General features: G+C 36.9%; 1 protein-coding gene across 1 annotated transcript; it reads right to left on the bottom strand.

Moving 5' to 3' along the window:
• Positions 1 to 14,351: 14,351 nt before the first annotated feature.
• Positions 14,352 to 15,383, bottom strand: LOC145000665 (uncharacterized). The gene has a single exon (XM_078959928.1). It carries the CDS (start codon positions 15,381 to 15,383, stop codon positions 14,352 to 14,354), a length of 1,032 nt encoding a protein of 343 aa, XP_078816054.1.
• Between the last annotated feature and the right edge of the window lie 56,706 nt (positions 15,384 to 72,089).

Genomic DNA, 72,089 nt, shown 5'->3' with positions numbered 1-72,089 from the left:
AGGCAATGCTTTAGTAAAGATGTCTGCCAATTGATCAACGGTCCTAACAAAATGAATTTCCACATTACCGTCTTCCACATGATCTTTGATGAAGTGATACCTTAGAGCTATGTGTTTCGTCTTTGAGTGTTGAACTGGGTTATGACAAATCCTAATTGTACTCTCTGAGTCACAATATAGTGGGATTTTCTTCATGTTCAGGCCATAGTCTCAAAGTTGACTTTGTATCCATATGACTTTAGAGGTGCAGGATGCAACAGCTATGTATTCTGCTTCGGCAGTTGAGAGTGAGACACAGATTTGTGTCTTTGACTGCCAGCTTACCAGTTTGCCATCTAAAAATTGGCATCCTCTCGTGGTACTCTTTCGGTATAGACCACATCCTCCAAGACTGGCATCTAAGAATGCTTGGAAAAAGAATCCTGACTTGACTGGATACCATAGGCCGAGTGAAGAAGTTCGCTTCAGGTATCGAAAGATGTTCTTCACAGCTAGTAGGTGAGGTTTGCGTGGATTAGCTTGAAATCTAGCACAATAGAAAACAGAAAACATTATGTATGGTCTACTTGCTGTTAGATACATTAGCGACCCTATCATTTGACGATAGAGGGTTATGTCAGCAGCCGGTTTGTCCTGAGAAGGTTTTAACTTTGTGCCAAACACCATAGGAACCTTCACTTTTGAATCTCCCAACATTCCAAACTTGGCCAGTAAAGTCTTCATGTAAGCCTCTTGATTAATAAAAATACCTTCAGGACTGTTGAAACATAAAAGTGGCCCTTTTGAACTTATCTACCGCAACGGTTTAGTATCTGCAGCCAATTCAGCACCGGAGTCAATCTCTACAACTGAGACCGCAACCATTCTCCATCAGCAACCATATCAGCATCCGGAGTATTCAAGTCTTACTTATCCGCAGTGTTCGTTATTTCTTTTACTATGTAATTCACTCTATTGTCCAACATGTCTTGCACGACTGCTCATAGAGTTGTTCTTTTCTAAACTCTATAAATAGAGACTCTTTCTTATGTATTATGTACTTGTGATATATGTGAGTATGAAAACTATTAAATTCTCAATACACAAGATTTCTCATTCAATAATCTTTCTCATCTTCATCTGTTATCAATCTTATTACTCTTCACACTCAAACTTCTACTGGAACATAACCTCTCTTCGGAGCAAGTCTTCTAGACTTAATCACTAAACTTGATCTCGCTTACTAACTTGGAGTGACTGCATTCCTTGTTATGAATCAGTTTAAGTGTATTCTTGATATAACTTTTGTCATTTATCTTTCTTTACTTTCCACAGCTAACTATCTAACTATCTAACTTTATTATTGTTGAGCTTTTAGATCCCTAGAGATTAACTATTCAGCAACTAACTTGTTCTAACGTTTGTTCAAGTGTGTCTCCAAGTTTTTCTCTCAACAATTGGTATTAGAGCCAAAGTGGTTGCTTTTTGGATATCGGAACTCTGATTTTCTCATTAAGCTTTCTATACCACTAAAGCTCATTTTTCAAAAAAAAAAAACAAAATGGCACAATCGTTATCTCTAAATGTTTCCAATAGTGCTGGTGGTTCTAACCGAGCCCCAAAACTAGTAGCAAATGAATATCATCACTGGTCACAAAGAATGGAGAGGTACTTAAGAAGATTGGGTAGAGATGTATGGAGATCCGTGGAAGAAGGACCACATGTTCCAGTCCTCACACCAATCCAAACTGACGGTGCTGCAACCAGACTAGGAGGAAGTCAACCAACTATGAGCCGTCCTACCAAAGATGATCTCGATAAAATGGAAAATGATGCTGTTGCTTTTTATGAAATTTCATGTGGTGTTGCTCCTGACAACTTTGATATTATCATAAACTGCAAGTCAGCAAAAGAGATCTGGGATGTACTAAAAAACTTGTATGAAGGCTCAGAACAAGCACAAGATAAGAAGCTCACAACCGCACTCAACGACTTCAACAACTTCAAAGCTCATGCTGGTGAAAGTTTGGAAGACTCCATTAAGAGATTCAACCTAATAGTCACAAAGTTATCAAATGCTGGTACCATCCGCAGCAACCATGAAACCAATCTCCAGTTCCTTAATGGTCTAGGAAGACATTGGACTACAGCAAAAATGATAGTCCAAGGTGATAGAAAGATACACTCTTTAGCACTCTACAAACTTTGTGGAGAACTTCAAACACAAGAATCCACTATACTCAAAGACTGTGCTGACTTCGGAGGACCGCTTGCTCTCATAGCATAAGCTCTATTGCAGGCACCTTATTCTTCATCGTATGACACCCCACCTCAGTCATACGAAGTAGATTCTGAGTATGATGATGAAGAAGACTTTCAGAAGGCTATTGCTCTAGTTAGCCAATAGTTCAACTGCATACCACCTTCCTCTTTTTGCAAGAATCAACAATTCAACAAACCACCATTCAACCGTAACTTCGGTCCTCAGAACAACAACTCTTGGTATTCTAAAGTCTCTCAGAATAATCAACCCAAGGAGGTACCGTAGTCTCCTCGGAGCAATGACTCCGGTACTCAATCAGAAGACAAGACTGATGTTGTAATTTGTCACAAATGCAACAAAGAAAATCACTTCGCAAAAGACTGTAAGGCCAACGTAGTCAAGGACAGAGCATTCTATCTCAGAATGGCTCAAGAGTTAGAAGAAAAAGAAAAGGAAAGGGCATATGTGGCTCAAGTTAAACGAGACCATCAAGTTTGGTCATCAGGAGATGAAGAAGAGACTATCAGCAGTGTTACAAGAATAGGAAAAATCTGCATGCTGGCGACTACGGATGATGATGGGTCAGCAATGTTGAATAAAAACTACTGCTACATGGCGAAAGATGGGACTCTAAGCATCGTTGAACAGGTAAAACTCATGATCCAAACTTTAAATTATAGCATACATGATTGTCAACCCTACATAGATGATCTCAATGACACTTGTGCTGCCGTCCTTTCAGACTATAACAAAGCCTTAGATGAGAAGAACATAGTGTCCCAAGAGATGTTCCACGTGAGAGGAAATCTGGATAACAATGGACTTAAGATGGGAATGCTAGAAAGAGATCTTGAGTTAGAGAAAGATGCTATAATGTTAAGTGAAACTCAATTAGAAATAGCCTTGAATCAAAAAGATTTAGCTCAGAAAGAAATTGTACGCTTGAATCTTTTAATTGAAAAACTGTTTAATGAAAGTGAGGCTATTGAAAATTTAGTAAACAATGGAACCGTAGACAATACATATAATTGGGGTTGGTCAAATGGATATCCTACCGCAATGGATTCCTCACCCCGGTTCAACAAAGACAGAGTGTATGTCCCTCCTGATAGAGAATTTCATTTCCCTGTCAATGACAAGACTTTTCCCGAAGATATTAAAACTCACTTCGGTAGATTACACAATTTGAGCAATAATTGTGTCATTGAGGAAATTGTGCCTGAGGATTCTAGTCACATACGTGATCAAATTCCCATCAGTGGCACAACTCACTCCAATTCTCAACCTTCATCCGAAGTTGATGAAGAAATTGTTGTTGAAGGCCCCGAAGTCTCAAAGGACTTTCCATCCTTGTCCTCAGACTATAAACAACTGTCCCAGAAATGTCACACCGTAGTCTCATCTAAACCTATTCTGCTATAGTAAAGTCATCTTCACCGCATTTAAAAAACATTGACTGCAACTCTTCAGTTCCAGGAACTACAACTCTTCAACCAGTTTTTCACGAATTGCCTATAGAAAACTTTGAGGTAGGCCAATGCTCTCAAATTCCAGAATCTTCAAGTATTGATGATTCTAGCCCACGCTTTCAAAATAATCCAAAAGGTTCCAAGAAACTACAGTTGAATAACAATGACTGCGGTTCACCAAAATTTTTGGCAAAAGAGCTTTCAAAGAGGAAATCAGATTTCAAAACAAAAGTAGACAAAGTTTTTCAGAATATAGAAAACATGTAAGAATTCCTAAATCCAGGAGTCCAGAAAAATTTGTTCTCACAAATTACATTTCAAAAAATTCTTCTTTCATGAAAACAGACAAAAAGAAAAGTTCAGTTTCAAAAGTCACTTCTACTACTTCTGACACAACCCAAAAAGGTGTCAAACTTTTTAGAAACTATGTTTTTCAGATCTACTCTTCAACTGACCCAAAATGGAAAGGAGTTTTACCCACTCCAACACTTTTAAGATCAAATCAAAACAAATGGAAAGGAATTTTATCAAATCCACCTAGAGCAAATCAAAGATTTACATGTGTGAAACCTTGTTCAAAACAAACTTTTCAGAACTCAAACGTCAAATCTTTCAAAGTTTATCCTCCTCAGACTAATTTCAAGTCCAACACACCCCATAAACTGCTGACCAAGCACAATTTCAGATTCAATGACAAACCCTCTTTTTGCAAATGTCAGTGCAACTGTCAAAGGTTTTTATCTCATGTCAAGTCAAATCAAAGTCAGAAATCTCACACTTTTCAGAAAACTCGTAACAATCCAAATCTGAACAAACACCCAGGACTCAGTTTGAAAAATGACAAAAGACTTGTCCATGCAACCTCGGACCATGCATCATTTAAGAATACATGAATTATCCCTGGCTCCAAACTTGTTTGGATGCCTAAATTAATCATTTAAATCTCAGGCTTTGTGCAAGGAGGAACAAGAAAAAGAATGGCTAATTGACAGTGCCTGCTCCTTGCACATGACCGGAAGGTTAGAGTACCTTCGGTATTACAGGCCTATATGCAATGGTGGAAATGTCACATTTGGCAACAATGCAAACGGTGTCATCCGAGGTTACGGTGTTCTCACTACGGGGAACTTTTCTATTCAGAAGGTTGCTTATGTAGAAGGTCTTAAACACAATCTTATCAGTGTTGGCCAACTATGTAAGGCAGGACATCGAGTTGAATTTGACAATCAATTATGTTACATAATGACGAATGATCGCCGCACCTGCTTAATCAAGTCACGCTGCGACGACACGATGTACCCTCTTGATATTTCTCTTATCGTTGGCAAACCGCAGCTGTGTTATCTGTCCAAAGCTGTATCCAAAGTTTGCTGGCTATGGCACCGCAAACTTGCTCATCTCAATTTTTGCTACATCAACAATCTTTTCATAGGATAACTCGTCCGTGGTCTCCCTATTCCCAAATTCAGCAACGAAAATCTTTACCTAGTGTGCGAATGCGGTTAGCAATCCAAAGCAAGTCACCCTCTAATAATGGATTCTTTTATCTTTGAACCACTGGAGCTACTACACATCGATCTCTGCGGTCCCTCAATCGTAGCCAGTATTCACCACAAAAAGTATATACTGGTTATTGTTGATGACTATACACGCTTCACATGGGTCTTCTTTCTTAGACTCAAATCAGAGACATCGCAGATCTTCATTAACTTCATCAAAGAAATCGAACTTCAAATCAAGCTTCCAGTTAGACGCATCCGCAGTGATAATGGAACTGAGTTCACTAATCATCTTTTGACCAGTTTTCTAGTTTCCAAAGGCATCTCTCACAATTTTCCAGCACCCTATACACCGCAACAAAATGGTGTAGTAGAAAGAAGAAATCACACACTCGTTGAAGCAACCATATCCATGCTTAACTTCGCCCAACTTCCTCTCTATTTCTGGGCCGAAGCATGCTTTGTTCAAAACCGAAGTATTGTGTGCAAGCGTCTCAATAAAACGCCATATTAAGGGCTCAACAATCGCAAACCCAATGTTTGTTTCTTTCATATCTTTGGATGTAGATGCTTCGTGATCAATAATAGAGATCAACTCAATAAGTTTGCACCAAAGTCTGATGAAGGTATCTTCCTTGGTTATTCTACTAACAAGGTTGCATATCGAGTGCTCATCAGAAGAACAAGGTTGATCATTGAAAGCTTTGATGTGAAATTTGATGACTCTCACATCCGCAGTGCACCTCCGTCCACCGAAACAACTTCAATCATGGAAAGTGACATTCCAGCCAAATTCTAGACCTCTAAATCTAGTTGAAATCAACTATGATGATCTGTTTGATCCCATTGAAACGGCAAAACTATCCGAAGTCCTAGTGTCATCCGCAGCTCAACAACAACATGTCGGCGTATCTGGACCTTCTCTATCAGAAGTAGTATCACTCAATACTTCCACCTCTCTGGTTGAGCGGGAAAGCTCTACTCCGGATATTGCTACAACCGTTGAGGTTCCAATACCTAATGCTGCTTACATTCCTACCCGAAGTGAAGTCTCACCATCAAACGAACCTTCGGACAACTCGGATGACGAACTCATAGAGAATATTGACACTAGATCTGATCCTAGAATTGTCACTCTTTCATCTGCATTCCAGGGGGAACCTTCTCAAGTTCCAGAGGAACTACCATCCGCAATCCAGGGGGAACCTCAATCTCTGCCAACTCCTCTAGAAAACCCTGCTTTAATAGATCAAGATGATTCAGCAGGATGTTCTCAAGTCTAAGGGGAACTGCCTTCCCCAACCGCAGATTCCTCTGATATCCAAGATATTCCTTCTACCGCAACTGCTGATCATCTAATGCCACGTCTTCATATATGGACAAAAGACCATCCACCAAGTCAAATTATCGGGAACCCATCAGCAGGTATCCAGACTCGATCTTCCAAAGATTTATCTGACCACTATCATTTTGCAACATTTATGTCTTCAGTTGAACCTCGAACGATCAAAGAAGCTCTGCTTGAACCAGACTAGATAGCTCCAATGCAAGAAGAATTAGAAGAATTTGAAAGAAACAAAGTATGACAACTTGTTCCTCTTCAACAAGGTCATACTATTGTCGGTACAAGATGGGTTTTCAAGAACAAGCTATACGAATCTGGCTCAGTCATCCGAAACAAGGCAAGACTTGTTGCCAAGGGCTATAGTCAACTAGAAGGCATTGACTATGATGAAACGTATGCTCCGGTAGCACGAATGGAAGCCATCCGGATCTTTCTAGCATACGCAGCCCACAAAAATGTCAAGGTACACCAAATGGACGTTAAGAGTGCCTTCCTCAATGGTGAACTAAAAGAAGAAGTTTACCTTCAGCAACCTCAAGGATTTGAAAATGATGAATTTCCAGCCTACTGCTATAAGCTCAAAAAAGCAGTCTATGGCCTGAAACAAGCTCCAAGAGCTTGGTATGAAACACTCTCTTAATTTCTTGTCTCATCCGGTTACAAAAGAGGAGTGATTGATCCCACATTATTCAGAAAAGCAAATGGTGACCACCTTATGATGGTACAAATATATGTGGATGATATCATTTTTGGGTCTACTGATCAATATATGGTAGATGAATTTGCAAAGCTCATGACCAACAAATTCAAAATGAGCATGAATAAAGAGGTCAACTTCTTTCTAGGTCTTCAAGTCAAACAAATTCAGCAAGGAATTTTCATTCATCAAGAAAAATACACCACAGAACTTCTGAAGAAATACTCAATGGATAATTGCTCTTCTGCTAAAGTCCCTATGGCCTTCGGATATAAGATCTCTGTTGATCCCTCTGGTGAACCTGTGGATCACAAGACTTATAGAGGCATCATTGGTTCGCCAATGTACCTCACCACAAGCAGAGCTGACATTGTCTTTGCAAATGGTGTATGTGCAAGATACCAGGCTGATCCAAAAGTGTCTCACATGACCGCAGCCAAAAAAATTCTTTAGTATCTTAAAGGAAGAAAATCTATGGGTTTATGGTATCTTGTAGGCAACGTCTTCAGTCTTCAAGCCTTCACCGATGCGGATCATGCAGGTGGTAAGCTCGATAGAAAAAGTACTTCAGGTGGATGTCAATTTCTAGGAGGAAGACTTGTAAGCTGGTCTTCAAGAAAACAAACGTGTGTATCTCTATCTACCGCAGAAGCAGAATATGTGGCCGCAGCCAGCTGCTGTTCCTAAGTTCTCTGGATGAAGACACAATTACTAGACTACGGGTAGAGAATGTTGCGGATACCAATTTACTGTGACGTTGAAAGTGCTATAGCTATTTCTCATAATCCTATTCAGCACTCCAAGACGAAACACATTGAGTTACGGTACCATTTAATCAAAGATCATATTCTGAAAGGTAATATTGAACTCATCTTTGTTCCCACTCATGAAGAGATTGCTGATGTTTTTACAAAAGCTCTTGACTCTTCAAAACTCAATACATTCTTACAAATGTTGGGAATGATGAATCCGGACCCGCAGTTTTTTTTAAGTGTTAGCGACCGTAGACCATCCTTGGTCAATATTGCGGTTCTAACTGAAAATTACATATGATATATGGTTTTGATACTGCAATCTAGGTACCGCAACCATATGTCATACGTACCTCTCATGGGTCTTAATGTTCCTTTATTTCTAAATTTCGTACAAGTGTTTGTCTCACAGATTCTCTGAATTTTTTTTTATCCGCGATGGAGTTTCTCAACGGCATTGATGAATTCATCCGCAACCACCTCAAATAAATTCCAACCGATTCATTACCTGTTGAATCCTTGTGTGCTATTTAATGATCCTTCATTTAATAAAATACAAACATTCCCTTTAGAAACTGTCACTTTACCTATCTTAATAAACCCCGTATCAGACCTATTTTAGGAATGATGCCAAAAAGAATGATTCCAAATCAATCCTTTTTCAAATTGTCCTTTCCTCTCCCAAACACGTCCAATCAGTTTCAACTTTCTCTTTCATCAACCCACGATTACCTGACGTATTACCATGCGTCCACTCCACCATTAAATGCAAAACCTCCTTTTAATATTTCTCAAATCTTTTCAAAACCCGTTTCATATTCGTGTGGTTGAGATTCAATCCCAGAATCGTTGATTCCCCACAAAACCCCATTCAACTTCTTACCCCCTCTTATCCTTTACCTAGGGTTAAAATCCTTGTACCCCCCTTTATAAACCCTTCTTCTTCTCTATAATCGTTTACGCTCTCTGTTAATCGATTACTCTCTCATCTCTCCAAGAACTCACAAAAGCTCTCAAGAACTTCAATCTCACAACTCTTAATGGCGAAATCCCGTGCATCTAAGAAGCAATACAAGGCTTCAAGCTCAATGAATCAAACCGGTTCCACATCACCAACAATCGCTTCAAGCAACTTCAGGGCTGTGTTTGACGTTCATCTTTCTTATAATGCTCCAACAAAACTGATGATCAAGCATCTCAAGAACCACATCCTATTTGGCCCGTTCGACGCATTCACCGATGTTGTTCTCGTTTCTACACTTTTTAAATGTGCTCTGTCTGCATACAGACCAATGGAAAACCCCCAAGAAGTGCATCTGAACCTCGTCAACGATTCCTTGGTCATCTTGACCAAAGAAAAATTCTTAACCTCCATTAACATGTTAATCCATCCCTCCATCAAAATCTTCACTCCATCCTTATCCGATATCACTACCGCACTGTACCAAAAGGGTTACCAGAAACCAATCTGAGGTGTTAGTGAGTTTAAGATAGATCAGCTGCCTGCGGTTTGGCAGTTTGTATGCCACTTCATCATCCGCTGTCTGTCTGGCAGAACCGGAGGCATCGACAACATGGGACTCAAGCGCCTTGAACTTGTATGGAGCATCTTCACCGGCCGTGATGTCAACTACGATCAAATTCTTTGGGATGACTTCCTCCAGTACATTTCCAAAGGACAACCAAAGGAAAACCCAACCGAGCTCACTTTTTCTCGCTTTTGGTCTCTGTGTATTTCTGATCTGCATGCGGATACTGGTCTCGACATGGGAAGTGACATCAATTTTTTGTCACTAAGGATCTCAAAAGGTATACTCCTTCCTCTGATCAAAATAGTTTTGGACCTATCCGCAGGCTCCCCACACACATTCTTTCACTGCTTGGTCTTGAGACTGCTGATGTCTCAGATCATATTGAGGCCACGGAGGGTATTATCCAATACCTTTCTACCCCACCTCTTCCTTCTTCAACTATTCTTCCTGAGGGAACCGCAACTCCCTCTGCCCCTACTCTCAAACATTTCTCAAAAGAGAAAATCTATAGCTTCTAAAAGGAAAGCTACGACACCCAAAAAGAAAGCTCCAAAACAAACCGCACCCTCCAAGAAACGTAAAAACAAAACCACCAATGTATCGAGCAGTGACTCTGAGGAAGATAGGCTACCCATATCTATCCTCAAGAAAAGAAAGACAACCGAAACTACTAGCCATATGCGTGACCAGACTGATACTGAAGCCTCTCAACAGGCTCTGGTAGTCCTTGGGATGGCCGCACATCCATTCAATGCCACTCTCGAATACCACTCAAACTCATCTTGTGAGACCGTTTCATCATCATCTTCTTCTGAATGTGGAGACAGCACCCCAGTTGTATCTCAAGTAGATAAAATTGGTAATCGTCCTAAGGTCTCCAGGGCTTCCAAGCTGCACATTTTTTCTTCTGAGGAGTTAGACTCCATCCTCTTGCAAGTATCCCAAACACTACAAACACCACTTAATCCGCAGGGCATCTCTTTCGCCCATGCCAGAACTGGGCCGAGGCCAAACTTGACCACGGGTCAAGGAGACCAAGGAAGCCTAGGAAATCCTACTCTACTTATATCTGTATCAGGTGGTTTAGGCACGGTGAGCACTAATATGCAAGGATCCGTGAACCCAAGGGACACCTTGGTGCGACAACAAGGAATTGACGATGAAGACTCGAATGACTCTTGGAGTCGGTATCAACAAACCACTGATGCTGAAATCAAGAAGTATGCTGCTTTCAAAAGGGCGTTCCAAGACCGCAAAGAGCAGCAGGTCAAACAACAAAAGCAGAAGGAACAAGAAATTCTGCCAGATACTGGGCAAATGCCATCAGCAACGCCCACACTGCTGCAACAATTCTTAAGGTTCAGACCTGGATGGACCAAATGGCTGAAACTGTGCTGAAAGCTCAAGCCTCAACCACAGCCACAGGTACATCTAATGTTCCCCCTACTTCACCTCCAGTTCCACCTACCGCAGTCAACCCATCTCAATACGAAGAGCCAGCTATTGAACTCAGCTCGGCCCCAACCTTCGGCTTTTGCAATGAAGACATCCAAGAGGTCAACAAACTGAATCCCTCAGATGATGACCTCATGATGTTCGACGAAGAAGAAGAATCTAGCGGTTCTCAGCACTCCATTTCTAAGCCTAAAGAAAAGAAGAAGAAAAAGAAGAAAGATGCAGTCACTCATAAAGAATTCCTCAACCTTCAAGCCAAAGTTGATCAAATTTTGGCTGCAGTTAAGCCTACTCAACCTCCACCAGAAGATCTCCCAGGTCCGCAATCCCTAATTGAGCGCATCGAACGACTCGAAACGAGAGAGCGTATGGCTGCTGAGCGCATCTCTCTCAAAGTTGAGATGGGGATTTGATCTCTCGACAACAACCGTAGGGCCGACCATCAAGATTTTATGGCCGTAGCGGAATGCCTCATCATTGAGGTAACTGTAATCAAACAAGGCTTACAAACAGCCATTGCGGATCAAGCCGCCCAGTCCCAAAAAGCAATAGAGGAAACTCATACTGCCTATGAGTCCACGATTTCTGTCCTTCATGCAACAATCGCCCGCATGCTGAAATCCCTCACATCAAACTTTCATGGCTCAGAGATACTTCAGCTCACAAAGGACATTCACAAGCTGCTCTTCAACTCTGCCATTCCAAACAACTCCCAACTAGCCGAATTGATGAAAGCACACTTTAATGAGGTTTGTACCAAAGTTGATGGACTCAAACAATGGCTTGAGGAAGCACCAGGGTTGCATTCCTCAAGAGGGGGAAGTGATAGAGAAGGCGATCGCTCAAATACATCCATCCGTCAGAGCCCTCCAATCACCACAAATAAAATTCCCACTCCGCGGCCTTCTCCTCCACTATCTCAAAATATTCCATCTCGCCACTCATCACCCAAAAACAACCTAAACCGTACTCTGACGCCTCCTCATCTAAAGAATCTTGAGGAACATATGTCCTCAGAAAGCTCTACAAATTCTCCTGCTACTGCCCAAAGGAAACATAACTGGAAAGCAGCCAAGCTAGCCAAAATTATATGGACAGAATGCGGTTTTGACACTATGATTGATGAATCGCTGATCAACTCATGGGTCAATCCTCTCTGCAGGCTACTTGATGAAGACTACACTCCCCACCTCACATATGCTGAACCACCATCAGATGGTTATTAGGATATTCCAATTTCTCCCAATGCCAAGTACTTTGCTGTCTTTGACTCCTTTGACCGCAGTCTTCCTGATCACAAGCATCTTCCAATGGAATTCGAAAGACTGACTCATTTCTATGCGAAGCATGGCTCTTCAGTTAAAAACATTTGGTCTAACGATAGACCATCCGCAGTGAAGAACTACAAGATGCGGAAGTTTATGAAAGCAGACTTTGCTCAATTCACTCCGACCAAAAGAGAGCTTGATTACATCCGCACCCAGGCAGACTTCCCCTGCATGAACCCTGAAGAAATATTTCTCATTGCCAGAGTTTTTCAGAACAAGGCAGAGAAACATCCTAAAATGCAGATAGCTCTCGACAAAGCCAAATCCTTCCTCAAGGAAATTTTCTGTGACTTTGCGAAGATCGATCCGGACATCTACCCCACCATTGTCAAGAAATTTGACCTTCCACCACTTGAACAAGTGTCAATGCTTATAGAACGTTTTGAAGAAAGATCTCTAGGCGCAACCAACTTCCCAGATCTTGGCATCATATTCAAACGGAAAATGGACAATGTCAAATATTTCATTCCGATGAATGCCATGCATCGCCTACCCAAGAAGCAACTTGACATATGCAAGACCGCAGAAGAAAGATCAAAGCACACTACTGCTGAAGTCAAGTTTGAGATCTGCAGAAGAATCTTGTGGCTGGAAAATGTTAGAAAATTTTGGTGGATTTTAATCAAGTTTCTCAAACTTGATAACTGAACCAAAGTTAAAAAGGTCACTTAGGGGGAAATTGTTGAAACATAAAAGTGACCCTTTTGAACTTATCTACCGCAACGGTTTAGTACCTGCAGCCAATTTAGCACCGGAGTCAATCTCTACAACTGGGACCGCAACCATTCTCCATCAGCAACCATATCAGCATCCGTAGTATTCAAGTCTTACTTATCCGCAGTATTAGTTATTTCTTTTACTATGTAATTCAATCTATTGTCCAGCATGTCTTGCACGACTGTGCATAGAGTTGTTATTTTCTAAACTCTATAAATAGAGACTCTTTCTTATGTATTATATATGTGAGTGTGAACACTCTTAACTTCTCAATACACAAGATTTATCATTCAATCATCTTTCTCATCTTCATTTGTTATCAATCTTATTACTCTTCACACTTAAACTACTACTGGAAGATAACCTCTCTTCGGAGCAAGTCTTCTAGACTTAATCACTAAACTTGATCTCGCTTACTAACTTGGAGTGACTGCATTCCTTGTTATGAATCAGTTTAAGTGTATTCTTGATATAACTTTTGTCATTTATCTTTCTTTACTTTCCGCAACTAACTATCTAACTATCTAAATATCTAACTTTATTATTGTTGAGCTTTTAGATCCTTAGACATTAACTATTCCGCAACTAACTTGTTCTAACGTTTGTTCAAGTGTGTCTCCAAGTTTTTCTCTCAACAAGGACCCTGTCTAATATTCAAGCCAAGGAAAAAGTTAATTGGACCCATTGAGCTCATTTCAAATTTAGTCTCCATCAACTTCCTAAATTCAGCTGTTAAGCTAGGATTTGTGGAGCCGAAGATGATGTCATCGACGTAAATTTGAACTATCATAAGGTGGTCACCCTCTTTCTTTCGAAAGAAGGTTGGGTCAACCGAACCTTGCTTAAACTTGGACATTTTAAGAAATCTAGTCAGAGTTTCATACCATGCCCTTGGTGCTTGCTTGAGACCATAGACTGCCTCGTCTAGAATGTAGCAGTGACCTGGATACTTTTCGTTCACGAAACCCGGTGGTTGCTCTAAATATACTATCTCTTCTAGTTCTCCATTTAAGAAGGCACACTTCACATCCATTTAGTATACTTCAAAGTTCTTGTGTGCAGCATAAGCAAGAAAAATACGTACTGACTCTAGCCTGGCTACGTGATCGAAGGTCTCTTCATAATCAATGCCTTCTTCTTGACAATAACCTTTCACAAGCAATCTTGCGTTGTTGCAAATTACGTTTCCTTCCTTGTCCATTTTGTTCCTAAAAACCCACTTAAGTCCAACCACAGAAACATCCTTTGGAGTTGGAATCAATCTCCATACTTTGTTTCGCTCGAACTCATTGAGTTCGTCCTGCATGGCTTGTACCTAATCAGAATGATCGAGTGCAGTGTTGACCATCTTCAGTTCAAATTTGGAAACGAATGAATTAAACAGGCAAAATTCCACATTAGAGAATAGTGCAGTTTGTTTCGCTTTCAGCTGAGAGCGCGTGAGAACTTTTTCTGATGGTTTACCAATAATTTGCATTTGAGGATGATCTTTGGTCCATTTGGTGAGGGGTGGGTAATTAGGATCATAAGAAGGATCCAGTTCAGCATCCACTTCTTCTTTTAGTTCTAATTGAATATCATCATCGTTTGAATTTGCATTCTCCCCCTCGAACGAGGATACTTCCTCTGGTTCAGGCTCAGAATGCTTTCCCTGGACTTGGCTTTTGGTTGGTGTTGATGATGATGGACTCTCCGACTGGAATGATGAATCTTGGTTATTTAGAGGAGACGAATGCTCCCCCTGAACATAAGAGTTATCTTTGGGTGGTTCGGTTAAGTTAGACTGTTCATCTGCTTGAGGTTGTTCAACAACCATTTTCTTTGCAGTGTCATCGATTATCTTCTTTAGGTGATCTAACTTTTTGTCTATAGCTTTAGATTCAGAGTGAATGGCCGTTTCTGGTTCATCAAATAACAACATGTACTGCTCAAAGAGATTTGAAATAGGTATCGTAACCTGACCAGAAATGGGAAATATTTCCTCCACTAAGCCTTCGGTTGTCTTCAGTTTCTTGACATAGTTATCATCAAAGGTAACATAATAGGTCTCCTCTATTTTCTTTGAACGCTTGTTGAGAACGCTATATGCTTTGGAGGTTAAGGGATAACCCAGAAAGATTCCTTCTTCTGCTTTGACATCAAAATTGTTTCGATGCTCCTTGGAATTGAAGATGAAGCAACTTGAACCGAACACATGGAAAAACTTTACATTGGGCTTTCGTTTGTTCAAGATCTCATAGGGAGTGATTGAGAAACATTTTTTGAGATAAGACCTATTCTGCGTAAAACATGCAGCAGCAATGGTGTCATCCCAGAAATATAGAGGTAGAGAAGCGAAGCTTAGCATGGTTCGGGCTGCTTCACATAGAGATCGGTTTCATCTTTCGACAATTCCATTCTGTTGTGGGGTATATGGTGTTGGGTTTTGAGCATTCTAACACTCCTATGGTGTACATGCAACCCTATAAACCTCGGATCTATGTTTTCTCAATTATACATGCAAATAAGAACTTTCCGAGGCTTTAATCTTAACTAGCATAATATGAGGCAACTATACTTCAAAGACTAGTTAGATGACATACCTTTTGGTGTAGATTGATGTCTTCAAGCTTTAAGAGCTTAGACCCAATAGTGTGGAAGCCTCAAGTGGAATCACAAATCACCAAAACAGCTTTGAAGACTTTTAGAATAAGAATACCTTGGTTCTCTCTAGTGAAATCGGCTGGCCCTCTTAGTGTACCCACACTAATGCCCAATTTCACCAACCAAGGACATATTTATATAGTTTGGAGACTAGGGTTAAACCCATGACCTTTCATTTCATATGATCCATGGGTTACACACTCCATGGACTATCCATGAAGGCTTAGCCCAAGCTAAATGAACTTAGCCCATTCCATATATATAAGAGTCCATATTTCATTAGTTCATTTTGATCACTTAATTAATTCTAAATTAAGTCTTGATCAATACTAATTAAATAATATGATTCCATATTAATATATTAGTACTTATAATATATTTATATAAATCATAAATATACTATTCTCAAAAGACTATCCATATAAATTGTGTCGGTGAAGTGCAACCCAAATGGACCATGCCGGGTCGGATCAAGTACATACCAAATATAGTTATGGACTTAGACATTAATCCAACAGTCTCCCACTTGGATAAGTCTAAAACTATTATTGAGTATGACTTCAAAACCTAACTGGCAATCGTAGCTCTTAAAGCCACTGTCATACTCTGACCTTGTGAATAACTCGTCCATTAGATAAGGGATCATATATTCCTACATTCTAGATATCATATGGACTGAGACATGGATTATAATCATTCTCTCTGTCCATTTGTTGTTTCCTGATTTCTGATTCATGACGACCGACTGATTGAACAAATCAAATCAGTCCTGGCTTGGCCAAGCACTCACATGTGTCACCATTAAATGATCAAGGGGCCCACATATATCTCTTTTATCCCGAAGGTAAAAGGAATGGATAAACTTTGACTCATATGGCTTGTTATGCTACTTGTTGAATCACACACAAAGGCATGTTTTATAACATCAAGTTACCAATACGTTTTCGTGTAATCAATGTACTATCAACTCATAGTAACAACTCATATCTCTAGGTTTGAAGAATATAAGATATTATCGTCTCATGAGCACTTGTGATAATATCCATCAAGTGATTCAAATGAGCGCGAGTTGAATCCAATACTCAGAACTTATGAGCACTCATAAGTGTTGTAGCACAACTTTGTCCACCAACTTGGACCTCTACAAGCCAACCCATGACAGTCTTGATTCATATCTACTTCCAACATATGACTGACTATGGATGGTTTGAATAACTTAGTCATTCCGAAAGAATAACCTAGTTATTATGGAAGTCAAAACATTCAAAGTAAAACACAAGAATAAATGAATCTAATATGGTATCAAAACCTATGAATATAAATAAAACACTTTCTATTTATCACCATACCGATTACTCATTATTCATTATTTCGGTTTTATCAACTTTATACTTGAATTAAAAAAACACTAGGTGTCCCATGCTCCAAGCATGTACACTATGTTTTCTAAACAATAGCTTTGCCATACACCAAGTATGAACTCTATGTTTGTCTATGATCATTTTCTTTGTGAACTAGAGCAATTGAACATAATTTCAATGATCCTCTTTTCACTCCCAATTCCCTGTCTTAAATGTAAGAATTCCAAATTCCTGTCATTTATCTAAATTTGTTTAGATTTTAAACTTATATGCATTGTTCCTCTTGTAGTGATTATGCACAAAGCCACAAAGACTTGGCAACAATCATTACAGAGTATTCCAATGGAAACGATGTCTCAAATTCAAAGCGCATTGCTTTGAACATGCTTCTTGCATTAAGTTTCTTTAACCTTACACCGATTGCTTCCACCTATGAAGACAACTCTATATTCCCATTTTGACTACCACTTCTGAACAAGAGTTGCCTCTTTTCAGACTATGTCAATATGGTCCTTCCAATATTAACAGTATACTTCCAACTGTCCTTGAGCAACCAACCTTTGCTAATCCTTAGATTGTCCTCAACAATTGTTTAATCACTTTAGTCATATCCAATTCTACACATTTTCCTTCTTAATGCCCCAAGGCATTTGGAAAATTCAGAAAGGATAAATATTATAGCACATGTAATCGATCTTGTACCCAAAGTAAATGGGACATGATTCAAGATGTTTCACATAAAGACATGGTTCTAGACCAATCTTTTTCCATAATAATTTTTGTTTGCCATATTTTCAAAATTTGACTATGAAAAGGGATGGCGTAATCATAATCGAATTTTGAGAACGCAATATGTAGAATTTTCTTAAGTTGAACCAATCCAACATGAAATTCATATATATATATATATATATATATATATATATATATATATATATATATATATATATATATATATATATACTAGCCGTCTACCCGCGCAAAGCGGCGGGGCACGTGAGTTCTTTCGGTGATATGTTTCCATTACAAAATTGTTATGTTAAAAAAAAGTACATGTTGAAGACAATATAATCAAACTATGGTGTTATTTGTTACATCATGCATCAAATAACCAATAAAAAGCAACCAGTCAAGACGACACAAAATATTAATCGTGCAATACTTCTTTATACACCACATTTGCTGTATAAACCCCATCACCTTTTGAATTTTCGTTAGGCTTTACTAATACTTTTGTATTGCAACGTGAAACCCCTCTGGACAATGCAACATAAAGTTGTCCATGCGAGAATACTGGTTCTGGAAGATAGATACCTACATATGGAATTGTTTGTCCCTGAGCTTTATTGATTGTCATTGCAAAGCACAATCGAATAGGAAACTGTTTCCTCATTAGAGGATCGATGGTTGCTACTAATTGCTTGTAACTGGTATTGGTTTCATATCGATGGATGTGGATTCGCATATGAAATCAATTGTGTTCGCATCTATGAAATCAGTTCGCATATGACAACAATTGAGTTCGCATTTGGTTTTGTGGGTCAAAACAGTTCGCATAAGAAGTTCACGATTTGTTTGAGGTTAATTGATTTTGATTTCGCAAGCTTGGAGTCGGAGATCTGGATTGTGTTCGCATCTATAGAATGCGAGGAGAATTTAATGGTGATATTCAGTTCGCATTTGGTGACACAAGTACGTGGTTGATGATTTTTGGTTGGCTCGCATTTGAAATTAGTGGGTTTCGCATTTGGGTTCGTATCTGGGTTTCTCAAACAACTGAAATGCGAATATGAGACAACTGATTAATTTCTCAGTTAATGCGATGAAATGCGAATGAACTCAAAGACGGATGGATGCAAGATGCGAAGAATTTGAATGAAAATGCGAAGTTTTTAATGTATAAATGCGAATTGGGGAAGAAAGCTTAGAGTTTCGCATTTGGCACCTGATCTTTTCAAGAAATAATATAAGTGGTCCAACTTCGCAAAATGGGGTCATTTAATCAGAAAATCGATCATTCTTCAAATATGACATTTAATCAGAAAATCGATCTAAAAATGAGACATTTGGTGTTTATCGATTTTTCAGGGTCGACGGGTTGTATGAAAAGCGAAGGCTGAGTAATTGAAAATTAGAGGATCGATGGTTGCTACTAATTGCTTGTAACTGGTATTGGTTTCATATCGATGGATGTGGATTCGCATATGAAATCAATTGTGTTCGCATCTATGAAATCAGTTCGCATATGACATCAATTGAGTTCGCATTTGGTTTTGTGGGTCAAAACAGTTCGCATAAGAAGTTCACGATTTGTTTGAGGTTAATTGATTTTGATTTCGCAAGCTTGGAGTCGGAGATCTGGATTGTGTTCGCATCTATGGAATGCGAGGAGAATTTAATGGTGATATTCAGTTCGCATTTGGTGACACAAGTACGTGGTTGATGATTTTTGGTTGGTTCGCATTTGAAATCAGTGGGTTTCGCATTTGGGTTCGTATCTGGGTTTCTCAAACAACTGAAATGCGAATATGAGACAACTGATTAATTTCTCAGTTAATGCGATGAAATGCGAATGAACTCAAAGACGGATGGATGCAAGATGCGAAGAATTTGAATGAAAATGCGAAGTTTTTAATATATAAATGCGAATTGGGGAAGAAAGCTTAGAGTTTCGCATTTGGCACCTGATCTTTTCAAGAAATAATATAAGTGGTCCAACTTCGCAAAATGGGGTCATAAAAAGACAAGTGCAGAATTTTCATTTTGCATCCCTGTAGTCTTCGCAAAATGGAAAATTTTACCCAGTTTCGCATTTGGGGTAAATTTTTTTGAGAAATTGGAATATTTTCAAACTTTTTTTCTTAAAAAAAACACATTGTCTTCGTCTAAGAGAGGGAGAAAAACGATTAGGGTTTATAAGGGAAATACTTCATGGCAGTGGGATTTATAGCAGGGTTTATAAGGTGGAGAGAACAAACACACGTCTGCTATGAGATATTTTAATCAGCTGCAAATGCAACATTTAAAGGATATTTGTTGAAGCGTATTAGGATGAAAAGGTTTTAAATTTTGAATGACCATGAAATTAGGATTTTGCTGAGAAATATAAGGAATCAAAACAAATTTAAAATTTAATATTATTTTATTAATGGTTGTTTGTAATATTAGCTTACTCGTTTGTACGTCTTAAAAAAAATAATATTATTATATTCAATCTATTTATAGAAATAGTTAGATTTCTTTTATAAGTAGTAAAGATATATATATATATATATATATATATATATATATATATATATATATATATATATTATTGACTAAAGGTGATTAAAATATCAATATAAGCTCTTTAGCATGATTATAAACTCAATCTAAGCTTTTTAGAATTGAAATGAAGTATAATTTCCTCTCCTTTAATTATAGCAAAATAACTTTTTCAACCCCTGCAACCTCACGAATTGAAACTTTTGATTTCTATAATTAACATTGCTAACTTGCAATTCTTATCATAATTATCATGCTCCCACTAACATGATGATTATTAGCATAACACGTATGATCCCACTAGCTTTGACATGTATCCAGAAAACAGCTGGACCTCTAGAATTCAATACTTTATTGACATTCTTACCAAAGTTCAAATTTCTGATACTAGATTGTTTTGATAAGGCTTTATCAAAATTTTACACCTTATCTTAGATAGCTCACAGGTGTGTCTAAACAATTTCAGAACTATGAAAAAGGATTTTGCAATCATAGTCTCAATTATTTAGACCTTTTGCCATTTCTCATAAGTCAAGGTTAGTGTGTCAGTTAACCACGCACACTCCACTAACAACTTTGAGAACTGCAAATATCATAATTGCTATCTACTTCAAAATCTACATAGTGAAAGAGTTTCATTACCATCATTTTCATGAATAGAAGAGAAACCTTATGACACTTAGATTTTATGGTGTATGTGTTCTTATCCATGTGAATTTGTCAAACCATAACCACAAGACTAGGTCAGTGACAAATCCTAACTCATATGGATCGAACTTGTGCAATCTTAACTTCTTGCCACCTAGCAGCTCAAGGGCCTGCCATTGCTTCCAAGTAGCTATGCAAACAATTGAGAACATGTAGAACTCAAATGTATAGCCAACTTAACTAGAATGGTCACAAAAATGTCCGCACGATAGGTTATAAACCTCTAGTTGTGTGCTAGTGATGAAATACATGTTTTTATTCTTGATTACTTCTTGAAACCCTTTTAGGATCTTTTAGACTCCCACTGTCTCCTTGATCTATAAGACTTTCTTACCAAATATTAAAGAGATAGTGTGGATTCTAATCAAGACAAACACTTAATCCAATTGGCCTAAGTTGATCTTTGTTTTATCCAAAAGATCACAACCTACCAATTTCAAATGTACAAGAGTAGAATACTTTTACTCTTACATTTGACAAGTGTTTTAAACCTTCTTTAAGACATGTCACTCAAGTTACAATCTTAGAGTATAACTCTAAGAATTGTTTTTGGAATGAAGTATGAATCATCTTCTTGATTTAACCACTTCAACAATTCATAACTTCTCTTCTTAACTATCAGAATGCACTTAGAGGATGAATTGTGATGAGGTCTTAAAATCATTAAGATGATCTTAAAACATGATACTAAAGTACTCTCCCATCTTTTCAGATTTGAGAAACTTTTATCCTTCTGCCTAATTTGATTCTTCTTATTCGTTCTGCCATACATTGGAATTTTTCCAATGTCTCGGAATTATACTTAAGCTTGTAAGTAGAACCATATTTACTAAACTTTAGTAAATCATGAAGAATAGTCTTCTTAATCTTTTTGTGGTGGCCTTTGACTAGTGCACAAGAATTTGTACTTGATCCCTTGGTCCTTCACTTGACTCACATATACATATGAACAAGGAACTAATCTTAATTTTCCAAAAATGAAACTTCTCATTCATTATACTATACACCTTGTATGATTCCAAGTTTTGGTCCAATTGAAACTTGGATGATGAGAATCTTTCCTTATTTGGTAAATTTAGACACTACCACAAATGAAAGAATCAAATTCATATTTCCAATATTGCTATAAACATACAACCATCAAGTTTTTCATGAATGCCATTGTAAGGAGATAAAAATAAAGTAAAACAAACTTTTATTTATTTTAAAATGCGGAAAAAACATTTTCCTTACAATGTAACTTGAAATGAAAACTATGTTATTACATTTTTCCTAGCAACCTATCATAACTCCTAAGAAGTAGCTCAAGAATTTGATCTTCAATCAAGCGATAGAAATCCATCTTCGTGGTCAGATTCAACATACTCTTTCTTTAAGTTTCCTTCTTTTTTCCTTTGATTCTTAAAACATCAACATGTGACCCAGTCACATCATGTAATAAGAATCTCAGAATAGAAACTTAATAGAGTTTGATAGTGGACTTTACCTGAAGTAGCGTCAAACTTATTGACTTTACCAGCCTTATGATCTTTCAAGTAAATTTGGCAGCTTCACAACTAATGCCCTTTCCTTTTTGGCAATAGAACCATATGAATCCTTTGGGAATGGTACATTGGATAATCTCAGACTTAGCCTTTCTCTTTACCATTTGGTCAACCGATTTGACTATGGCCGATCCCTTTCCATTGGGAAGAGAATGATTTTTCTGGATTTTCAGTGTCACCATTTTCAATGTCCATAAAGTTTTGGGAAGTCGATCTTCTAATCAAATTTGCTTTACTAGCCTTCCAAATCATTGCTGATTCAGCAGCACCAAGCAAATAGATAAGATCATTAAGGTTCTGGTCATAGTCTGTTTCATAGGTGTCCCAAAGGAACTCACTATGTGACTTAGAAAGTAGTTGAGCCACCAACTTTCTCAAGACTTTGACACCCAACTCTCCCGGCTTGTCAATATGTGACTACATCTCCAAGATGTGATCACACATAGACCTTTTCTTGCTAATACGGCTTGAGTGACCTTAAACTTTTCAAGAACTTGTGGGTTAGGGAGAATAATTGGAGGAGGTGGAGGAAGTGAAGTTCCAAGAGATTTGGGATGATCATAGATGTCTGAACTAGACATCTTTTTGGAGATATTCAAGATAATTGATTTAAAGTCCTTAATATAACACCCAATATGAAATATTAAGGCTAGGACCCAACAAACTATTTTATAACTTGGAAGAGGGATGTCATAATCCAAGCTATAGAATATTTGTAGGTAGATGAATGACGATTCACCAATTTCCACCATAAAAAATGAAATAAATTATTAGGTTTTAATTGGATTTGAAACTCCTAGATCTTTTGAGATTCATTGAACTTTCAATGGTATGTTTCAATCTCGAGTGTGCCCTTCAGGTTTTGTGACTGGATTTCGAGGATCACAAAACAAGGTGTGAAGTAACCATGCAAATTACTTGGTACCCTTAAGTGTTTACCCCTCAATCGATGTGTCGGTTAACCACACACGCTCCATGGATACTATGATAAACATTAAGTTACCCTTTGCCTACCTTGTTAAATACAAGTTAGTGTACCGGTTAACCACACACGCTCCATTAACCGACTTAAACAAAGTGCAAAGTGTAATTTAATGGATTAGCACCTAATTCACATTTTCCTAAGTAACTAAGATTGGGTATTTATAAAAGGTTTAGTTACTCAGTATTTATCATTAATACTTTTAATGAAGGGAGAAATTTATAGACTTTGTCCTACCCGTTCGGCTCACGACCCTCCACCAGTCAAGGAAGCGGTGGGTGAGAGTGGACACCCATTAAACTGTCATTTTATAAGCAGTAACCTTATACCCCCCCTTATAGACCGACTTCGTGAATGAAGCCTACTAACGGTAAGACTGACTTGATCTTATACATATATATATATATATATATATATATATATATATATATATATATATATATATATATATATATATATATTATTAACTTATAATATTATAAAGTATAAGGGTTGAATTTTAACTTTTAAAATTCTAAGGGCTAACTTGGAATTAAAGTATTCATAAGTGAAAACTTTTCAAATTCTAAAACTTGAGGGCAAGTTTTGAAACTATTCAAAACTTATTAATTCCAGAACTTATTCGTTTAAAGTAGTTTTAATCAAAAAGATTTTACACATTTTATTACTTAATGAAGTGAATCTTGAACCCCATAACTTGAGGACAAGACTCTTCAATTTTTGTAACCATTGCCAACTTTTATGAGTTTTATGAAACTTAAATGTGAGCTTTCATGTAACTTGAGGACAAGTTACACAAAAACATTTTAGAATCATCTCTTAGATTAAAATGGATTGAGAACACATAATCAATTAACTTATCTATTAATCTAACCAACTCATATGAACAAAGATAATACACATCAAACTTTTTCATGTAATTAGCATAACTTTTAAACTAATACAAACATGAATCTATTGACAATTATCTTTGAAATTGGATTATCATGAACAATTCCACATCAAAAACAAGTTTATAAGTCCAAAAACATCTTAGGGTAATGCTCATAGCCCAATTCCATCCAAAAAGTCGAATATATGCTGTCTGGGGGTCCAACTCGTCGATTGCACGAAAAAAATCGGCGAGTTGGATGCATTTTTCCTTGGACTCGTCGAGTCTCTCCATCGACTCGGTGAGTCTGCTGAGCAGACAGCATAAAACCTCGATTTTTCAGCCAATTTTGCAAGTATAACAAGAAAACAAGCCTAGGCTCTGATACCACTGTTGGGTTTTGAGCATTCTAACACTCCTATGGTGTACATGCAACCCTATAAACCTCGGATCTATGTTTTCTCAATTATACATGCAAATAAGAACTTTTCGAGGCTTTAATCCTAACTAGCATAATATGAGGCAACTATACTACAAAGACTAGTTAGATGACATACCTTTTGGTGTAGATTGATGTCTTCAAGCTTTAAGAGCTTACCCAATAGTGTGGAAGCCTCAAGTGGAATCACAAATCACCAAAAAAACCTTTGAAGACTTTTAGAATAAGAATAATTTGGTTCTCTCTAGTGAAATCGGCTAGCCCTCTTAGTTTACCCACACTAATGCCCAATTTCACTAACCAAGGACATCTTTATATAGTGTGGAGACTAGGGTTAAACCCATGACCTTTCATTTCATATGATCCATGGGTTACACACTCCATGGACTATCCATGAAAGCTTAGCCCAAGCTAAATGAACTTAGCCCATTCCATATATATAAGAGTCCATATTTAATTAGTTCATTTTGATCACTTAATTAATTCTAAATTAAGTATTGATCAATACTAATTAAATAATATGATTCCACTTGAATATATTAGTACTTATAATATATTAATATAAATCATAAATATACTATTCTCACTATTCTCAAAAGACTATCCATATAAATTGTGTCGGTGAAGTGCAACCCAAATGGACCATGCCGGGTCGGATCAAATACATACCAAATATAGTTGTGGACTTAGACATTAATCCAACATATGGAGCCGTCAAATTGTGAGTTGTTCCCTTCTCTGCGAGAATAATCTCCAAAGTCTTTGTTCTTAAACTCCAACCCATTGTCGCTGCTTATCTTGCGAACTACTTTTCGTAGTTGAACTTCTATCGGTTTGATAAAGAGTTTAAGTTTAGGAGTGGCCTCTGATGTTTGTTTTAAAAAGAACACCCAAGTAAACCAAGAAAAATAATCCATTATGACAAGTATGTACTTGTTGCCGCCAATGCTTTTGATTGAGGAAGGAACACATAAATCAATGTGCAGTAATTCGATTGGTTCAATAACTTTCGTGTTGATTTGAGAGGGATGACTCTGCCGACTTTGCTTTCCCATTTCACATGCAGCACACATGTGTTCTTTATCGAACTTCAGAACAGGAAGACCTCCAACATGATCCCCAAGCACCATTTTGTTGATGTCTTTAAAATTGAGATGAGAGAGTGTTCGGTGCCATAGCCAGCTTTTGTCTAAATGAGCCTTTCTAAGCAAGCAAACTGATGGTTTCCTCGTATTGGATTGAGATTCAAAGGGTACATCTCTCCTTTTTGTTTCGATTTCAGCAAGATGTTATTCGTCTTCTTTTTAATGATTTCTAAGCCATCATCATCAAACGAAACCTTTAATCCAGTGTCGACCACCAGTTGAGAGACACTAATGAGGTTGTGTTAAAGACCTTCAACGTACGCCACTTTTCAAATTGAAAAATCACCGTTAGTAATCATGCCATAGCCTTTGATTGTGCCAAAAGAATTATTACCATACTTGACACATCCACCATCTTGAAGAGAGCAAAAATCCCTCAGTTCTTCCTTTCTCCCTGTCATGTGACGTGAGCAGCCATTATCTATATACCATTCATCATCGAACTGCTCATCTTTCATAACCTGCAAAAGTTAAGTAGATTTAGGAACCAAAAATTTCTTGGGTCCTTGTGAGCCTTTTACATAACAGAGAATAGTAATAGAAACATCAACCATAAAGGTTCTTTTTATTAGAGTTGTTTCATCTTTTCTTTTTATGGTGTAAACTTTGATTTTATTATATTTGAACTTTTCAGATCCAGTTTTTGATTTGACGTCAGCAATCTTTCGGTTCTTCACTTTGGAAGCAACCGCCATCTTTATTTCAACTTCTGGAATGAGCTTTCCTTTACCTTTTCTATCATTTTGTGAATGGGAATGAGAAGGATGAGATTTGGGGTTTGAGTAAGAATTTTTATTATTGCCCTTACTTGATTGTGAGCCGAAACTACCTTCCCTTCGGTTCCATTCAATGGATGATTTAGGACCGAAACCATCCTTTCAGTGAGATTCTTCTTGTATCTTAAATTTCGCTGATGCTTTCTCTCTAACACTTTTTTTGGAGTTTTATGGATGTTGGACTTTTGCTTTGGTACTTGAGCATGGCTTTCACTCTTTTGAGAAGAGGTTTCGCTTGACATCTTGACTGGATTGTCTAAGTTAATTTTAGTACCACTTGTACTCGTCACATCAAATAGAGTAGGATTGTTAAGTGGTTCTGCCACATACCTACCTTTCACTCTCCATGAAGTTTTCTGAGACAGCCCTTCTGTTTCATCAACATTATCTATCGGTGCTGACCAGAAAAACTCATGGTAGCCATTAGCATTATCTTCTTCTACTAATGTAGTTAGTTCGGCTGTTTGTTGTTGTGTAACTCCTTGCACCGCGTAAACTTGATTTGGAGTTGTTTGTAACTTTTGATATACAACAGCTTTTGCCTTGAGGACTTTAGTCTTGTCATTAGATGAGCGAGCGAACTCAACAAAATTTTTAGAAATAAGATTTTTATTGGTTTTGGGTTCGCTCTCAACAAATTCAGAACAATCCACCTCATCTTCTACAGATACTTCACTCATATCATCTTCCTCATTGAATTTAGAAGTGTTTTGAATATCAATTTTATTTTCTGAACTCAACTTGGCATTCATGGAGTCAAATTTCTGTACAGTTTCGGTTTTGATCTTTAGTTTGTCATTTTCATCCAACAAATTTTTGAGCATGTCCTTATGGTCTTTTGACTTTATGAAGGATTCTATTTTGTCAAGACTGATTTTGTAAGAGGGAGAGATATCATCAGAAGAAACAACGTTTTCACAGTTGTATGCATCGGCATCGATTTCATCCTCCTTGAATTCAAGGAAGGGTAAAATCATATGATGTATCTTCTTTCCCATATCACAATTAAGATGCAGTTGAGTAATGTTGGAACAGAATCTTTTAGCAACTAAACAAAAAACATTTCGTTGTTTTAAAAACTTTAAATTATCTCTTTGCAAATAAATTGTTTCATCCCTAAACCTAATCAACTCCTTCTCCTTTTGCTCTATCCAAATACGCATTTCCTCACTCTTCGATGATACCCTGGTGATTTAATCAATTAGGTTAGAGTTTGTAACGCGAGTTTGAGATAAACTACCACTTATACTAGAAAATTTAGTTTTTAATCCATTTAGTTCCTTTTCATAGTTTGTGATGGGATATTTAAAGAAACAATAATAGATTGTACCTTTTTGATCAACTCATCGCATTCATTGATCTGCACACTGACAGGTTTCGCTACAAAACACCTATCTTCTCGCTCTTTCGCTTCATCTCATCCCCCATCGGTAGTATAACCCCTCATTTGTGACACCTCAAAAATCACCATTAGACACTTTCCAGCAACTTTTTCTTCTTTCACTAACAATGTCCTGCCATGAGTGGGCTTCCTTACTTCCTCATCTTCAAAATCAGTTGACCAAACTTCAACACCGCCAAATTCATCAGCAACAGTATTTCCCTGCACAATCAAAGCATTCATTGTGCTATAAGATCCAACTTTCTTTTTCTTGATTTCGTCCAATCGACGTTGAAGGCTTGCTTCCTCATCATCCTCTTCATTCTTTTCAAACTTCTTTCTCAATATACAATCTTTGGCAAAGTGGTTTTTGCCTCCACAGTAGTGACAATTAAAGCCTGAGTCACCGCCAAGTCTGGCTTCCTTCTTTGGTTCTTCAGTTTGTGAGACACTCTTCGGTTCCTCCTTTACTTTCTCAGCACTGTAGCTTCCCTGCAAGTTTCGGGTCTTATTGGCTGGGAATCTTCTTTTGATGAACTTCTTGGGATTGGACACCATTAATGCAAAATCTTCACTTGTTAGATCATACTCAGAAATATCTAAATCTTCTTCTTCTTCATCAACATTCTTTCCTTTTGAGATTAGAGCTAACGATCCCATGCCAGAAACCATGTTCGTTTCTTTAGATACTGTACTCTCATGTCACTTCAATATTCCCACTAGCTTTGCAAGAGAGTAAGACTTAAATTGTTCGTGTTCTTTCACATTGGACACCACAGCCATCCATTTGGTTCTAAGGCCATTCATAAATGTGAACTTTTGTTCAATGATTTTCCTTTCTATCCCATGCTTTATCATTTTACTAAGAAGATGATTAAAGTGATCGAAAGCTTGAATGAGCTTCTCTTCAGGCTTCTGCTTAAAGTCACCAAATTCTGAGAGCAATAAAGTTTGGATGGAATACTCAAGATATTCATCTGTGGAATATAGTTCCTTCAACCAATCCCATATCTCCTTTGCTGTTGTTCATGAAATTACTAATCGAAACGTGTCCGATTGTAAAGCAAACCTAATCATCCTTAAGGCTTTGATGTTGCACTGAAATTTTTCTTTCTCATCTTGGGGTATGTCTTTCACATCATTAACGAGTTGATTGTACTCCTTTTGAGTTTTGACAACTCTTGAACTGCTTGAATGAGCGAATGGACCAACTGTTATCACTTCCCAGATCAAGTATACGTTGTCTTCTAAACCAATCACGTAGTATTCAAAGTGATGCGTCCAGACTTCATAATCCTAAGTGTACAATATGGGAATTCTCGTCGTCGGTCCAATGTTGTTGGAGATATTGATTGGGTTTGACTAGGAATCATCCATGGACATGACGATGTATGTTTAATAACCTGCTTAAGATCAGACTTCTAAATAATGTTAGGGTAAGATCGAATATTTAAAGAACAAAGTTAACAGTAATGATGGCTCTAACAATATGAATCAAAGCGGAAAACCCTAAGATCTTCTTCTACATAAGATATGTGTATGGATTACACAGTCTCCTGCTCTGATACCAATTGTTGAGTTGAAAAACTATTTGATTGATTAGATGTTTAACATGTTAAATAGCAAAAGGAAACAAGCAAACACAGAGAAACACAAGATGGAATCAAATGATGCTTAATGATTCAAAGTAGTCACGCATCAGCAGAGCTCAATGAAGAACTTCCAATGTAGATGAGAGCTAGGGTTTGTAGTACAATGATGAAAAATAATAAAATCAGTAATTACTAAGGATGCATGAATGCACCTTAAATACTAAACCCTAATAAAGCAATCACGGTTGGACAGGCCCAAACTGGATAACAAAACTGGGCTAAGTACTGAGCCCAATGACGCAACACAATAAGACCCAACAGATGTCATCGTCAATACAAAAAAAAATAAGCATAAACAGACCTTACATTCATTTACACTAGTGATCTACATCTCCTTAATCTCTCAGTGTAATGTAGATTCATATCGACACCTATGATACAAATAAACTGAGTGGGTCAGGTTGGGAAACCGGGTGAGTACATAAGGATTTCAATCCCACTATGTTATATTATGTTATATATATATATATATATATATATATATATACACACACACATACAGATATACATATATATATATATATATGTATACATATATATATATATATATATATATATATATATATATATATGAGAACTCACAAGTATAAAATTTCACCATGTATAAACAACTCTTACCCCACCCTGTCAATCACTTTCAATACTCTCGGATCTAAATTTTACCTTTTTACTTAATCCATACTCCCGGATCAAGTATGTCTAATCCATGCTCTCAGATCAATAACTGTGCCCATTCCATACTCTCGGACTCGGGACAATCGACTATGCCTCAATCCATACTCCCGGATTAATGACAAATAACTATTTCCTATCCATACTCTCGGAATAAGGACAATTGTCTATGTCTAAATCCATACTCTCGGATTAATGACAAATAACTATGTCCTATCCATACTCTCGGACATAGGACAAATGACCATGTCTAATCCATGCTCCCGGATCAATGACATATTTTAAAGTTCTATTCTCCATGTATATCTCACTCGTACTCATAAGAAGATGATGGGTTTTGAGCATTCTAACACTTCCTAAGTGTACATGCAACCCTAATAACCTTGGATCTATGTTTGTCTAATTGTCATGCAAAGTTGAATTCCAAGGTTATATTCCTATCTAGCATACATGGGGAACAATTTTAACTTTAAGTATAGATAGAATAACTTACCTTGTTGTTGTTTGTGTTCCTTGAAACCTTGTGAGCCTAGCACCCCAAGTGTGATGCGTCAAATGCTTCACACAACACCAAATGCTCTTGGAAGAACTTGTGAGAGAACACACACTTCTTCAAAATTGGCCAAGCCCTCTTATTTCTTAGTGTGTCCGATTTTAGGTGGAGAACATGTTACTTATATAGTGTTGACACATCTAGGGTTAAACCCTAATGTGTCATGACTCTTCATTTCCATGACCCATGTGTTTGTAACTCCCATGGAGCATCCATGGAGCATCCTATGGGTGGTACCCAACTTGATAGTCCATGGAGCCTTTTAGCCCACTATACAAGATATGGATGATTTACATAATCAACCCATATATTTAATTAGTTATCTTTTGATCACATAATTAATTCTAAATTAATTCTTGATCAAACTAATCAAATAATATTATTAATATATTAGAACTTATAATATATTAATAATCTCCAAGTGTTATTTCTCTCATTTAGTCTATCCAATTGCATGATGCCATGCAACCCAAATGGACCATGCCGGGTCGGGTCAAGTACATACCAGAAATAGTTATGGACTTAGACACCTTATCCAACAGAAGATTCTACCCACCATGCCTTATAATTAATTTAGGTTTACTCTTTGTCCTAAATCATCGTATATTATCAGGTATGTAATTTAACACGTATTTGAGGCAACATCAAATAATTCGCACATAAACATATATTTAATACTTCAATAAATAATTGTATTAAAATCATGTTCATGAAAGGGACTATGCACTCACTTATCAAAGTGATGATTCAAAACTCGGGCAGCGCTTCGCTTCTAATGATTCTATTTTCCTTTGACGAAACCTAGCATTGTTATTGCTAAGTTTTAGTGTAATCTTTATTGCGACTAATTATTAGTCTAGATTCATCATTAACTCAAAGTCTACTTTCATGATCTATCAAGTAAGGAACAACCGGGTAGGATCGCATCGTAGGTAGGGTCCATTTGGTATACGAAGTATACTGTTTAGAAATCCCACTTTAAACACCTCACTAAATCACAGCCTAAACATCATCCCCGTAAATAGATCAGTTAGTATAACGACTTGGAATCATTGATAAATCTTGTTTATAAGTTCATAATAACAATATTATATTTAAATGTAAGCTGTATTTAAAGTAAGGGTAGGCGTATCTCACTTACAACGGGTTTTGCTAAAAACAGGGCTCCGCTAGAGCAGAGCTTGTGAGCCGAAAAACTCTTTTTCTCAGATCCTTTGGGCTTCCGGGGGCTTTCCTCTAGCACCTTGAGGTTACTAGGGATTTATAGGGGTGTTGGGAGTCAAGAGAGAAGTTAGAGAGAGAAAAAAGACTTATAGTGTGAAGAAAATATGAAAAATTCATCCTTTATTTATCGGGGTTTGATCATAGAGTAGGCCCTAAGTTTCGTCTGTATCTTCCACGTACGAGCTCTGTTTTCTATGTTCTTTATATCCACGCGTTGGTATTTACGAGTACTACAACTTTCATTTAGACCCAGTCGGCTAATTCTCATTCTATTTATGATTTACAAAACTGTATCAAATTTATCACGCTCGAAGAGTAAAGACTAAGTTTCGTCCATATATTTAACACACGAGATCTATTATCGACATTCGTTATATCCATGCATTAGTATTTATGATACAACTTTCATTTAGACCCCGTCGGCTAATTCTCATTCAATCTTTGATTTACAAAACTGTATCGAATTCGCTATGCTCGAAGAGTAGGAATTAAGTTTCGTCCATATCTTTTGCATACGAGCTCCTTTTTCCCCTGTCTTTTTCTCATTGAAATTCTATTAACGATATCTCCATTTCTCATTTAGATTATTTTGGCTAAAAATCGACCGACCTAAAATTCGAATTACTGGCTGCACACTACTTTGCCAAATCTTAGAAAATTCATAACTTCCTCATACGAAGTCAGATTTGGATGTTTTTTTATGCACGCTCTCGGTTTAACATATACTACAACTGTCATTTAGATATCTAAAGATAAAAAGTGGTTTATCAAAAATTTACCTTTTACGTGACGCGATGTCGTGTCGGTTTAGCCGTAAAACTTTGATAAGTCATAACTTCTTCGTTATAACTCGGATTTCGGGATTCTTTATATGTACGGAACCCTTGTGACATATACTATAACTTGGCTAAGATTATTTATTATAAATAATCTTCCATCAAAAATTCATTTTTGACGTTCATTGTCTCTATATTGACTAGCCTGAATCTGCGGGCGTTACAACTGAATTGGTTCCTGTGCCTGATCAAGAAAGAAATATTAATGCTCTTTCACCCATTTAGTTTACATTTGGTGAGAATAAAGATGAAGATGAAGTTTATTTATCTGACCCTCCGAATCAGCCAGGGTCTCTCCTTCAAGATCAACTAAACACATTCACTTTCCTCCATCTTCTCCATCATCCTCTCCTATACATGAACCCATCACACAGTATGGATCGTAACCCCCTCGTGCTTATACATATATTCTACTATTATCTTTACTCAATCTCATCATACAACATGGTTCGACACCTCTACACGCTTATACATCTATTCCCCATGATGTTGGTGCCACTCCTCCATGATCATCTCCACTTCATTCTAGTGCTACTTTTCCATAGTCTTCTCCTATTCAAGCTACATTTACTTTTCAAGGAGAGTCTTGTTTATCTGAATTTCAATCAACGATGCTCTCTAACCTTTCACTATTGGTAACTTTAACGAAGTCACTGGGATAATGCCTGATCAATTTTGAAACTGATGTGACTCACATAAATCACATAGTATCCATGGTGGATGATACTAATGAGATTGCAGACTCTCCTTCTAGTTCTCTACATTATGATTAGTAGCGACCTCCTCCTCCTTCGAATCCTCCTTCGAATCCTCCTTCCCCTTAATCATCTCCTCCACTTGAAACTCCTCTAGTGTCTCCCTAACATGTTGATGATGCCAAAAAAGAGGATAATGGTAAAGAACATGATGATGAAGGAACTGAATATGATGATGGTCAGCCCGAGTTTGAAGATGATGAAGCCTTCCTGGATATGGACTTTATTCCAGAAGCTCTCCCTAAGGGGGAGATTCCTCAGGGCGATCATTTGTGATGGTGAGTCTGATAATTATCATCTCATCACAGGGAAAAGAAAGGATTCCTCCTCAGGGGGGGGGGGGGTGGGGGTTGATGAAGCTAAAGGTGGAGGATCCTTAGTTCCTCCTTAACAAGAAAAGAAAACTTACAATTAACTTAGAAGAATTAGTGAGGGGCTAGAGATTGCCAACTGAGGAGGTCAAATAAATTTGTATTGAGCATAATGATTCGGTGCAATAGGATAATGTTGAACCCCACTCCATTATGCTAGCGCAAAAGGATGCATATGCCGAAGGAGGCATTAATGAATGGTCAAATCCCCAATGCTTCAACAATATGTTCGCTCAACGAAAAAGGATTTTGGAGATGAATGATCACATTAACTGGAAGAAATTTGAGAACGTTCTAGTTCATAGAATTAAATATGACCCTATCATCAAGGTTAGGTGTACTAAACCCACGGATTAAACGCTCAAGGTATCTAAGCTAGTAACTAAATTGGTATATTTTTGTGATTAGAAGCAAAGTCCTTTTTATGTTGTCGTCATAACTATAACTTGATTAGAATGACATTTATAGAGAGATGATGATTTATTATATTATTATATGATTAATAAACCAGTTGGAATTATGAGGAAATGATATGTTAATATATTATATGATTAATATATTAATTGGAAATAGATAGGAGATTAGTAAATTTATTGTGACAACCTGAAATTTCTAATGTTGTAAATGTCAATTTTGGTCAACGAAAATCAAACATATTAGGCAATGGTAAAAATTATTTCTTTAATTATTTTAATATTATGTGAATTGTGTTTAGGACCTGTTTTGTTAATGGTACATCACTTGTTGAGCTAACATCCTATACTAAATCTTCAATCAAATCACCCACATAAGGTGAGTTTATACCCCTATAACCTACATTTTTAAATGGTTTTAAATGATTTTAGGGGGAGAATGCAAGTTGAACACAATTTAATTGTGTTAATATTTACATGTGATAACAATCACACTAAAGGTTTTCTTATGTTTTTAAATATTGTGTTTGCAATAAAAGATTACCAAATACTTCCAAAATGACTTTAAGTGACTTAAACTCTTTTAAATAGTGTTAAACTCTACTAAATATCTTATAAAGTCTTTAAACTTATATGTGTCAAAAATCATATTGATATATGTATGTGTACATAAATAAGATTTAAAGGACTTAGTACTAATGATTTGTTTTATTACCTTTTCCTTGCTTAGATGTGGGCTTAAGGTGGGGTTATTTGTCCGAAGGTTGTTTTGATTTTAATTATATATATATATATATATATATATATATATATATATATATATATATATATATATATATATATATAAGGTTACTTCATTTAGTTTTAATCTCGTTGTATCATGTCGAGCAAAAAGGGGTTCATTCATGAAAGACTATGCTAATCAGATAAAACATATAAATTATAATAGGTATAATTTATGAAACAAACGAGAAATCTATTTTTACTAGATAAGTACAACAGGTTAAAACTACTTTATTAAGATAAGGATACAATTCAATCTTTACTTGAAACAAGATAAGCTAAAATGTGAGATACTACTTCACGGCATAGCAATATCCTTGTTATTTAGTGTTTTGTAACCAGAGTCTCTTGGAGGGAGAGCGGGCATTGTGTGTATAGATCTATACGAGGCTAACAATTCCACATCCCGATTGTTAGCTACAGTCAGGCCATCAAGCCTAGGGGTGACAAATGTCACATCAGTTTCGACGCCTAAAGGTCGTCGTGTTTTATAATAGTTAATCATGTATGGTTACAACCAAATCACATTTTAACCCTAATTAACTAGTTTAATTATAGGTTAGTTAATACAACAATAATACATTTTTAATAAATATTACTGCATCAATCATTTTCCATAAACAAAGCGGGAAACATTCTTCTGATAATTTTATTGTGAACTAAAATTATGTTATACTATGATATAAGTACAATAACACTCGAGCGGTGCAGTTTTATGGTATTAAAACTACTTTTTAGTTGTAATAGAAAATAACGGGATTTTTTGGAACTCATTCTATTATTTTCTTAAAACTAAGGCAACCATAATTAAACCTAATACTTATGAACTTACCAACTTAAATGTTGATTCTCTCTTTCAAAATAACTTGTATTCTCAGGGAACTAGTAGACAGGTACACCTCCGGAGCTTTTGAGAAGACGACATTGTGTCATGTTGCGTCTTTTGTCTTTTACCGTATCTACTTTTGATGTTGAATATACAATGCTTGAACACTTACATAAAAACTTATACTTATTAATGCAACAATTGTTGTACTTTGATAACTATAATGTGTGTGTTGTGATACTTAACATGAAGTCATCCACCCCCGGACGTTTCTACCGTTCAGGTTTAGGGGTGTGACATTTATTACTTCCAAGGCTCAAGAACACACAAGGAAAGGCTAGGGTTTCGTGGGGAGTCTTTAGAGGGGAGGAGGCTAATGAGGGGGAAACCAAAGGTCCATAATGGAAATTAAATAGGAGAAAACCCTAAAAATTAAGGTTTGTAGTATGCTTACGTACGTTCGGCATACGCATGGGTATGCCTTCAACACCCCCAACCCACATAAGGGAGTACGCCCAACGTACTCAGGGACCAAAAATGCAAATTTTTCTAAAACCAATTCCAATGTTGAAGAGTACCAGAAACTCGAACGTTACATTCTGGAATCATGAACACAAATTTTGGACACACAGTCACGGACATAGATTCCGAAGACATATTTCAGACAAACCATTTCGAACATCTTGTTCCGGGCACACTGTATTTTATTCTAAAACCAATTCCAATGTTGAAGAGTACTTGAAACTCGATCGTTACATTCCAGAATCATGAAGACAAATTTTGCACACACAGTCACGAACATAGATTCCAGAGACAAATTTCAGACAAACCATTTCGAACACCCTGTTCCGGGCACACTATATTTTCTTACCTCACACTATTAACACCCTTTTTTATTTATTTTTTAATTTTATGGGTGTTTTTGGTGGTTTATTGTTATTTTTTATTTTCTAACTCAACATCTTGGTTTTTTTATCCGCAAAACAAATTTCCAACAATATTTTAATAAGTTACCATAAAAATAAAATAAAATATTTATTACATTCTTTTAAAATTCTATTTTATCTTTATCAGACGCAATTTTGAAAACTCTTGTAAATGGAATACAATTTCTTCTGTAAAAACCATTTTTTAATAACATTCACATAAATTTGTCTTTAGACTAATCAAGGCCGGTCCAAATGTATATAGGGCCCGGGGCGAAAAGAAAAAAAAGGGGCCCTTATAGATAAATATAAAAAAGATTCAAAAAATATCATTTATTATTGACTATAAACACATCCAATTAACAATAAGAAGCAGATCGAATTGTTTAACTTTTGAGCTAGTTTGAGTTTGAACCAACTTTAGGTCCTAAAAATCATATTGCCAATAATTATATATATATATATATATATATATATATATATATATATATACACACACACTATATAGCCCATAAATTTTGGGCCCTCAGGAGTCGTGGGCCTTGGGCGATCGCCCGGGTTACCCACCGTCTGGACCGGCCCTGAGACTAATATGAGATATTTAACAATATCAGAAACAAAAAAAAAAATGAATTTTATTCCAGACTTTCATTCTGAAATATCATTCCAGAATTGCTCTTCGTATTCCAGAGTATTACTACCATTCCATAATGCCTTGTAATGTCTAATATAAACTTATTTCATGACTAAAAAATTGGTGCTTTACACATTTTAAATGAGTTTTGTATGTCTAAAAAAATACAAAAAATATATATTCCAAACTTGTTCTTCGTATTTTAGACATGATCTACGTATTTCAAAATACAAATAACTGTTTATAAACTTAAATGCAAGCAACTTAAAAAGTAAAACTAACATTGTTTGATGAATTTGTGGTAAAACCTTTGTCCGAAAATGTGGGGATCACGAGTTTTGAAATTTCAAAATTGGAAATGCTTCTTCTATATTTTTGGTTGTGGGGCATATATATATATATATATATATATATATATATATATATATATATATATATATATATATATATATATATATAGAGAGAGAGAGAGAGAGAGAGAGAGAGAGAGTTAGGTTCAAATGTTTTTAACAAGTATTGTGTGCCTTCAACAACCAATCAGAATTAAGAAAAAATAAATTCAATAATAAATCATAAAAGGGTATAATAGTAATCTTAATTATGATAAATATGGTAAATATTTAAAATCATTAATACCCTTTAAATATGGAAATTCGGTTAATAAACACTACAAAATCACAAAACAGATCCCTTTATTCGACATCTTCCTCTTCTAACCCTAGCCCAAAGTCGACTCTCCCTGTTTCTCTTAAAATCGTCGTGCACCACCACTATCATTTTGTTCTCTGTTTACAGGCCCCGAAAACCTTTCTCCTCTTCGTATTTCGACACCACTAGAACAGCAGCACCACCCCACACCACGATCGAACCACCCGCTTTATGAATCGGAGAACCACTAGCTGCGAAATTTCTAGGGTTTGTCCACTTGTTGCTGCCGAGAAGATGATAACTTTTGTGAGTTTTTTTATTGTTTAGAATTTTATGAACTTTATATGTATCTATGTGCAATTCGTTGGATGAAATTAATCCAACTTCATCTATTTCTTACTTTTGTGAGTTTTTTCATTGTTTAAAATTTCACCAACTTCGTCTGTATATATTTCACAATTTGTTGGATGAAATTGGATTAAATAGTTTGTCTAATAATCATTGAGTTATATTTGGATTAATTGTTGTGTTTGTTCCTTTTTCTTCTATTATGTTACTCTTATGCACATAATTTAGTGTATCACAATCTCGTTCCTGATTGTTTAATTCATATGGACATTATAGATTTTGTTATTGTAAACACCTTCAAATGTTTCATTTATAAAGAATTTGGTTTATTCTGATAAAATTTTAGCATTTATATGTTGATAATGCATTCTAATAGAATTTTATTGTTGCATTCTAATACAATTTTACTGTTGCATTATAATAGAATTTTACTGTTGCATTGTAATATAATTTTATTATTTCATTATAATAGATTTTTAGTTGATAAGTGTGCATTCTAATAGAATTTTACTGTTGCATTCTAATAGATATATTCTGCCAGAATGTATTATATGTATTCTGTCATATTCTATATATTCTACCAGAATATATAAAGTGTAGTTTGTTGCAAGTAACATGTTTTTAACCATTATTAGTTTTTGTTGTATTTATGATAGGAGTTGCTGGAAGAATGAGTTGAAGACCTAATAGGAATAACTTGAAGAATGAATAAAGTTTGATCATACCTACAATTTAAGAATGTTGTTATTTTTTAAGAATTGTATTCATTTTGTTGATATTCTTTTAAAATATATATAATTATATTAAAATGTATAAGACTTTTAGTCTATAAGAATATGTATGAATTTGTATTTAAGTTTGAATGTATAAAAATATATTAGAATGTTCTTATATTTCAACCACAGATTCAAAAATTTTGTTATTCTTTAATAATATTCTAATAGAATAAAATTCTGAAAGAGCATCATTCTAACAAAAAAAAAAATATTCTGACAGAATAAAATCGGTTATATTTACAAATTATGTTATAATTAAAATTGAATTAATTAAAAAAAATCAGATATTTAAAATTATGGGAATTAATTATCCCTAAAAATCCGAAAATTTCCTTTTATAATTGTAGTTAATTGTTCAAAATACCCTTTTGCTAAAATTTGTGTGATTATATGGTACATGCTATCTCATTGTAATATCATACACTCTCAAATCATGTTCATTGATTAATTTCATCAATTGGTCCAGATCTGTGCATTCTGGCACACAATAGTTAATAAAAACAAAATAACCTAACCCTATATATATATATATATATATATATATATATATATATATATATATATATATATATATATATATATATATATATATATATATATATATAACATTGTGCTACAAGGCTTTGACTTGTTGTTGGGACACAATAGTTACTTTAAAAAAAATAATTATTAAAAAAATAATTATTTTTGTTAACTAAAATGTGGTTAGATTACTCAATTTTCCAAAATTCATCCCTTGTTGCAAGTTTAAAGGATGAAATTAAAAAATATTTGCAAACAATATTTATAAAACAGTATAAAAATTTAAAGGATGAAATTGAGTTTACGGTTTACATCAAAGGGTGCAAAGTGTTAGAAAAACATGTTTGTATATTTCATTTTCACACAATCAAACTCTCATTTTATGTGTGATTGTAGGCTTCGTTCACTTTTCTGTCATGTGGTTTGGGTTTTTAGGGATCGTCATCTCACACTAAAATTTAAATTTCTATTTCCATTTATCGTCTCTCGTCTCTGTTTAAATCTCACACTAAAATTTAAATTTCTATTTCTATCCTCACAAGTTGCCATTTATAGCTGGATGGATCATAATTACCACTCTTTTGACTTCCCGTGTGATGATCACTCGCGCTGTCAGCCAAATGTACCATTGGTTTTGTCGATTCGTATGGTTGAGAGGCTGGGTCCACATGGAGGCGCGTGTGATGCTACTTTCCACTGTTTTGTCTTCTTTTAAAAGTATAAAAAAGTGGCATTCTAAGCCTTTTTGTCCACATGCCGATCTATTTGTGAATTATGATGTACATACTTTTAAGCAAAAGTGTAGAAAAATTAATTTAAGTATGGTAAATCAATTTGATTTTTTCTCAAGTTTTATTTTAAATTATTTTCATATATTAATGTATAATCATTTAGAAAATAATTTTAATCAAATAATATTACGACTAGTTTCTAAAAAATTGATTTTTTATAATTTAATTAGTTAAAAGTTTATAACATATACCTTATAAATTCTTTAAATAAATATACATTTTAAATAAAAGTTCAGATTAAACGTGATGCTATACAAAGATGTGTGTATTAAACATAAATCTTTCACATCAAAGTATTATTAATGCGATTAAATGGTCTTCGGGATGGTTTCAACATAGGTCTAACATATAATGTGTTTTCTATTTTTCTATTGTACACATACTTTTGTCCTAAATCAAGTTTAGTTCGACCAATCAAGTTTAAATCGGGATTGAAAGTGTAGTAGGACAGGCCTGCCTTAGCATGTTCTTTTTCATATCGAAGATTTAGGTTTCAAGCGGGTTCAATGTTCTAAAAGGCGCGTGCCAAGGTGTGAGGTGTAACTCTGTCGTTACGAAAAGCCTCTTGGCGTTTTTGTTAGACGTGATGTGTGACAATACGTGATATGGCGTGACATGACGCGTTATGGAACATGTTTTTTCATTTGAGACATTTTTTGCTATTTGTTATGCATTTTCTAATCGGGCATACACGTTTTTTTTTTTTTTTTTTTTTTTTTTTTTTTTTTTTTTTTGATATAACACTTCTAAAAGTTTGTTATATTTGATACAAATATATATTTATATGGTAATATTATTATAAATTAATACAAAACCGTTGCCTTACAATACGCATTAAAAAACGTCATGGCTCGTAAAGCTTGAGGCTTGGCTTTGCTGCCATATCATGCCTCACACCGTTTAGAACCTTGAGCGGGTTATATCTGATGTAAGACCCTCAAGTCACGTACACCAATATTATCCGTTTTGAACCGTCCAACACGAACACTTTCCAAGGGGTCACCTTGACTTGAAATTTATCTCGCCAGGCCTCCTTAACCACAAAGTTCTCATGGAATCTGATACTCCCACGAATTTAAATGTGTCATGGTAAAGAATGTGTCCATACCCTTATTAAGAATGTTAGTTCTCCTTTCAAGTTGAGGTGAGATCAGGTGGATGTAGCCACTTGCCTTCGTCCCTACTTATAGGGTTTGACCCCCTTCGAACACATCAACCCGTGTCCTAGCTCTTATACCATTGGTAACAACCAAGGTTCTAAATAACGTAAGGCGTGACTTGGCGGTAATGTCAAGCCTCAAGCTTTTCCGAGCCTTGGCGAGTCATGTCGTTTGTAAGGCGTGACTTAAGGCGGCAATTTTGTATATAATTCATATTTTTATTTGTATTTTCAACTATTACTTATTTTTATACACATATATGAGTCAACGCGGTGTTTTGGTAAAGCTTGGCGGCACATATAAGCCTTGGAGCCATGGCGCGCCATGGTGGAGCCATGACGAGCTTTTTAGAACCTTGGTAACAACTAACCAAATACATACCACAATATTGTATGTTTTAAGCTGACTATGCTTTTAAAATATTACAAACATTTTTTTAAGTTATGAATCACATAATAGTTTTTAGTGGACTCACTATGCTTCAAATGTATGTGTCTCAAATCAAGATTCCAACTTAAAGTCGACTAATATACATAATCATTTTCTTTAAGTTTAAATGTTCTAAATTTGATTACTTATATTTCTACAACATGCCAAGTTTATTGCGTAAACAAACTTATGGATACTTCTTGTAATTATTTGACGATGTTTGTTAGCTTTCTAAATTTAGCATTTGATGTTAAAAAATTAATGATAATATTTATTCTTAGATTTTGTGACAACCCGAAATTTCTATCTTGTAAAGCCATTCAATACAATCAAAAGTCAGACTAGTTTCTGCTATCTTTTAGCATTGTTAAGGGTCTGTTTGAGTGTTCTAAGCCTACTACATTCAAGGATTGGGTGTTAGGACGTATCTACTAGAGTTCATTGTGAAACATTCAAGCCGAAAAACTCCATCACAAGGAGTTTACGACCGTAAACTAGAGCTACGACCGTAAGCTCTTGTTTGGCCGTGAACTAGTCCCTTAAGTATGATATTCCTTCATTATTCTTCACTTCCCACACTTCCATGTCAAGAAAACTCAATTCTCTCTCAAGTATCATTAAGAACACAAAGAACACACACTAGTTTCTTTGGGTCGTAAACACCCTTTCTAGCTTCCAAATCGTAAGTATCTTTTCCCTATACTTATTATTCATTAGAAGCACATGTTTATCATCCAAGAAACAACCATTTAAACATGATCATCAAGAGTTTACGGACGTAAACTCTTCATATGGCCGTAAACCCTTCATGTCATGGCTGTGAACACCATCTTGGTCGTAAACACACCCTTGTGTGGCCGTAAACACCTTTTGTGCAATCATATGTGATTGTCACACTTCATTCCAACTGTTTCCTAGTCCTTAAGGTTGTTCCCTATCATTATTAGTTGTTATATACACTAATTATATACATATATGTGTCATTATATGCTTAATAGGATCCGTTTGTGCTCGAGACATCACTTGGCACACTTAGCATCCTATATCGATCTTACATTCGAATCACTCACTACAGGTGAGTTCATACCACTAAACTTATATTTTAAATGATTTTAAATGCTTTTATGTGGGGGGGATACAAGTAGAAAACATTATACGTATTGTATCAATCGCATGTGATTAATAACTATCAAAACAAGTAGATTTCTTATACTTCAAAACTGTGTTATCAAACAAGATATTTCAAAACATTTTATAAACTGACATCAAGTCATCTATAACCATTCAAATGGTTATAACATCTTTTATATTTAAAACTCTTTATCAAACTCTTTTAAACTTATATATTGTCAAAATCATGTCTATATAGAACACTATAACATTAATGTGAACCATTACTTCATGGCATGACAATATACTGTTGTGTCACGTTTTGTAACCAATGTCTCCTGGAGGAAGAGCGTGAATTTATGTATAGATATATACGGGATTGACCATCCTACACCTTGCTGCTAGCTATAGTGGGACCTGCACGTCTACGGGTGACGAATGTCAAACCATTCGACGTCTTTGATCGTCGTGTTTTACTAGTCAATCAAGTATGGTTATAATCACATCACATTTTACCTTAATTAAACAATTTGTTTAAGGTAGTTAGTGCAATGGTAGTTACTATATACAATACTATAGTACATCGTCATTTTTCCATTACATTCATATTGTGATTTTCTCACATAAACGGTAATGTAAACTATATTTTTGGTAATGATAGTTATTCTTGGAAAAACACTCACTTTTTCAAAAGAACAAACATACAGAACAGTCAGGTCTTGGTAGAAGACTACTTTTCATTATAAGTAGAAAATATAGGATTTTCTAGGAGGTACAAACATTTACATCAAACACTTACAAACATTTACACCAAACATTTACAAACACTCTCATCAAAATTATACAAACAATTACACTAAAATACTTATGAATTCACCAGCTTAAATGTTGATCGACTCTTTCAAAATAACTTGTATTATCAGGTCACCAGTAGACAGGTACACTTGACTAGGTTTTGAGAAGAAGGAGCGTGTTCAAGACTTGTCTTTTATTTTGATTCATATTTTGGTGTCTTTCAAACTATACGCAGAACACACTTGTATTAAATATATTATTAATGCAATGGATGATGTTGTTTCTTGTTTACTATTGTGCATTGTTATGAAACTGTACATGACGTCCTCCGCCCCCGAACGTTTCCGCTATTCCAGTTTGGGGGTGTGACAGATTGGTGTCAGAGCTTTATTTATAGCGAATTGAGTATATCAACCCATGAAAGATATACAAATATAAACACATTGGGATTAAAATACTTTGACCAAGAGTTTATACTTTTAAATAATAAAATATTTAACTAAAGTATACATACATGCATTCATACTAAAATTAGTGTCATACTAGAACAAAACAAAAGTATTGCGGTTGTTGGACAACACAATTAGGCTTGGGGACATATAATCAGATCTGGGAGTGATATAGCCTAATCAACTATATCTTTCTGAGAAGTGACTAACATGTGCCTAAGAATGGTTGTGGTGTTACAGAAAGTCTAAAAACTTACCAACACTGCTACAATGAAAACTTTAGAACATAACATAAACTTAAAATACTATAGGAGTATTTTGTGTTACTATAATTACTTTTTTGAGAACTAAAACATCTTTATTAGTAGGTCAATAGTTGCTGAGTGGATACGCTAAGGTTATATGTGACTGGGGTGTCATAGACTTAGAATATGTGATCTTCTCTTTACTTCTTCTTCCTTGTTTGGTTGTGGACTTAGAGTTAGGGTTACTTATTCGAAGGTCTATCCAGTTTTGGTTACATATGACTGGTATGCGCTACACAAGTATTGAAGTAACTGGTAAGGATCATCCTATAATTATCTTAAGTAGTACGTCTATTAACTATCTCTTTATCCCTATTCTCGCGTAGATAACATGGCTGGATTCCATCTCCCTGGCGACCTGTACTTTCCCAACCAAGGAAATGATGGATGGCTCGATGTAGAGCCAGAAGAGAATTATGCAAGTCCTTTAGATGATGACTTCGCAGAAATCTTCCCAGAGGATTCTGACTTCGAGCCTGAATTCAATGATCTACCCTTCGTGGCTCCAATCCCAAATCCTAACCCTCGTTTGGCTTTTCAAGGCCCGACGCCTTTGTGGGCTAAGAACTTGGGCAGATGGAGTCAAGAGCAGGGCCAACCCTTACCCTACAATGGAGACAGAAGCTTTTACAATGTAAGTGAGGGAGGCTCTACAAACATAATTCTTCCCATCTTGGTTCGCCAAGTGGCTCGAAATGTTGAGCTGGGAATGACAGCCATTCAACAGACCGTGGAGCTTGTTGCAGACACAAACGCCAATACGGATCGTATTCTCAATCTTGAATTTGCTCATGGGAGGACTATGAGAGACAAATAAGATCTACAACAAGATCTAGTTGCAACTCGAGCTGAAGTCATAGAACTCCAAGCACGCTAGACAATGTAGGAAAGACACCTTCTTGATGTGGAGCGTCAGCTGGCAGGTTTGAAGGTTCGCCCGAGGGGTACCCATCGCCGGTAGAAGATGATCTACTCATCCTTTCTTTTGGTTTAAGTAATAGCCTTCTTATCTATGCTCTATGTAGCACTTTTCCCTGTAAATATTCCTGTCTTGCAAGTACTGTTTCACTAAGTCTTTATGCTGTCAAAATTTTCTTTTTATGGTTTGATGTAAGACCTACTTCTAGGTCATTTTCCCGAACATATTACATCATTAATGCCAATATGATTGACAGAAATCTAATCTTTGGGAAATCTTTATCCAAATGATTTCATACTTCTATCGTTAGATTTCTATTTCAATCATACTCTCATTTATTTGTTGAACTATGGCAAGTTAGTTCATGGATCAATCTCATTATTCTTACTATCAAATTCTTACTATCATCTTCATCTTTGTAAACTTTTAATTGAAAGATGCCTCCACGTCGTCCTCTGAGAAACAACCCTCCGATAACTCCTACTCAACCACCACTTCCTCCACAATACAATCCAACATCTATCCAAGCTGCAGTGGTTGCGACTGTTTCGGTAGCCTTAGCTAAATTCAGTGCTAGCGGTACTAGCGGGAGTGGAAAAATTGTGCATTCCACTCAAGGTGATGCTCCAGTGCGCTCTAGAGAGTGCTCGTATAAGGACTTCACCAACTGCAATGCCCAGGTCGTTTAATGGGACTAAAGGAATCATTTCCATCTCATAATGGTTTGAGAAAACAGAGTCGATCTTCAAGATCTGCTCCCCTCTGGAAGGAAGCAAAGTAAAATTTGTTGCCTGCACCTTCACGGACAGAGCCATGGCATGGTGGAATAGCCATGTCAAGTCACTAACTCTGATAGTGGCAAATGCTATGGGATGAGAAGCTCTTAAGGAGCTCATTATTGAAGAGTACTGCCCGAGGGGCGAGGTTCAGAAAGTTGAACAGGAACTCTGGAGCCTAACCATGAAGGGCTCTGACATAGTTTCCTACACTGACAGTGTCACACCCCAAAACCAAGAACGGTGGAAACGTTCTGGGGCGGAGGACGTCATGTACAGTATCACAACAATGAAAAATAGTAAACAAGCAACAACATCATCCATTGCATTAATAATATAATTTTAATACAAGTGTTCTGTCAAATTATAATAGACACTAAAGTATAAACGAAATGAAAGATGAGTCTTGATCGAGCTCCATCTTCTCTAAACCTTGCATCGGTACCTATCTATCGTTGACCTGAGGATACAAGTTATTTTGAAAGAGAGTATCAGCTTTAAAGCTGGTGAGATCATAAGTATTAGTGTGTCTTAATTTGTAAAACTTGTAACGAAAGACTTGAAATTGTTTTGAAAGGAAACTCATATAAGTATGAAAATGTTTGTAGAACAAATGTAAACGTTTGAAAAACCCTAGAAATCCCTATGATTCCTACTACTATAAAAGGGGGTCTTCTACCAAGACCTAACTGTTCTGAATGTAGCCTTCTACCAAGACCTAACTGCTCTGAATGTAGCCTTCTACCAAGACCTAACTGCTCTGAATCTAGCCTTCTACCAAGACCCGACTGTTCTGAATGTAGCCTTCTACCAAGACCTAACTGCTCTTAATGTAGCCTTCTACCAAGACCTAACTACTCTGAATGTAGCCTTCTACCAAGATCTGACTGTTCTGAATGTAGCCTTAGTATTACCCTTTGGTACTAGGGTAACTAACAATGTTAACTGAAGACATCCGTAGATGTACATTTACCTCTGTTGCTAACAGTTGGGTATAAGAATAGTTAGTCCCTTAAAGTATACCTGTAATGGTATCAACCGTTGACATCCGTGGATGTGCTTTTACCTCTATAGCTAACAGAGATTCTAGGAATGGTTAATCCCGCAACATATCCTTTGGTACTAGGATATTAAATCCAATCTATCTAGTCGATTATGTGATTTAATCACAAGGTAAAGATAAGAATGAGGATTATATAATAGAATCTATACATATAAAATGTACTAGTAATTCGTGTAAGTGTACTCATGTAAATGTATCTATGTAAATGTAGTCATGTAAGCGTATATATGTAAACGTATTCATGTAAATGTACTCATGTAGATGTATCTATGTAAATGTAGTCATGTAAGCGTATATATGTAAACGTATTCATGTAAATGTACTTATGTAGATGTATCTATGTAAATGTACTGTAATGTTCTACGTGTACTAGCTGTAACGTGTGTTCTCTCTCTATCTAGCATGTATAGTAATGTACTATGTGTACTAGCTGTAATGTGTGTTCTCTCTCTATCTAGAAAGTATTGACTCAAGAATGAACTGACTCATTGTATGATATCGTGTTCTAGTAATAGTTCTAGTATCTTCCTAAACTACCCATATGGTAGCTTACTAGTAATGTAACTGGTACGTATGAACATGGATGTATACCCTTGCTACCCAAGGGCATTGGATGAACTGGAAGGACCTTTATGACTATATATGTACATATGATATATAACTAATATTTAAACAACCTTCGGACGGATACATGATGTCCCACCAGACCACATCTCAAGCACGAAAAGGAAATAGGGTGGATAGCCTTCCTAAGTCTTTTAAACATTTCTTATATATCTATACATATATAGGCATGCAATTGATAATATAAAAGCATAAAATAAGTTTTGTAAAACCTTTGAACATAATTATTATCTAAGAAAAGATCGACTTGATGTCAATCTATAAAACAGTTTGAAGGCATGGGTTTGATAAAACAGTTTAAGTATAAAGAAACATTTTTTTGAAACACAATTGTAAATGAGTTTGAAATGAAACATACAGAGTAAAATGTACAGTTTAATAAGGAGTTTTAAATATATAAAGTGTTTATGAAAAACATTTGAAGGAAACTGTTTGGTAAAACGGCTAATGAGTAGCTAATCATTTAAATGCTGCTTATTAATCACATATGAATTATATAATAACTAGCATGATTCTATTTGTATCCGCCCATAAAGTATTTAAAAACATTTAAAACATTGATTAAGGGGTATGAACTCACCTGTTGCGAGTGGATCGGATGGAAGTGTCAGATAAGTGCTTGGTGTCAAGTGAAGACTTAGACACGCACAAAGATCCTAGTTACATATGAGGACATATGTATATAATCAATTAGTCTTTAAACAACTAATAAACAAGTCAAGACACTCTAGGACATGACAAACACTTTGTATAAGTGTTATAAGTGTTTAGGAGTGCATCTAAGTGTTGTAGGGAAAGGCTAGTATGATTGGGGTTCAAGGAACACTCTTAAAATGAGTTTACTCCCTAAGGACCAACACCCCTTGAGTTTACGGTCGTAAACTCTTGAGTTTACGGTCGTAAACTCTTGAGTTTATGGTCGTAAACTCCTAACCTTTTGACCATTTGTTATTTTGAAGTCTTCTAAGCTATTCCAAGCATTCCTACTTCATGATTTAGCCTTAGGAAGTGTTGTGTGGCATCAAAACACTCCTAAATGGAGTTTACGGTCTAAGGACCATTTCTCCATGAGTTTACTACCTTAAACTCATGATTTTACTACCTTAAACTCATGAGTTTACTACCTTAAACCCATAAGTTTGGTATTTGGCGGTTTTCAAGTCCTTAGCTCAAACATGGAAAAAGTCTAGGTGAGATTTAGACATAAGGAACAACCGTGGGACATTTATGGGACTTTTACACATCATTTGGGGTCTTTACGGTTTTGGGAGATCCCCAAACCGTAAACACATAAAAATGTATAATTTTGGTGCTTTTTGTGTGATAAACCCATCAAGGATGAATCTAGACAAGTCCCTAAGGCATTGTGAAGCATCTATGCACCCTAACACACCACTTTGGCCCTCATCTTGGTGTTTACGGTTTTGGGACCTCCCAAAACCGTGAACACCTTTAACTTGGTGTTCTTGGGACTTTTCTTTGATATAAACATGTATAGCAAGCTTTAAATGACTCTAGGATAGAAGTACTTACATTGTGGAAGCTTGAAATGAACTTAAAGTCCAAGAGCACTAGTGTGTGTTCTTGGTGTTTTGGAAAAACTAATCAAAACACAAAAATGGATGGATTAAAGGATGTACAATCACTAGATTAAGTGATATACTAACTTGAAAGGGCTAGAAACACTTACTAGATTGAACATTTTGAATAAAAACTTGGATGATACTTGAGAGGATATTTTGGAGTTTACTCTTTTGGTGTTGGGGGAGTAAACACAAGAATGACTAGTCTTGGGGAGTAAACTCATGTTTATGCATGAGTTTATGATTTTTGGATGATTTTTCGACCCAAACTTAAAAGTTTGGCCACGAACTTCTAAGACACGAGGTGTTTGCGGTTTTTAAATTTCAAAACCCGTGACGGCACTTTCTTTCACCCGTTCATTTAAAGAATATTATTAAAATAATCAAACAAACTTATTTTTCCCCAAAACAAGTAAAAGTGAACTTGACTTATAATATGAAATGATTGACTGCTAGGGTTTGACCGAATGAAAATTTCGAGTTGTCACAGACAGGTTTAGCGATCTGGTGGCACTATGTCCAGGAATGGTCCCTAATGAGGGAAAGAAAGTCGAGAGGTCCATTTGGGGGTTGGTGCCTCCATTCCGTGGGAATGTCTTAACTTCAAACCCACTACCTTCTACAGTGCCAAGCGACCGACACAGGGACTCATTGATCATGGAGTCCGCACCCCGATAACGACAACAACCCTGGCCATGCCAGAACCATCCGAGGCCGCATACCACAAGAGGAAGTTCTGGGATAACAAGAAGAATAAAGCGGCACAGAACTCTGCCAAAAAGCAGCAGGTCGTGGTTGTTCATACCGCGATAGCACCTACTGCCACTGCGCCAATGAATCGGTATGCTGGAAGCTTCCCCAAGTGCAACAAGTACAACTTCCACCACAACGGATCCTGCCAGGAAATGCAGTGCGCTAACTGCAACAGGAAAGGACACACTGCCCGTTTCTGCAAGTCTCCAGCTAGGCCAATCAGCCAAGTCCTCGACATTGTGTGGGTCAGGCTTGCTATGGATGTGGCGAGGTGGGTCACTACAAGAGGAACTGCCCGAAGGCAGGGAACACTAGCGGAGTGGAAAGAGTTTTTGGCTATAAGCCACGAGGAAGCGGTAGCCGACCCTACAATGATCACTAGTACGTTCCTCCTCGATAACTCTTATGTATGCATACTGTTTGATAGTGGAGCGGAGAGGAGTTTTGTGAACCAAAAATTTGCTCACTTACTTAAACAAAAACCACGTGCACTAAAAGAATTGTTCACTGTAGAAATGGCTAACGGAAAAACAGGGAGCACTAGCTGTATATATAGGATGTACCCTAACTCTAGACAGCCATTCATTTCCAATCGACCTCATGCCGGTCTCAATTAAAAGTTTTGACGTCATAATTGGCATGGATTGGTTGAGTCTCCATCGTGCCGACATCATGTGTTATGAGAAGGTCGATCGCCTTAATGTACAGTCTAACAAAACCCTAATGATCTACAACGACAAACCCAAAACAAACCTTTGTATCATCCCGAGCTTACAAGCCCAAAAGTACATGCGAAAGGAATGCCGCGCATTCCTTTCTCATGTGGTTGATATGAGACAAGATACGAAAGACATAAAGAACATCCCGGAAGTACGCAACGTTCTCGACATCTTTCCTGGAGAACTACCAGGATTACCACCACAACGTCAAGTCAAGTTCAGAATCGACTTAGTTCCAGGGGATACCCCAGTAGCCAAATCGCCCTATCATCTAGCAGCAGCTGAGATGTAGGAACTATCCGGTCAACTTAATGAACTGCTCAACAAGGGCTTTATTAGACCAAGCTTCTCAACATGGGGAGCCCCGGTCTTATTCGTAAAGAAGAAAGACGGGTCGTTCCGTATGTGCATCGACTACAGAGAACAAAACAAACTAACCATCAAGAATCGTTAGCCTCTACCTCGCATAGAGGACTTGTTCGACAAACTGCAAGGGGCGAATTACTTTTCAAAGATAGATATGAGATTCGGGTATCACTAGTTACGAGTGTTAGAGGAAGATGTTCCCAAGACAGCCTTCCGAACTCGTTTTGGACACTACATGTTTGTAGTGATGCGATTCGGATTGACCAATATGCCCGCCGTATTCATGGACTTAATGAATAAGGTGTGTCGTCCTTACTTGGATCAGTTCGTCATTGTATTCATCGATAACATACTTATCTACTCTCGTAGTAAGCAGGAGCATAGTAAGCATCTACATCAGATCTTAGAGACACTACGGTCAGAGAAGCTCTACGGAAGGTTCTCTAAATGCGAGTTTGGAATCGAAGAGTCGGATTCTTGGGTCACGTTGTTAGTGAAGAAGGAATTCATGTGGACCCTTCCAAAATAAAGTCCATTGAGAACCGGTCTGCTCCGAAGACGCCTACAGAAATTTTTCAAGTTCTAGGCTTCGCTGGCTACTATCGCAGGTTCATTCAGAACTTCTCTAGGATTGCGAAACCGCTTACTACATTGACCCAGAAAGGCATGGCCTTTGACTGGGAAGAGAAACAAGTGAATGCGTTCCAAACGATGAAACGAGCCTTATGCAGCGCACCGATACTATCCCTCCTAGAACGGATAGAAAACTTCATGGTTTATTGTGATGTATCCAACCAAGGACTCGGTTATGTTCTTATGAAACGAGGTAAATTCATCGCCTATGCCTCAATACAACTAAAGACACATGAATTCAACTATACCACACATTATCTTGAGTTAGGGGCAGTTGTATTTGCTCTGAAGATCTGGAGACACTACTTGTATGGTACAAAAAGCACTATATTTACAGACCACAAGAGCCTTCAACATATATTCGACCAAAAGGAGCTCAATATGAGACAACAATGGTGGGTCGAGCTACTCAATGACTACGAATGCGAAATTCGTTATCATCCTGGTAAAGCCAACGTAGTAGCTGGCGCCCTAAGTCGGAAAGAATACTTTGGTAGTAGAGTCAAATCAATCACTAAGACTACCCATTCACACTTGCCCACACAAATTAAGGAGGCTCAACTTGAAGCCTTGAAACCTGAAAATATAGCGGGTGAATCTCTAAGAGGGATGGATAAGAACTTGAAAGTCAAGGGTGGTAGAGCCTTATATCTCATGGATCAGATCTAGACACTGAAGCGCGGTGGTTTTAGAGACTTGGTCATGACCGAAGTGCACAACACTCGATATTCCATCCTCCAGGTTCAGATAAGATGTATATGGATTTTAAAAAGCTATACTGGTGGCCTAACATGAAAGCATAGATTGCTACCTTCGTGAGCAAGTGCCTTACTTGCGTCATGGTTAAGGTCAAATACCAAAAAACATCAGGTCTACTACAACAACCAGAGATACCGGAATGGAAGTGGGAGCAGATCACAATGGACTTCGTAACCAAGTTGCCCAAGACAACGGGTGGTCTCGATACCATTAGGGTGATCGTAGACAGGTTAACAATGTCTGCATACTTCCTGCCTATCAAAGAAACTGACAAGATGGAGAAACTAACAAGAACCTACATTAGAGAGATCATATGACTACATGGTGTTCCGATATCCATTATCTATGATAGAGATAGTAGATTCACTTCAAGGTTCTAGCAGTCGCTAAAAGGTTCACTAGGAACTAGGCCGGACATGAGTACAACCTACCATCCGAAAACCGATGGCCAGAGTGAGAGGACTATTCAAACTTTAGAAGATATGTTGCGAGCATGTGTGATTGACTTTGGAAAGGCATGGGATATTCATCTACCCCTTGTCGAGTTCTCCTACAATAATAGTTATCACACGAGCATAAAGGCTACTCCATTTGAAGCCCTCTATGGCCGAAAGTGCAGATCCCCTATGTGATGGGATGAGGTGGGTGACACATAGTTAGCTAAAGGACGAGTTCCTGACAGCACTCTCACAGGTCCAAAAATCATTCAGGAAACGAATGAGAAGATTGTTCAGATTCGTGAACGATTCAAAGCCTCTAGAGACCGACAGAAAAGCTATGTAGACAAGACAAGGAAACCTTTGGAATTCCAGGTTGGTGACCGTGTTCTATTGAAGGTCTCACCCTGGAAGGGCTTGATTCGCTTTGGAAAGTGTGGAAAGCTAAATTCAAGCTTCATCGGGACTTTCGATATTCTCGCTAGAATCAGCCTTGTAGCTTACAAAATCAAACTACCTCACGAACTTAGTAACATACACCCTACATTCCACGTTTCAAACTTGAAAAAGTATGTGTGAGACGAGACTCTTGTAATCCCACTCGATGCGATCGAGATCAACGAGAGCCTCAACTTCGTGGAAGAACCAGTAGAAATCATGGACCGAGAGGTCAGGCAAACAAAGCAAAGCCGTATCCCGATAGTGAAGGTTCGCTGGAATGCCAAGCAAGGACGTGAATTCACTTGGGAATCCGAGGATCAAATGAAACGGAAATATCCTCATCTTTTTACTTAGTTATTTATAATTTCTTAAACTCTAATTTTGGGATGAAATTCTCTCTAATGGGGGGATGCTGTGACAACCCGAAATTTCTATATTGTAAAGCCATTCGATACAATCAAAAGCCAGACTAGTTTCTGCTATCTTTCAGCATTGTTAAGGGTCTGTTTGAGTGTTCTAAGCCTAGTACATTCAAGGATTGGGTGTTAGGAAGTATCTACTAGAGTTCTTTATGCAGCATTCAAGACGGAAAACTCCATCAAAAGGAGTTTACGGTTGTAAACTAGAGCATACGTCCATAAGCTCCTGTTTGGCCATGAACTAGTCCCTTAAGTATGATATTCCTTCATTATTCTTCACTTCTCACACTTCCAAGTCAAGAACACTCATTTCTCTCTCAAGTATCATCAAGAACACCAAGAACACACACTAGTTTCTTTGGGTCATAAATACCCTTTCTAGCTTCCAAATCGTAAGTATCTTTTCACTATACTTGTTATTCATTAGAAGCACATGTTTAGCATCAAAGAAACAACCATTTAAACATGGTCATCAAGAGTTGACGGACGTAAACTCTTCATATGGCAGTAAACCCTTCATGTTATGGTCGTGAACACCATCTTGGCCGTAAACACACCCTTGTGTGGCCGTAAACACCTTTTGTGCAATCATATGTGATTGTAACACTTCATTCCAAGTGTTTCCTAGTCCCTAAGGTTGTTCCCTATCATGATTAGTTGCTATATACACTAATTATATACATATATGTGTCATTATATGCTTAATAGGACCCGTTTGTGCTCGAGATATCACTTGGCACGCTTAGCATCCTATATCAATCTTACATTCGAATCACTCACTACAGGTTAGTTCATACCCCTAAACTTATATTTTAAATGATTTTAAATGCTTTTATGTGGGGGGAAACAAGAAGAAAACATTATAGTTATTGTATCAAGCGCATGTGATTAATAACTATCAAAACAAGTAGATTTCTTATACTTCAAAAATGTGTTATCAAACAAGCTATTTCAAAACATTTTATAAACTGACATCAAGTCATCTATTACCATTCAAATGGTTAAAACATTTTTTATATGTTAAAACTCTTTATCAAACTCTTTTAAACTTATATATTGTCAAAATCATGTCTATATAGATATAGTTATATAAATAAGGTTGAAAGGGCTTTGGACTGATAAATTGCTTTATTTCCTGTTCCTTGTTTGGTTGTGGACTTAGGGTATCGGTTGTTTTTCCGAGTGTCGTTTAAATCTTAGTTATATATTATGTATATTTGTGTAGATATAATAGTTCTTACATTAGTTCAACACCTTTGGGTAGCATAGGTGTACAAACATGAACATTCATTCAAACAACATTACTAGTAAATTATAATAGATATAGTTTAGAGGATTACAACTCACTATTTCTAGAAAAATGAAGCATCCAAGTGTCAGTTCTTACATGAGTCAGTTCAAATATACTATATCGAGAAACAGAAGGAACATACTATAATGAGAAACAGAGAGAACATACTATACACTAGAACAGAGAGAACATACTACACTAATACAAGAACACTATAACATTAATGTGACCCATTACTTCATGGCATGGCAATATACTGTTGTGTTACGTTTTATAACCAGAGTCTTCTGTAGGGAGAGCGTGAATTTGTGTATAGATCTATACGAGATTGACCATCCTACACCTTGCTGATAGCTACAGTGGGACCTACAGGTCTACGAGTGACGAATGTCATACAATTTCGACGTCTTTGATCGTTGTGTTTTACTAGTCAATCAAGTATGGTTATAATCGCATCACATTTTACCTTAATTAAACAATTGGTTTAAGGTAGTTAATGAAATGGTAGTTACTATATACAATACTACGGTACATCGTCATTTTTCCATTACCTTCTTATTGTGATCTTCTCACATAAACGATAATGTAAACTATATTTTTGGTAATGATAGTTATACTTGAAAAAACACTCACTTTTACAAAAGAACAAACATACAGAACAGTCGGGTCTTGGTAGAAGACTACTTTTCATTATAAGTAGAAAATATAGGATTTTCTAGGAGGTACAAACATTTACATCAAACACTTACAAACATTTACACCAAACATTTACAAACACTCTCATCAAAATTATACAAACAATTACACTAAAATACTTATGAATTCACCAGCTTAAATGTTGATCTACCCTTTGAAATAACTTGTATTATTAGGTCACCAGTAGACAGGTACACTTGACCAGGTTTTGAGAAGACGGAGCGTGTTCAAGACTTGTCTTTTATTTTGATTCATATTTTGATGTCTTTCAAACTATACGTAGAGCACACTTGTATTAAATATATTATTAATGCAATGGATGATGTTGTTGCTTGTTTACTATTGTGCATTTTTATGATACTGTACATGACATCCTCCGCCCCCGAACGTTTCTACCGTTTCGGTTTGGGGTGCGACAGATTCAGAGGCATTCCTTATATCCCACTTACATATTTCATATATTATTAATGGGATTAGACTTTCTAGAATCATAATATCTATTGGATCCCATCTTGTTACTTTATAGAATCAATTGCCAAGGATAAATCATTGTATCTACATGTACTAAAGTATGATATACTACGGTTAAATCCAATAAACATATTTATCATCTATTCTAATTCACCACTTTGAGTTTACAGTTGAAGTCTAAGCGCTACTCTAACTATAAAATTCACTTAAACCAAAGTTTTGATACTAAAGTTAAACAACCATTGAATGACTATTTGAAATAGTCATATAAAATCCAATTTTAATATATTTTTATAAAGAAAAATATTTAAGAAAAACTTATTACAAAAAAGGCCCCAAACGGTTAAGTCATTAGCATGTTTAGTTTTCAAGGTATACAATAGTGTAATAAGGTAATCAAAATACAATAGTTTAAAGTAAGAAACATACAACATTTTAATTTAAATTTGCAAGGTCTTTTAAAAAATATGTTTTCGGTCTTCACTAAGTCTTCAAAGCCGAGTACATGTCAAGATATATAGGTAGGCTAGGAAATCCTAGTGAGTATTCACAATGATTACCTCTAAGAGAATTAGATAACTGAAACAATCCAATCCTAAAGTCAAATCCTCCAAAATCGTTTTCAAATCATTAGATATTAGTTTCAACATCATTTGGATAATGAGAGTATTTAAAATAAGAAATTTCCAAATCATCAACATAACAACTCTTCATAATTAAACAATGTAATACATATACAACTATTCCCCATTTACAAAGTCTCCACTCTTAAGTCTTAATAAAACTTCCCACCTTAAACAAAAACATGGTAAACCTGAAGCATAAGCAAGTTGTTAGATCCAATGGATAAACCTGCTAAAAGGATTCAATCATAAAACATTTTGCAGTTATGTAACCATCACACACATGAAACCACATAATGGGTTTGTAAGTTCATCCCACTGATATGTGCATATTTAGTGTGTATTAAGTATAGTTTTTTATTCATATATTAGCTAAATTATCACATATTATGGACAAAAGGTACTTAAAAGTGTTAAATTATGTTTTTCAGTCCAAAGATGAAGCTCGGAAGCAAAAGGAAGCAGGAGAAGCGGTTAGGAGCTCGAGAATGGAATGAAGAAGAAAAACACTAAAAATGGCACCTACTCGGCGAGTCAGATAGCCTACTCGACGAGTCCGGTCGAAGAATCAGAAAGATAATGACTTGGAATTCCAGATAGTTATCGCAATACGGGGAATGTGAGAGGGACTCGATGAGTCACCACTTGACTCGACGAGTCGATTCGCTTATTTAAAGATAACTCCACAGATCGATTGAAGGGAGTTCTGGGACGATTGAGAAGTGTTTTGCTGCGATTGAGAAGCCAGAAAAACCCTAGAAGTCGACAAAGAAAGCTAGAATTCAATTCCGGGGAGTAATTAAGGCACAATTTCATCATTCTACTTATTCTTTTGTTTTATCAATATGATTAAGCAACTTGACTTTGTTTGTTTGCTGTTATTTACTTTAATTATGAACTAAAACCTTTAGACTTCTGTTTGGGGATACAAAGTTGACAATATGGTTTGATTGATTGGTAGGATTAATTCCAAGTTGGTGAATTTTTGTTATTTTAGCTTGCTAAAGAACCTTGTGTGTGAATAATAATTAATTTTCTGTTAATAGGAAGATAATTGATTAGCATGAACATCTATTGATTATTGACCTCATATGATATGTGATCACTATACTATATGTCTAGGATTAATGAATATGAAACTAGAATTAATAAGAAAATTGAGTAAATTCATGTTCAAGCTTGTAAGATGACCATCAAACAAGAGGTTAATTAAAAATAATAAATTAATTAGCTATTGTAAGTCTAACTTAACCCGAATAATTAATCTAGTAAATATAATTAAATTAAACAATTGGCCACTGTTTGAGTTAGTTTATTTGCTAAGGATTAGGGTAGTGAACATGAACCTAATTACTTGAATCGGTAACCAACGAAAGAATTAATCCATTGCACTATTACCTTGAAATCAACCATAGAGTTAACCAAGTTGAACTAAACAGAAGTTCCTTTCCAATTATTGAATCTAGTTAAGTCGTTATTTTCTAGTCTTAAATTAGTTATAGTTAGTAAGTTTCTAGTCTTGTAAAACTAGAGAAAAACCCCTATTTCTTAATTAACTTAGATAGAATTAGTTTTTAATTTAATTTGCCGTTCCATGTGTTTGATACCCTACTTATTTAGCTATACCACAATTGATAGGTTCACTGCCTTTTGTGTGTTATTTGATAATTAAAGTAGGTTTAAAACTAAGTGAGTTTTACACACATCACCCACGATCATGACTTATCTTGAATGTTAATTACAATCACAAGCGCCATTGCTTGAGTTGTAACACTCTAAATTTTCAAATAAAATTTTCATTTTTAAAACCACTCAAAACATAGTTTCACATTTATCAAACCCAAATTTATAAGTTGTTCAAAACACAAGACAACAAAATGTTTGACAATATCCCAAAATCCTCAAAACATAATCTCAAGCTGGTGTGTATAATCATTCTGATGCCTTCCCGCGATCCTGAGAGGTACCTGAAACACATTTCACACAACACTGTAAGCACGAAGCTTAGTGAGTTCCCCAAAATACCACACACAAATAATTACCCTCTTATTGCTATATCTCGATAAGGACCCTCCAATCTCATAACTCGGGTTGGACCCTCCAGTCCGGTATCTCAGTGAGGACCCTACGGTCTCACAACTCGGTTTGGACCCTTCGGTCCTAACTTAATAAGGCACATAATAATATACAACATAAATCACCAAAAAATGCATGATATCAAATAAATCGGTATAAGCACATAAGAGCTTCAGGTTAATGACTCAAATAAGACCCTCCGATCACACAGTATTACCACTCATGTAAGTATAGTGAGAAGACTCACCTCATAACTAAGCAAGTAGGTATCGTACTCAACGATCGGTCTAGACTCCGCCTACATATCATAATCATCTCTAATTAACAGTTTATAACTGTTGAAATAGTGTCTAAGGCTGCAACTATATTAGGTAAGTATTTGACTCGATTGTGCATGGTCCTTTTGGGTTGCCTTCACCATAGCAACTTGGTAGGATGATTTATTATGAGAGAATAGATATTATTAATATATTATGAGAATAATATAAGGAATAATAATATAGTTATTTGATTAATATAAGTCATAGATTAATTAGTATTAATTTGGTGACTTAAGGAGATTAATTAAATAAGAGGATATAAACTGTCAATTGTTTGATAATTAAACTTTAGACTGTAAATCCTAATTGGATAGGGGTTGGACGATTTCTAGGATAGGATAAGCCTCAAAATCGTCCAAGGCTATCTATGGTATGGATTTGGATTGCTTTGAGTAATACTTATCTAACTAGGGTTTAAGCTGTAACCCTTAAGGAGTCTACAAGTATAAATAGACCCTATGGGAAGGAGAATTCGACACATCATCTAAGGTAGAGAACCCCTGGCCGAATTCCTCCTCTCTCCTCTTTCTCAAATCATCCTCTTTGCTAGTTGGTGTTTGTAAGCCATTAGAGGAGTGAAAATTGTGACTCTAAAGCTCCAAGAACAAGAAGATCAAACAAGTGTCTCAAGGTATGATTCTAACTCTGATTTTGTATTGTTCTTACACCTAATTAGTCATTAGAAGTCTTGGATTCAAAGCATGTTTAATAGAGAAACCTAGATCCGAGCTTTAGGGTTTGTATGCGCACTTAGGAATGTTCTTATGTACAAAACCCATCAGTGGTATCAGAGACTTGATTGGTTTCCATTAAATTGATGCTTGAATGTGTCACACCCCGAAAATCGAAGGCGGAAACATTTCCGGGGTTGACTCCACGTTGAGTATCAAATCCAATGCACATAGTAAGTAAAGTAAAGAAACCATTACATTACATAATAAAGTTTTACAGTTGTTTCAAAAGTAAAGTATGTACAGTTGTGATACATAGTATATATAAACAAAATAAAACGGATCCTCATGTACTCTGTCTTCAAGCAAAAAGGATCGTCGGGTACCTGTTCTAACGCTGACCTGAGAACACAAGCGGTTTGAAAATCAGCATAAAGCTGGTGAGTTCATAAGCGGTTTTTGTTTATGAAAATGTTTCGAGTTTCCTTTCTGTTTCTGAAATGTTATGTACACCACGAAAATTCCGTATTTTCTTAATAGTTGATTATTGTTTCACTAATGTAAAGTATAGTAAGTTTGTACACTGAAAACGTGTCTACTCATGTGAAAATGTATAATTTGGTTATCCGACTTGTCAAACTGTTCTGTTTACTTATCATGTATTACCAGGAAAGTCCCATAATTTCCTTATTATATGTTACCAATTGTAAAAGATGTAATGTTATCCAGTTTGTTACTCCTTCTGGTTATGTAAGTGTTACCCAGGAAAGCCCCATGCTTTCCAGCTTGTTGGTTTCTAATGTGAATGATGTTAAAGATGTAAAAGATGTAAACGTGGTTAGGTTCCATGTTTTCCCCAGGAAAGTCCCGTACTTTCCTGAATGTTAGTTACAGTACGTGAAAGATGTAAAAGATGTAAAAGATGTAAAGGATGTATAAAGTGGTTCATTATTACTATAAGTAAATCTCTGTTATCCTAATTGCGAGTTCCATAACCATACAATAGACTAAAACCTGTGGCAATAAGAAGTCTACATGTGGCAATAAGTAGTCCACATACTTATGACTTTCGTCACCCTTGAACCATTTCGGTTCGGCTGTAGCTAGCAGCCAGGTGTGGGGTAGTCAACCCATATAGATCTATACACTCAAGTCACGCTCTCTAAATACCAGAGATTCTGGTTATGGGTGTAGTCCTCCACTCGCGTATCTCGGTGGAGTGTTCGCCGAGGACATGTCTCCAATCATACATGAATAACAAATTTACTAGTAATAATATGATAGTCCTCCACTCGCGTATATGTGTGGAGTGTTACCGAGGACAAAATAGTGTACAGGTATTATTCAAATGTTTAATGTTATGCTTTTAACTGATAAAATATGGAAATCCATTTGTGAAATATATGTAAAACATGACAGTTTAAGGACCTATTTCACAAATATATGTTATGTGATCTGCATGTTCAAATAGTTATCAGTCGTGGTAATCAGTAATAAAAGCATATGGAATATGAAACACACATTTGAAAACATGTTTTGAGTACAAGAATTTTCTTGTACTTTGCTTGTGTTTCCCCCCTGAAAACAGTGAAAACAGTGAAAAAGGGTAGGGGTATGAACTCACCGGACTCGGAAACGTGTCGGTTTTGAATACTAGACGTTGGTTCGGGGTTTGATTACTTGCGATGTCCCTATGTAAAATGAAATAATGTCCATATATATACAATTAGAGATACATTCACTAATCATATGGAACATTACACTCCAATGAGGTTAAACACCTCAAAACGAGCGTTCGGAGTGACCTGGGTGACATCTTCGAACGTGTAATGGCACTAGGGACTTGGGACTTGAGTTTACTCCCCAAGAGTAAACATTTTAAGGAGTTTACATCCATACAACACACACACATGAGTTTACGGCCGTAAACTCATGTTGGTGTAGTTTTGAGTGTTTAAATGACTTAAATGGACATGGGGATTGTTGGAATGGATTTCTAAAATGCCTTGGAATTGATTGAATGAAATTTTAACACTTAAATGGGAGTTTACGGCCACCCCATAAGAGTTTACGGCTGTAAACTCACCTATGGCCAAGAAAAATTGATTTGAGCTACAAAGGACAATCACATGTGATTCTAGTTAATTTTCCTAGCCTTGTTATGAATTTAGAACATCATTTAACATAATTTTAGGAGTTTATGGCCTAGAGGCATGTTCTAAGGCTGTAAACTCTCTTTTACCCATGAAAAGTTAGTTTTTGATGCTTAAAAACAATCACATGTGATTCTAGAATTTTATGCAAACCATTTGAGTGTATTTGATGCATCATTTAACAAGTTTTATGAGTTTACGGCCAAGGGTATGCTCCTAGGCTGTAAACTCCTATAAATTACATTTTTGATATGTTTAAATCCCTTAAACTATTTTTAGATGCATCTAGATTTTACCACAAGGCCATTGGTTGAGTTTCAAGGCATTTGGACATGATTTAAGGCACTAAATCCTCATTTAAGTGGAGTTTACGGCCGAAGAATGTGTCTTGGCCGTAAACTCACTTTTGTCCCCCAAAATGCATGTTTAAAGTGTTCCAAGTCTAGATTTGCAAGCCTTAAGGTCATATCTAAGTCCCAACTATGATTTGGAAGGGTTATTTGGCTCAAAAACCCCATGTACATGAGTTTACGGCCCAAGCTTATGCCTTGGCCGTAAACTCCTTCAAATGGCTCAAAATCAATGTTTTAAATGTTATAAGCCCTTTCCATTAAGTCATTAAGCCATATCTAATGTCCAACATTGCTTAGGAGGGGTTTTGGGGCTTAAAAACCCCATCTTTAGGAGTTTACGGCCCAAGCTTTTTCCTTGGCCGTAAACTCATGTTCTTGGTCCCAAAACACAATTTAAACATCAATTTGAAGGCTAAAGAGGTTGAATAACAAGTTAGGGGTGTTACCTCTTTGATTGGAAGTCTTAAATCTTAGTTTTGGACCTTTGAATTTGGTTGAGGAGAGAGGTTGGAAGAGTTAAATGAGAAATTGGCCAAAGGCTTCAAATGGAGGCTTAAACATGTTTATATAGGTTCTAAAACCTGAACACGGTGGAATTCTACCCGATACCGGCGTTAGACGAGGCTTTTGGTCGTACCCGATTGAGTTGCCGTAACCCGATACGGTAATTTCTAAAAATATTCCTATCACTAAAGTTGGATGTTAAAATGATTTCTAAATGTGTTAAGACACCCATTTAGTCATTTTAAATATGTACCAGTTAATGACTTAAGTAAACGGAAGATCGGAAATCGAATTTGGAAACGACGATTGGTTGCGTGAATTGTATTACGAAAGAGTTACAAAAGATGGTACAGAAATTTCGGGTTGTTACATTATCCCCCCGTTAAAGGGAATTTCGTCCCGAAATTCAAAGTTTAAATACAAGACAAGATACAAATCATGGATCAGAAAAGAGTTGCGGATACTTCTGTTTCATTGAATCTTCCCGTTCCCAAGTGAATTCCGGTCCCCGCTTGGCATTCCAGCGAACCTTTACTAACGGGATGCGACTTTGTTTTGTACGTTTGACTTCTCGATCCATGATTTCGATCGGTTCCTCCACAAAGTTGAGGTTTTCATTGATCTCGATCTCGTCTATGGGAATCATTAGGGTTTCATCAGATAGGCACTTTTTGAGATTTGAAACATGGAAGACAGGATGAATGTTACTGAGTTCGTGAGGTAAATGAAGTTTATAGGCAACTGGACCGATCCTGGAGAGGATCTCGAAGGGTCCAATATACCTTGGATTAAGTTTCCCACGCTTGCCAAAGCGTACAGTGCCCTTCCAGGGCGAGACTTTTTACAGGACACGGTCTCCAACCTGGAATTCTAGTGGTTTCCGACGATTATCAGCGTAACTCTTTTGACAATCACGTGAAGCTTTCAACCGGTTACGCATTTGAATGATCTTTTCGGTGGTTTCGCGGATGATTTCAGGACCAGTGAGAGCACTGTCGGGGACTCGACTCCTGGCTAAATGTGTATCCCCCACCTCGGCCCAACACAGAGGGGATCTGCACTTACGATCGTATAGGGCTTCGAACGGAGCAACCCTAATGCTGGTGTGGTAACTATTGTTGTATGAGAATTCGATCAAGGATAGATGTGTGTCCCACGACTTTCCAAAGTCAATGACACATGCCCTAAGCATGTCCTCCAGGGTTTGGATTGTTCTGTCACTCTGTCCATCGGTCTGAGGATGATACGCCGTGCTCATATCTAGTTTGGTTCCAAGGGCTTTCTGGAGGGATTGCCAGAATCTTGAGGTAAACCTGCTATCTCGATCAGAGATAATGGATACAGGTACACCGTGTAGATGTACTACTTCCTGGATGTAGATTCGCGCGAGTCTTTCCATCTTGCATGATTCTTTGATTGGAATGAAGTGAGCGGATTTTGTCAAACGATCGACAATTACCCAAATGGTATCGTACCCACTAGAACACTTGGGCAGTTTGGTGATGAAGTCCATGGTAATCATTTCCCATTTCCACTCGGGGATCTCGGGCTGTTGGAGCAGACCTGAGGGTTTCTGATGTTCAACTTTGACTTTGGCGCAAGTCAAACACTTGCCCACGAATGTAGCTATCTCAGCTTTCATGTTTGGCCACCAGTATTGTTTCTTGAGATCCAGGTACATCTTGTCAGAACATGGGTGAACAGAGTATTTGGTTCTGTGCGCTTCCTCCATGACTATTTCCCTGAATCCTCCGGACTTGGGAATCCAGATTCGATCCATGAAACAGTGAACTCCTTCACCGCTGATCTCAAGTTTCTTTTCCATTCCTCTCAAGTCTTCATTTGACATGTTCTCGGGTTTGAGGGCTGTTAACTGGGCTTCTCGGATTTGTATGGGTAAGTTGGAATGGATGGTCATCGTCTGGTTCTTCACTTTGTGACCTGCATTATCCTTTCGGCTAAGGGCATCTGCTACCACATTGGCCTTGTCGGGGTGGTAACGGATTTCACACTCATAATCACTGAGTAGTTATACCCATCGCCGTTGCCTCATGTTTAAGTCTTTCTGATCAAAGATGTGCTGCAGGCTCTTGTGATCAGTGAAGATCGTGCACTTGGTTCCGTAGAGATAATGTCTCCATATCTTCAATGCAAAGATTACGGCTCCTAGTTCCAAATCATGTGTGGTATAGTTGACCTCGTGTGCTTTCAGCTGTCTTGAGGCATAGGCAATCACCTTTCCTCTTTGCATAAGCACACAGCCTAAACCTTGATTAGACGCATCGCAGTAGACAACAAAGTCCTCTGTCCCTTCAGGCAAAGATAGAACAGGCGCGCTGCATAAGGCTCTCTTCAACGTTTGAAATGCAGTTTCTTGTTTACCACTCCAACAAAAGGGTACACCTTTCTGTGTTAGAGTGGTTAAAAGTTTGGCAATTTTGGAAAAGTTCTGAATGAATCGTCGATAGTAGCCGGCGAGACCCAAAAGTTGACGAATTTCTGTGGGTGTCTTCGGTGCCGACCAATTCTCTATCGCTTTAATCTTGGAAGGATCTACGTGAATACCCTCCTCGCTTACCACGTGACCGAGGAAAGTTACCTTCCGTATCCAGAATTCGCACTTGGAAAATTTTGCGTATAGCTTTTCGGATCTGAGGGTCTCCAACACTAACCTCAAGTGTTGCTTGTGGTCTTCTTCGTTTCGGGAGTAGACGAGAATGTCGTCAATGAACACGATGATGAATTTGTCTAAGAAAGGACGGCACACCCGGTTCATCAGGTCCATGAATACAGCCGGTGCATTGGTTAGACCGAAGGGCATCACTACGAACTCGTAGTGTCCATACTGAGTCCTAAAAGCTGTTTTGGAAACATCATTTTCCTGGACTCGTAACTGATGGTACCCTGATCGAAGGTCTATCTTTGAAAAGTAGCTGGCTCCCTGGAGTTGATCGAAGAGGTCATCAATTCGTGGAAGAGGATATCGGTTCTTAACGGTTAACTTGTTCAGTTCACGATAGTCGATACACATCCGAAAGGATCCATCTTTCTTCTTGACAAACAGAACCGGGGCTCCCCAGGGTGAGGAACTCGGTCTAATGAATCCTTTACTGAGCAACTCATTGAGTTGACTGGATAACTCCTGCATTTCTGCCGGAGCTAAGCGATATGGAGACTTTGCTACGGGGGTAGCTCCAGGAATTAGGTCAATACGGAACTCGACCTGACGTTCGGGAGGAATTCCTGGAAGCTCTTCGGGAAATACATCAGGAAAGTTACAGACTTCGGGAATGCTTGCGAGGTCTCTAACTTCTTGTTTCTCGTTGATCACATGGGCTAAGAATGCAATGCACTCCTTTCGAAGGAGCTTTCGAGCTTTGATGCAGGAAATGATATGAAGGTTGGAACTGGGTTTATAGCCATAGATTAAGAGAGTTTGATCCGAAGGAAGATTGAGACGAATGGATTTTTCGTAACAAAGGATATCAGCATGATTGGGACTCAACCAATCCTTGCCAATGATAACATCAAAGCTCTTAATGGAAACGGGATTGAGATCTATAGGAAATGAGTGATCATTTAAGGTAAGCGTACAACCTATGAATACATTGTTAGCGCTTTCTTTCTCACCGTTAGCCATCTCGACGGTAAACATTTTAGTTAGTGGTTGAGGATTTGGTTTTAGATTATGTTTGAATGCATGACTAACAAAACTCCTTTCAGCACCCGAATCGAAAAGAATACTAGCATATGAGTTGTCGAGAAGGAACGTACCCGAAACAACAGTGGGATCAACGACTGCTTCCTCCCGTCCCATGGTTAGAATCCTTCAAGTGTTATTAGCAGTTGACTTCTTAGGACAGTTCCTTTTAAAGTTCCCAACTTCTCCACAGTTGTAGAAGGGTTGACTAACACCTGCTCCAGATGATTGGTTGGCTGATTGGGTAGGAGTTTTACAGAATCGAACTGTGTTCCCTTTCTTACCACAGTTGGTACAGGATAGTTCTCGGCAGGGACCAGGATGATGATGGTATTTGCACTTGTCACACAGAGGGAAGTTACCAGCATATTTACTGGTAGGAGTTGGGGCTGTGGATCCCATGACAGAAACAGCAGCAACAGGGGTAGTAGTAGCAACATGGACTGCTACCGTCTGCTGTTTCTTGGAAGATCCTTAAGAAGATTGACCCTTCTTCTTCTTCCAAAATTTTCTCTTTTCGCCACTCCTTTGAGTCGGCTCAAAAGTGGTAGTGATTTCCTTAACGTCGTCGCTGCGATCAATCAGAATTTGAGCTAAAGTCTTAGCACTATCATAGGTATCCGGACGAGCAGCTAAAACATGACTCTTTGTCGGTTGAGATAACCCCCAAATGAACCTTTCGATCTTTTTGTTCTCAGGAGTGACTAATCCGGGGCAGAGAAGTGCGAGATCATCGAATCGGGAAGTATATGCAGCAATGTCGGAACCTTTCATCTTCAGGTTCCAGAGCTCGTGCTCTAGTTTCTGCATTTCACCACGGGGGCAGTATTCGGCAATAAGAAGTTCTTTCATGGCCTCCCAGTCCATGGCATTGGCTACGGGTAAGGTCAGAGATTTGACTCGGCCATTCCACCAAGTCAAGGCTTTATCAATGAAGGTACAGGCCGCGAATTTAACTTTATCGGACTCCGCACAAGCACAAATTTCAAAGATGGACTCGATTTTCTCGAACCATCGAGATAAGGAAATGACACCTCCAGCGCCATTAAAGGATGTTGGTTTTGCGTTCATGAAATCCTTGTAGGAACCCCCTCTTTGGTGTCCATGGCTAACCTCGGGGTTTTGAGATTGAGGACCACCTCCTGAACCACTAGGGTTCATTTGTGACATAGCTGCTACCATTGCAGCTGTCATCATCGTCTGGAGCAATGATAGGTCAAACTGGGGAGGGGGTGGCAGCGAAGAAGGATTGTTGTTGTTCTTTGAGTTGGGTCTCTTTCGGGGAGGCATCTTGATCTAATAAGATCAAGAAAGAGAGGATGGTAAGTCCTCTACATTGAATCGATAGAGATGGCAGTTATATGATTTGAATAAGCGATAAAGCAGGAAAGAGTTATCAAAACAGCTAATTTATCGCTAAGAATAACCACAGAAAGCCACTCGAACAAGGATTTCTACAAAGGATTGGGATCGAGAAATACTCCTATAGTATTTTATGAATTGTTTACGACAATGATTCGATGTTTGGGATATTAGGGTAAGTTTTAAGCATGCCGCATACCACAGTCACTCCCAAGCACATGTAGGTTGTGTCTCGAATGAATATAGTTGGCCAGGCTATATTGACCCTAGACACGACTACATAACTGCCCAGGTTTAACCATAACACACAACACCCAATTACTTATGTTCTGTTCTACTTGTGGTTACGGATGACGACGGTTCGGTATACTTGTATACTTTTGAAAATACTTGTAGTTTGAAGATACTTTTAATTCAGAGCACTTAGGCCCTTTAGTGTTTATAGTTTTATACCATGTAAGGTTTGGTATACTTCATTCACTATAAACAAGGGCTTTGATACCAATCTGTCACACCCCGAAAATCGAAGGCGAAAACATTTCTGGGGTTGACTCCACGTTGAGTATCAAATCCAATGCACATAGTAAGTAAAGTAAAGCAACCATTACATTACATAATAAAGTTTTACAGTTGTTTCAAAAGTAAATTTTGTACAGTTGTGATACATAGTATATATAAACAAAATGAAACGGATCTTCATGTACTCCGTCTTCAAGCAAAAAGGATCTTCGGGTACCTGTTCTAACGCTGACCTGAGAACACAACCGGTTTAAAAATCAGCATAAAGCTGGTGAGTTCATATGCGGTTTTTGTTTATGAAAATGTTTCGAGTTTCCTTTCTGTTTCTGAAATGTTATGTACACCAAGAAAATCCCGTATTTTCTTAATAGTTGGTTATTGTTTCAGAAATGTAAAGTATAGTAAGTTTGTACACTGAAAACGTGTCTACTCATGTGAAAATGTATAATTTGGTTATCCGACTTGTCAAACTGTTCTGTTTACTTATCATGTATTACCAGGAAAGTCCCATAATTTCCTTATTATATGTTACCAATTGTAAAAGATGTAATGTTATCCAGTTTGTTACTCCTTCTAGTTATGTAAGTGTTACCCAGGAAAGCCCCATGCTTTCCAGCTTGTTGGTTTCTAATGTGAATGATGTTAAAGATGTAAAAGATGTAAACGTGGTTAGGTTCCATGTTTTCCCCAGGAAAGTCCCGTACTTTCTTGAATGTTAGTTACAGTACGTGAAAGATGTAAAAGATGTAAAAGATGTAAAGGATGTATAAAGTGGTTCATTATTACTATAAGTAAATCTTTGTTATCCTAATTTCAAGTTCCATAACCATACAATAGACTAAAACCTGTGGCAATAAGTAGTCCACATACTTATGACTTTCGTCACCCTTGAACCATTTCGGTTCGGCTGTAGCTAGCAGCCAGGTGTGGGGTAGTCAACCCATATAGATCTATACACTCAAGTCACGCTCTCTAAATACCAGAGATTCTGGTTATGGGTGTAGTCCTCCACTCGCGTATCTCGGTGGAGTGTTCGCCGAGGACATGTCTCCAATCATACATGAATAACAAATTTACTAGTAATAATATGATAGTCCTCCACTCGCGTATATGTGTGGAGTGTTACCGAGGACAAAATAGTGTACAGGTATTATTCAAATGTTTAATGTTATGCTTTTAACTGATAAAATATGGAAATCCATTTGTGAAATATATGTAAAACATGACAGTTTAAGGACCTATTTCACAAATATATGTTATGTGATCTGCATGTTCAAATAGTTATCAGTCGTGGTAATCAGTAATAAAAGCATATGGAATATGAAACACACATTTGAAAACATGTTTTGAGTACAAGAATTTTCTTGTACTTTGCTTGTGTTTCCCCCCTGAAAACAGTGAAAACAGTGAAAAAGGGTAGGGGTATGAACTCACCGGACTCGGAAACGTGTCGGTTTTGAATACTAGACGTTGGTTCGGGGTTTGATTACTTGCGATGTCCCTATGTAAAATGAAATAATGTCCATATATATACAATTAGAGATACATTCACTAATCATATGGAACATTACACTCCAATGAGGTTAAACACCTCAAAACGAGCGTTCGGAGTGACCTGGGTGACATCTTCGAACGTGTAATGGCACTAGGGACTTGGGACTTGAGTTTACTCCCCAAGAGTAAACATTTTAAGGAGTTTACATCCATACAACACACACACACACATGAGTTTACGGCCGTAAACTCATGTTGGTGTAGTTTTGAGTGTTTAAATGGCTTAAATGGACATGGGGATTGTTGGAATGGATTTCTAAAATGCCTTGGAATTGATTGAATGAAATTTTAACACTTAAATGGGAGTTTACGGCCACCCAATAAGAGTTTACGGCCGTAAACTCACCTATGGCCAAGAAAAATTGATTTGAGCTACAAAGGACAATCACATGTGATTCTAGTTAATTTTCCAAGCCTTGTTATGAATTTAGAACATCATTTAACATAATTTTAGGAGTTTATGGCTTAGAGGCATGTTCTAAGGCTGTAAACTCTCTTTTACCCATGAAAAGTTAGTTTTTGATGCTTAAAAACAATCACATGTGATTCTAGAATTTTATGCAAACCATTTGAGTGTATTTGATGCATCATTTAACAAGTTTTATGAGTTTACGGCCAAAGGTATGTTCCTAGGTCGTAAACTCCTATAAATTACATTTTTGATATGTTTAAAGCCCTTAAACTATTTTTAGATGCATCTAGATTTTACCACAAGGCCATTGGTTGAGTTTCAAGGCATTTGGACATGATTTAAGGCACTAAATCGTCATTTAAGTGGAGTTTAAGGCCCAAGAATGTGTCTTGGCCGTAAACTCACTTTTTTCCCCCAAAATGCATGTTTAAAGTGTTCCAAGTCTAGATTTACAAGCCTTAAGGTCATATCTAAGTCCCAACTATGATTTGGAAGGGTTATTTGGCTCAAAAACCCCATGTACATGAGTTTACGGCCCAAGCTTATGCCTTGGCCGTAAACTCCTTCAAATGGCTCAAAATCAATGTTTTAAATGTTATAAGCCCTTTCCATTAAGTCATTAAGCCATATCTAATGTCCAACATTGCTTAGGAGGGGTTTTGGGGCTTAAAAACCCCATCTTTAGGAGTTTACGGCCCAAGCTTTTTCCTTGGCCGTAAACTCATGTTCTTGGTCCCAAAACACAATTTAAACATCAATTTGAA

The sequence above is a fragment of the Lactuca saligna genome, chromosome 6 (assembly GCF_052625555.1).
Source record: "Lactuca saligna cultivar CGN05327 chromosome 6, ASM5262555v1, whole genome shotgun sequence".
NCBI classification, from domain to species: domain Eukaryota; kingdom Viridiplantae; phylum Streptophyta; class Magnoliopsida; order Asterales; family Asteraceae; genus Lactuca; species Lactuca saligna.
The sequence above is the reverse complement of the archived record's forward strand: the minus strand, read 5'-3'. Positions and strand labels throughout refer to the sequence as shown.

What these genes read in the sequence shown, in the direction of transcription:
- LOC145000665 (XM_078959928.1), bottom strand. Translation starts at nt 15,383, where the DNA reads ATGCTAAGCTTCGCTTCTCTACCTCTATATTTCTGGGATGACACCATT.